Genomic DNA, 53,466 nt, shown 5'->3' on the forward strand with positions numbered 1-53,466 from the left:
ATCATGGGAGGATCCACTTCACTAGGACTTGACCGTCAAGTTTTGCCACTATACCAGTTTGGGTTTGAAAAATCGGGACTGGGTGAGACCGTGTAAGTCTGGACACATTCCATTTGTGTGGGACACCAGGAGAATAGACTGCCCCTTTGCAAAGAGAAAAATCAGAGATACAAAGACCAGAAATATACCCAGATATAAGTGCAGTTAAGCAGGAATAGATTTCCCTTGTTAGCAGTGAAAGATCAGGAATTTCATATTTTCCAGGTTCTAGCTATAAATATTATTTTTTTAACTATGAAATCAGGGCAGGGAAAAAGTGGGTGATGTGGACAGGTGCAAAGCCTGGGTGTAGTTAAACTATCATTCACAAGCAAACTGCAGCACTCAAATTGCAATGTGAATAAGGTGCCTTGGCATTTGGAGTGCTGCAGTCTGCCTGTGAATGATAGTAAACAGAAAAGAGGAGACTAAAGGTTGTCGTTTAGAGGGAAAGTAAGAGAAATAATAAAGTTTTACAATGCATATTACCCTCTCATTCTGTCCTATGCAATGGCCCGGGAATAGGAACACTATTTGGCTTATTGCTCTTATATTTACAGCCCACCCTTGTCCACTGCATGTGGCTAATGCTGATCACAAACGATGAGCCAGACCTCACCCAGAAGAGTTGTTACAGCACCCAGAGAGGAAAGGCAGCTTCCTGGTGCCGAAGAGGTTAAGTGCCTATAACATAAGCACTATAGTGTTTATTACTTTTGGTTAGGGTGTAGTTCTGTAGGGGCAGTCACATGACACCTGTAATTACGCTGTGACCTTCAAAAGTCCTTGAGGAAGACAGAGGAATTTAGAACCAGAGAAAGGGGAGGAGTAAAGGAGAACAGAGCAGTGGGGGGTGGTAGTGTGCCCGCTGACCATGCAAAGTGATAAGAAACCACAGCTGTTTTTCAGTTATAGTTAAAAGACTTATGTAAATACCAATGCCAGAGAATACAAATCTGTCTTCATTTTATTTTATTTTAGGCACCGGCAGCAGAAATGTGTCCCCAGGCAGCATTGGGGTTATTATGCTGCACACAGTGGCGCAAAGGCAACTTAAATGACCACCTTTGCTGTCATTTTGTATTGTACAGATTTGGCTGCCGTGGCCGTCTATCTACATTGTAAGTCTGTGATTTATTCCAAGCTGTAATCTGAGCGAGAGAAAACAAGTGTATGTGAATGCACTGCAAGCACAAAGTGAATGAGAACACTGCTACTGCTTTAGCACAATGCCTATTCCGTCCAAAGGCTAGAAGTCTGATGAATAGAAGAGCCTGAAATGAAAAATATATAGAAAACAAAAAAATTAATTTCAGGAACAAGTAAAAGAAATGAGAAATGTGCTGGAGGCTGGAGGGCGACCTAGTGATTTAGCAGTGCATTTATTGCGCCCTCTGAGGTGAGCGCCAAGACCTGCTTTATGGATCATTAAAGTCTTAGAGAAGAGAAAATGTTTTGTGGATTTGGACAAGGCAGAATCCAAGAGGATTTGGAGAAAAAGCTGACAGCGTGGGCTAGATCTATCATGTAATCCCAAGGCCTGCAATTTCCTTGTCTCCAGCAGGCAGTAACAGTACAGGGATACAAATGAAAGGGCACTGGGTAGATATATATACATGCTTGCATGAAAGGGACTTTTTCTTAAAGGGAAAATATTCCCCTATTATTGATATTTTTTTAGCTCATTCACTTGCCATTATGTAAAAAAAGGTGCATAAACACCGTGTGATCTTCCAAAAATGACTATATCTTTTTTACACAGACATATCTGATTCTTTGAAATGTAAGAAAGACATGAATGTCTCCCAACTACCCTTAAGGTCCCCATACACGAGGCGATTTCACTCATTGTGCGACGAACGATTATATCGACAAACGATCGTATGGCGATCGGGTTTCCATACGATATGCCATTCACGGGCAACGATAATTTGCAAAAGATTTCATCGTATCAGTATCGTAAAATACGTATGATCGTACATCTACGTCCAATCCAATGTCGTGGCGGAAGCGGTATTTATTTATGTTCGTTGACTTCCGCTGCTGGCAATCTTGACATGCGCAGAGAACAATCGTTCAAAGACAAATGTCTGACACTCACACCAACTGGCAGATTTTATCGTTAAACGACTAAAATTTTTAAACCTGGGCGATCGATTTTGGGGACGATAATGTCGGTTCGATTAGTGGGCCAACAATCGTTCGCACACCATCAACTATACGATAACTTAACGATAGTATCGGATCGTTCGGGAATCGGTCGCTTGACAGTAAAAAATCGGTCAGTGTATGGGGGCCTTTAAAATGGCCATACACAGCAGATTAAAGCTGCCGAATCAGCCCCTTCAAGTCAGCAGCTTAATTGTCCATGTATGGGGCCAGGTCTGTACTGGGATTCAAAATAGGCCCTGGCATTTCAAGTACACAGAGGCCCAGATTTAGGCGCAAGGTGTCTGGCTGCAGGCAAGGGAGGGTAGCTTTTTAAAGCTTTTTTATTTTTCTTTAAAGGCACCCAAAGGCCACCCCCTAAAGCTGCCACCCTAGGGACAGGTCCTCCAATGCCTATATAAAAAATACTGCCTTGCCCCTACTTCAATTTGTTGTAAGGAAACTATACCCCCAGAATGAACCAACAGATAGTTTATATTATGTTAAGCAACCTTGAGCCACCATTTAGTGACGGGCTGTGTGCTCCCTCAGAGATCACCTGACCAGAAATAATGCAGCTCTAACTGTAACAAGAAGTAGTGTGGGAGTAAAAGGCAGAACTCTGGCCATTCATTGGCTGATGGGGCCTAGCATGTATGTGTTCCTTGGCTTGTTTGTGTGCACTGTGAGTCTATGATTCTTAAAATGGCAATTTTCTATTTAGAAATACCATATAGCACATACTACTAAAAAAGTACAGTGGTGTGAAAAACTATTTGCCCCCTTCCTGATTTCTTATTCTTTTGCATGTTTGTCACACTTAAATGTTTCTGCTCATCAAAAACCGTTAACTATTAATCAAAGATAACATAATTGAACACAAAATGCAGTTTTTAAATGAAGGTTTACGTTATTAAGGCAGAAAAAAAACTCCAAATCTACATGGCCCTGTGTGAAAAAGTGATTGCCCCCCTTGTTAAAAAATAACTTAACTGTGGTTTATCAATTTCAATTTTCAATTTCAATATCAATTTCTGTAGTCACCCCCAGGCCTGATTACTGCCACACCTGTTTCAATCAAGAAATCACTTAAATAGGAGCTACCTGACACAGAGAAGTAGACCAAAAGCACCTCAAAAGCTAGACATCATGCCAAGATCCAAAGAAATTCAGGAACAAATGAGAACAAAAGTAATTGAGATCTATCAGTCTGGTAAAGGTTATAAAGCCATTTCTAAAGCTTTGGGACTCCAGCAAACCACAGTGAGAGCCATTATCCACAAATGGCAAAAACATGGAACAGTGGTGAACCTTCCCAGGAGTGGCCGGCCGACCAAAATTACCCCAAGAGCGCAGAGACAACTCATCCGAGAGGCCACAAAAGACCCCAGGACAACATCTAAAGAACTGCAGGCCTCACTTGCCTCAATTAAGGTCAGTGTTCACGACTCCACCATAAGAAAGAGACTGGGCAAAAACGGCCTGCATGGCAGATTTCCAAGGCGCAAACCACTTTTAAGCAAAAAGAACATTAAGGCTCGTCTCAATTTTGCTAAAAAACATCTCAATGATTGCCAAGACTTTTGGGAAAATACCTTGTGGACCGACGAGACAAAAGTTGAACTTTTTGGAAGGTGCGTGTCCCGTTACATCTGGCGTAAAAGTAACACAGCATTTCAGAAAAAGAACATCATACCAACAGTAAAATATGGTGGTGGTAGTGTGATGGTCTGGGGTTGTTTTGCTGCTTCAGGACCTGGAAGGCTTGCTGTGATAGATGGAACCATGAATTCTACTGTCTACCAAAAAATCCTGAAGGAGAATGTCCGGCCAACTGTTTGTCAACTCAAGCTGAAGCGATCTTGGGTGCTGCAGCAGGACAATGACCCAAAACACACCAGCAAATCCACCTCTGAATGGCTGAAGAAAAACAAAATGAAGACTTTGGAGTGGCCTAGTCAAAGTCCTGACCTGAATCCTATTGAGATGGTGTGGCATGACCTTAAAAAGGCGGTTCATGCCAGAAAACCCTCAAATAAAGCTGAATTACAACAATTCTGCAAAGATGAGTGGGCCAAAATTCCTCCAGAGCGCTGTAAAAGACTCGTTGCAAGTTATCGCAAACGCTTGATTGCAGTTATTGCTGCTAAGGGTGGCCCAACCAGTTATTAGGTTCAGGGGGCAATTACTTTTTCACACAGGGCCATGTAGGTTTGGATTTTTTTTCTCCCTAAATAATAAAAACCCTCATTTAAAAACTGCATTTTGTGTTTACTTGTGTTATCTTTGACTAATAGTTAAATGTGTTTGATGATCAGAAACATTTTGTGTGAAAAACATGCAAAAGAATAAGAAATCAGGAAGGGGGCAAATAGTTTTTCACACCACTGTATATTTTATGAAAATGGTTTATTTAGATGAAGTAGAGTTTTACATATGAGCTTGTTTATGAAATATATCTTTATCGAGACCTACATGGTCTCTGACTTACAATCTCTTATATCTGATACATTGGTGGAACAAGTAGGAGCATCAGCCCCTTTTAAAGGACAAGGAAAGGCAAAGTCACTTGGGGGTGCCAAAATGTTAGGCACCCCCAAGTGACTTTAATCGCTTACCTTGTACCCCGGGCTGGTGCCCCTGTTAGGAGAGAACAGCACCAGCCTGGGGTAGCTGCAGCGCAGCGCTTCCTCCTTCCGGCTTCGTTCTTGGAACGACTAAGGACAAACGCATGCGCAGTAGAGTGAAAAGCCGACTTCTCTATTAAAGTTCCACTATTCACTCTACTGCGCATGCGCACTTGCACAGCAGGAAGTAGGAAGCGCTGCAGCTACCCCAGGCTGGTGCTGTTCTCTCCTAACAGGGGCACCAGCCTGGGGTAAAAGGTAAGCGATTAAAGTCACTTGGGGGTTCCTAACATTTTGGCACCCCCAAGTGACTTAGCCTTTCCTTCTCCTTTAAACACACCCTCAACTTTTGTAAAGTTTTTTACAAAGCAACTGTTACATCCTGATACATCAGTTTCTCTCGACTCGGTGATGCTGCTAAGAAACGGATACATGAAATCTAAAGAAACTCGGGGGAACTGGAAATGATTTTTTAGAATAGGTTGACCAGATCACTTGAAAATTCAGGGGAACATGTTGCAGAGCAGCACTGCATTTAAAATAAACTGCAATCAGTTCAGCCCTGCCCTGGATTTTTTCAATGTGTCCCTGAATTTTCTGGTGATCTGTTCACCCTTTTTTCAGATTATGAAGATTGCTTTTCTTGTTAGGCTGACTTACTTTAGAGGTGCTGCTGCCAAGAGACAAGTTGAAAAACTTGCATTAGACTTCAGCTACCTGCCAGGTCCCTGGTACAACAAAAATCTGCTCCTGGTAACTTTAAAGGCTAAAATTGTGATCTTTATATCAGAATTTTATCTCCTCTAGCTGCACTAACAGTGCAGGCCCTCCTTGACCTGTGCTAAAGCTCTGTATGTTAGGTGCAGGCAGTGTCGGACTGAGATGCCAGGGCCCACCAGAAAACCCTGGACAATGGGCCCCCTCTCAAAACTTTAATTCCTCCTCTCCTTCCTCAAACTCTTTATTATCCTAGTCTCTTTTCTCTACATACTATACTCTATTCTATCTATCTATCTATCTATCTATCTATCTATCTATCTATCTATCTATCTATCTATCTATCAAGCTTCCTTGTTCCCATACAGAAATAGGGAATGACATATATAATGATTTAGGCTAAATAGTTAGAAACAATAGGGCCCACTGACACCTGGGCCCACCAGGAGTTTTCCTGGTATCCTGGTGGCCAGTCCGACACTGTGTGCAGGGGGCAGAGGAGAGGTGCGGAGTACCCTGGACTTCCTACTCCATAAATTAGCTTTGTACTAGCATCGCCAGTCCTTAACAATTCCTTGTTCGTTTCTTTGGACAACTTTGCCTTCCAGTTTTTCTGGTTAGACAATTGTCTGCAGAGAAAATATATACAAAATCTGTATATGCTACTAATATTTGCAGACACCTGTAATTTTAATTGCAAATTCATTGGAAAATGCTTTAAGTGGGTGAGGCCTGGGTGTTGACTATGAGAAGCCTGTGGGTACAGCATCCTTCAAGCTCTTTTAAAAGTGTACTTCTCCTTTACAGGTGGTTGCTGGTAACATTTACCATAGTATAGTGGAGTACCCAGAGCTGTCAACTCTGCCAAAATATTCAGGAGTTACCTTATTTTTGTTTCTGCCCCCAAGTCTCCTGATGTTTATGAGGATCCCATGGTTGAACACTGTGCATAAGCAGTGAGCAGTGACATCACAGGTAAGCCATGCCTACAATCTCCTGGTACAGTGCCAATCTGTGGTGACAGCTCTGAGTAACTCATTTCTTCTGGAGTACAATTTATACCAATTTGGGCATTATGAATGTCCTTTTGCTGGAGTTAATAACATCACAAAAGGGACAATTCAGAAAATTATGAACTTGACATGATTTTCTGGAATAAATACTGTACAAAAGTGCGAGTGGAAGGGCTTTTTTCACTCTAAAATGCATAGGATGAAAAAAAAATTTATACATGAGGTTTCAAATGAAGTCACATTATAGGGGTTCTCCATACATTTGTGTTTGTGATCAGTCACCTTAAATGTATTTTAGTTAGTTTTATAGTGAGAAAGGCAGTTGGTACTGACATCCCAGGCACATTATACACAGTAAAATGCAATCTATATTTTAAAAAAACCAACACATTATATGCAGTGGGTACAGATGGCAGATATTCAGGCCCTCACACCATAACACTGGCATTAACTAGCAATTAACAAAACACTGACAAAAGAAAAAAGTAAGGGAAAGAGTTAATTTAGGACTGGAGCAAGTGTGATAGGGATATTATAGATGGCAGGTGACAAGAAATTATTTTATTTCAGCCTTTACAACATATACAGTATAGAACCTGTGGGATGTTGGTTCAGAGTTGGTGAGGTTCTTAGATAAAGTTTACAGCCTGAAGATCCTTCTTATCAGTCTTCATTCTGCAGTGCCTTCACTTTGTAATATCTCCCCAGCCCTGTCCACATCTGTGCCTTGATTGGTCAATTTAACAGTTGTGAAGAGAGCTGTGCTCTGACTGAAGAAGCCACAAGAAGGAAGATCCAACCAGAGTAGAGCTTATTACAACAATAACCAGAGCTTGCAGGAATGCAAGATTTCAGTATGACAGTATGAAGAATTGTGTTGATTTTTAGCCATTTGCACACTTCAGTAAATGAGTCCTGCAACTTAAAACAGGCAGATGGTCAGACAGGAGACCAATCCTTCCTCATAAGAAGATTTATGGTAGAAAAATAATAAAACGCTCAGGGGCAAATGGTTGGCAAGATGGGGCACTAAATGTTCTGCAAAGGCTTTCACATCTGCTAAAGGCTAATAACATTTTATGGGATGAATGCATAGCCCATTTGGGCAACAGATGTCTGGGTACCTGAGCCGGTTTTTGTATCTTGACCAAGCAGGGACATAGAAGCCAGTGACATTGGCTTATACATCATCAATGAAGATGTTTAAGCAAAATATGCACTATTTAAAATTAGTGAAGTTACCAACTGTCCCTAGTATCTTGAGACAGTGCTGTCCTAGGAAATTGTTGTTTTGTTAAAAGAGAAGGAAAGGTAAAAACTAAGTAATCTTTATCAGAAAGGTCTGTGTAAATACAGCCATAAGCACTCACAGAAACACAGAGTCCTCTATTAAAAGAAACACAGGATTTCTTGTCTCCTTTTTTGTAAACATGTTCTTTGATATCTGACAAAGCTCTCTCCTCTCTCCCTCCTCTTGCCCCCCCTTCCTTAAGAATTCATAAAACTCACTCCTCCCTCCCTTATGTATGTGTAATTTGAGCTACCAACTAGAGCTGCATCAGGATGCTACAAAGACCAAGCTAAAATGGCAGCTGCAATCTTAAACAAACAGAGAAAGCTTCTAGGGCTCTTTACTAAGGTATGGTAAAGCATTCTGCAGAATAAATATAGCATTCTAGGTGGCACTAATGTGGTGAATCTATTGGCAGTAAAATGCCAAAATGACTTTCCTTCTCCTTTAAAATTACCATGATTTTTTATTTTAACAACTGCATGGAAGCAGTCTAGCAGGGCCACCATCAGGGTGGGAGAGGGGGTACAATTGTGCTTGGCCCCACAAAATCTTCTTTCCTAAGGGGGCCCAGTCGTGTTACAAAAGTTATGCAAATTATGTAAGTTACGCTGTAACTTATGCAATTTTTGTAACTTAAACTGCTGAGAAAGCTAGAACTGGAACTTTAGTAACTTGCATATCAAGCAAAAGACAAAGAAGCTTTGCTGGGACAAACCCCACTGACCCCCATAGAACCACACATGAACATTTACAGCAGGGAATGACTAGTTATTGGGCCCCACTTACGCAATTTACATAACTTATGCAAAAACTTATGTTACTTTCAAAGAAACTTACGCAACTTACGTATGAACTCCACTGAACCCCCAATTAAAATACTGACTCAGTCAACAAACGTCAGCTAACGGTTGTACGACAGGGCCTCTTTCAAGCCCGCAAGTGCATAACGTACCTCTGGAAAGATGTAAACCCACCAAACCTGGTTAAACCAAATGCAGAAATATCTAGACTGTATGCAATATCTTTACACCAAAAGAGCAACTCCTGAGAAGTATGACAAAACGTAGGGGATCTGGCCCTCCCCCTAGACACTAACTTAAAGAAGCCAAAGCCCCACCATGATATGAGTAACAACAATATACCCTACCCAACGTATGCCCATAACAAACCCCATGCCTCCAGAGATACCCGCTGCATAGATAGGCAATAACCCTGGTCACTTACCGTACCATATGCCATGTTATGTCACTTTAGTGTTTCAATATTACCCTTCGTTTATTTTTTTTCTTTTCCACTTTACTCCTTATATTTTGTTCTTCAGACCTTGTGTATAAACCATTTTATTGGTAAACTGACATACTTATACATGTACAATGCTGACACTATGCACCTCGAGAAATACTGTAACAAAAAGTTCAAATGTTTTCAACTTGATGTGTAACTAAGATACATGTGATACATGTTTAACGATCAATAAAGGTCATGATGTTAAAAAAAAAAAATACTGACTCAGTAGAACATTAATTATTTTTAATATATTTATTAACTAATACTGACTAGTTATTTGGTCCCACAGCGAAATCATTGGGCCCCTAAACGTACTCAGTTAACGTAACTTGTGCAAAGATTTACGTAACTTTCATATCAAGCAATGACAGCACAGAGCAGGGTCAGGTAGGTGGGAAGGGGTAAAGGAACAGTAACACCAAAAAATAAAAGTAATTACAATATAATGTACTGTTACCCTGTACTGGTATAACTGGTGTGTTTGCCTCAGAAGGACTATATAGTTACAAACAAAGCTGCTGTGTAGCCATGGGGGCAGCCATTCAAAGAAGAAAAGGCACAGGTTACTTAGCAGATAACAGATAAAACCCCATTATATTCTACAGAGCTTATCTGCTATGTAACCTGTGCCTTTTCTCCTTTTTTCCAGTTTGAATGGCTGCCCCCATGGCTACACAGCAGCTGATTTATATAAACTATAGTAGTGTTTCTGTAGCAAACACACCAGTTTTACCAGTGCAGGGCAACAGTACATTATATTTTACTTACTTTAAAACACTTTCACTTTTTAGTGTTACTGTTCCTTTAAACTTCGGGCAAACCCCATTGACCCCCAATGAACTGACTGAATTATTAGTACATGGAATGGAACTCTTTATATGAACTGTCTATTATAGAATAACATCAGCTATTTATATTGCACACACAAGGGGCGTGTTCATGGGGGGCCCTATATAAATAACTTGTGCAGGGCCCCAAAGTTTCTGATGGCGGCCCTGCAGTCTAGAATGGCAGCCCACTCTCTGCAAGCTATAGGAAGTGAACAGGGGCTGCTAAACATACACGAATTCTGCAACAGGGTTATTATAATCATGAACCTTTGGCTTATTATTTATGGTGCTTTTACGGTTTGTACTGATGAGCAGTTCTTCCTGCGCTCCCCTGCGGTGGCATCCACCTGCATTCCGCCACAGTACTAACACAGGCGCATGTAAGCCCAGAACACTGGTGGAACAAAGCATGTTGCGTTTGCATGTTGTGTTGCAAGACCCCTAAAGTAAGCTCCTCAACAACTGCCTAAGCATGTGCAGTGTCACCCCCAGACTCCCTGGGACAGCTGTGATGGGCTAGATCATTACAGTTATAGAGATACTGTAACTTTAGGTTGCTCAGTACATAACATATGGAATTTCTACTAATATTTGCTTTAGGGGTTGGCTCTCCTTTAATTAGTTTAGCACAATGGGACTTGATCTCCCACAGACTCCATTATAAGCAAATAATTAAAATATTTAAAAGTGATTTCCTTTTTCTCTGTAATAATAAAACAGTATCTTGTACTTGATCCCAACTAAGATATAATTAATCCTTTTTGGAGGCTAAACAGTCCCATTGGGTTTAATTAATGTTTAAATGATTTTTTGTAGACTTATGGTATGGAAAGATCCCTAATCTGGAAATCCTCAGGTCTCAAGCATTCTGGATTATAGAACCCATACCGTTATATATATGGTATGTATTATTGCAAAAATCAAAAAATCAGGAGAATTCTCTTAACAGTTAACTCTTTTGAGTTGCCACTAGATGGTGATATTTAATTAGTTATGTGAGTGTAGGGCTTCTATGAATTAGCCTGGCAGTAGCAACACTTTCCCTTTCAAATCAATACAGGCAGAATTATTGTTACTTATATCCTTTCAGATAAATGCTATTCTGTTATCTGTCTGTATTGCATTCTAGTGGGCTCTGACTCTGGAAATATTAGTCAAAGGGAAAGTTCCTGGTTTATAAAATGTTACCAGCTGATCATAGTAATTTAAGGATCATTTCTGTGTCTGCTCTTCTGTTATTAGCCTTCCATGACCATAAAGCATGTCAAATGCTACATGCAGCACATAATGTCTCATATGAGGCAGAACGGCAGTGGTTATGTTTCATACAATTATACCTGTGTATGGCCAGCTTAAAGCAGACTATCTCAGCTATTACAAAAGATATCCTGCACTTACTATGTACTCGTTCATGGGGTCCCTGTTCCCTGACTAGAGATGATGGGGTTCTCTAGGGCTGAACACTTCTCTTTTTAAATGTTCCCAAACACATTCACTGGAGTTGAAACCTAGTGACTTAAGGTGGCCATAGATGGACAGATTTAAGCTGCCAATTCGAGTCCTTTAGACTGATTTGGCATCTTATCTGTGTATGGGGACTGCTGATGGCCCTACCTGATATCTGTGCGAAAATTGAGCAGGTGTCAATCAGGCAGGTTTGATTTTTTAGTCACATAGGGGTCTGCATCCTCTTATTTATGTGGTCTTTGCTCCAACAGTTTCTATCTCTGTTCTTGTAATTTGATCATTTGGCCCTAGGGATAAACAATCACATTAAAACATTTACCCAATATCGCCCACCTTAGATTTTGCCAAATGAGCAAATTTATAACATATGGCCACGTTATGGAGGAAAGCCATGTACATCAGAGCTCCTTGCTGTTCCTTGGACTTTATATAGGCCTGGCACAGCATTGACATATCATTACCCTGCTAATAATGTATCCTCTAACTCACTTTAAATGAGCAGGAAAGGTAAAAACTAAGTAAGCTTTATCAGAAAGGTCTATGTAAATATAGCCATAAGCACTAACAGAAAAGTCCTCTATCAAAAGAAACACAGGATTTCTTGTCTCCTTTTTTGTAAACATGTTCTTTGATATCTGACTTCCTCTCACAGAAAAATCCTTCATTCTCGAGCCGGAGTCTGCACAGCTCTCTCCTCTCTCCCTTCTCCTGCTCCCCCCTTCCTTAAGAATTCATAAAACTCGCTCCCCCCTCACTTAGGAATGTGTAATCTGAGCTGCCAGCAGCTAGAGCTGCAGCAGGAAGCTTGGAAGACTAAGGTAAAATGGCAGCTGCTATCTTAAACAAACAGAGAAATCTTCTAGGGCTCTTTACTCAGGTATGGTAAAGCTTTCTGCAGAATAAATATAGCGTTCTAGGTGGCACTAGGGCTGCCACCTCTGCCAGCTTTCTTAGCCGGGCAGAGGGTGATGTCACAGGAGGTGGGGGAAGAGGGGGGCTGTGTCGTTGTTGGTCGGGGAAGAGGCAGGACCGTGACGTCACAGGGGTGGGTCTATGACGCGGCGATCGGAATCAGTCAATGAGTCCTGTCCGGGTCAAAACCTGACAGGTGGCACTAATGTGGCGAATCTATTGGCTGTTGGGTTGGCACTCTTTGGTCAATATGTACTGGGTTTTATGCACCATTTCTCACATAAACTCCCAAGTTATAGCTGTGATTCAATTTTGATTGCTCTTTAAACAAGACCTTCTGCCAGTGTTTAGCAGTGACATTTTAATATTGTTTGGCCCATCCTTATGTACCCTTGTATCCTTAAGACGTCATCAGATGTTTCAGCTAATCAGAACAGCAATGGCTTGTGGAAAATAGAATTGCTACTTTCAAAAGGTTATTTGTAAAATGTCTACACTTATTCACTCTGACAGTGATGTGGCAGCCAAAGTAATGGAAAATTGCTAAATATTGCATTGCAGAGAGGAGCCATTGGTTTTAGAACATTAGTATAGCCAAGCTTTTGTTAACACTTTGCTTGCCAATGTCTCTTCAGCTGTTAATACAAAGAACACATGTAACATCCCACTTCACTCAGGCTGAGGCCTTGCTTACTTGAAGGAGGTCTAATGTAATGTGGTTCACTTACCTCTTAATCAAATACTTGTTGGGTGCCAGAGGTCCCCACCTTCCAGTAGAACTGCAATACATCCCATCCAGTACCTAGTCTTCTTGGCAGCAATATTGAAGCCAGAACCAGGTCATCTTACAGCAAGCATGGGCAACATTTAATGGAGAAAGTCTTGTTTTTGATGAATACATATTTTAAAATTGGGTACATGATAAGTCACATAAATGTATATTATATATATATATAGCACATACATAGTGAATAATGTACCCCCTATTGTATAATTTAAGGATATTATTTTTTATAATACCAAAGCAGGGTCGGAGTGGGCCGCCAGGACACCAGGAAAAAACCCAGACCTGACTTTTGCCGGCACTCCCCCGGCGTTCCCCCCATGACGTGTAAAACTTATGTGCGCTCAGTGGAAGACTTCAGGTGGGGGATCCTGCAGCAGGGGGGAGTTAGGGAGGCTCAGCGGGGGGCCCTGCGGGGGGGGGGCGGGGTGAAAGGTGGTGCGGGGGACGTGACCAGGAGGAGGCCCCTGCAGCCCTGGTAGGCCCTGCACCCCACAGTCTGACACTGTACAAAAGTTTTAGTGTATGACAGCAATGACATCACTAAGCACCATTTTGAAAGATATAATACACAAGAGCCATGAATATCCTGTAAATTATATTCTTATAAACAGTAGCGATGTCATTGGTTATAATCAGTGTTTATTTACAGGATATTTATGCCCCTTGTATAATATATATATATATATATATATATACACACGCACATTCCTGCAATTTAAAACCAACAATGAAAAAATAACCCTTATTTTATGGCAGTCGTGCAAATTGCTTTTTATATGTACTTCTAGCAAGCAATGCATTCTTAACTACTCTCTTAAAGGCAGTGTAATTACAATCATAACTTCTTGCATAATTTATTAAAATCTAATGCTCAGCAATGTCCCAATATATGTTAATTAAAATATTGGTGATTTAAAAGTTCATTTTGAAAGCAGTGTAAATATTTCCCAGCTCTGCTGGTTTCTAAATGGGGGTGTCATTAAAACAATGAAGTAGTCAGCTCTCCTTCAGCCAAGTCTTCTGTTCCATATATATCTGATTCACCTTCACCTACAGGTCTGTTATAAACACAGAACAAACAGAAAAAAGTCCATACACTCATGGTTCCCCTTGTTTCAGTGAAGACTTGAATCCATTGTCCGTTGGTGCAGCCCCAAACAGGCACCTGGCTCAAAAATTGCAAGTAGCAATAGAAGGACGAAAAAAGTGGTTTCAGTTGGTGCAAAAAATACCTCCAAAGTAGTTTTTTGCAGAGTGCGGAATGAAGCCAAATGTTTCATGCTTTTGCCACTGATGAAGGGGACATGAAGTCCTTGAAACGTTTGGCTACTGTGTGGACTCTGCAATAAACTACTTTGGAGGTATTTTTTGCACCAGCTGAAATCACTTGTGTGCGTCCTTTTTTCACACTTCTATAATGACAGAACATGCTAGGGAAATGGATTGTGCTGGAAGGGAAGCTATTCTGTCCTTTAATGGGACAGGTAAAGCCAACAATTCATAGTTCTCTACATCTCATTATAGTCCTTCCAGTAGTTGTTGGGTCTCACTCTCACCAGTACAATGCAATGGCTTCTGGGTCTCACTCTCACCAGTACAATGCAATGGCTTCTGGGTCTCACTCTCACCAGTACAATGCAATGGCTTCTGGTATTAGAGAGAACCAAATACAGCAACCATTATGGCAAGGTGGGGCTAAATTTACTAACATGAGATAGCATAGCAAGAGCAGCTTATTACTATCCCTTTTAGATGAGAGAGCCCTTATAGATATAATAGAAAGCCAATGACTAAAGCTAAGGCAGCACTTGGACTGACAGTTTTAAAGTGCTCAGTTAAGTCTTGGCAGCACTTAAAGCAAACAGCATTTAATCTGTAGCCACACTGACAGCTTGTTAAATTCTTTATTACAGATCATTAATTAATCACATTGGCTCCCCCCACCAGCCCACAGTCACTATCCTCACAGACCAATCAGATGCTTGGAATTTGAGCTGACAGTAGCAATTAGTGAAAGTGGTGAATAAAGGTTATATTAGTGTACTGTTTAACTCCTGCCTTGCAGAGTGAAAATACCTCTTATTAACTCAGAATGCCCAGGAATATTGTAGCACTGATTAGAACCTGCAGCACTATACTCTGAAGAAGTTCTATCCTATATTGGAGTATTTAGGGTTGGACTGGGCCGCTGGACACAGGGAAAAAAAAGGTGGCCCCCACTGACCCAGACCCGAGCCCTGCCAGAAAGTATTGGCACTCTCCATGGCCTCCCTCCATTGTGGTGAAGTATAAGTTACAGGTAGAAGGGTGGTCACGCAGGCAGTGGGTTGTGGTTTTGCCCAGGACTGGGGCAGGTGGCGTGAAAGCCACCAAAACACCCCAGTTCAACATTAGTACTAAAATAGAGGCACAGGAAATACAGTGTAAAACAAGGAATTATGGAAGTACTCTGTGCCTGTATAGGTCTGTGTGTAGGAAGGGTAGGCACTGGGCAGCACGTTTGTGTGTAGGTGAGGCTGGTACTGATGCTGTTCCTGGGCACCTTGATTGACTGTGGTAAGTAAATGTTGGCAATGCTACTGCCTGTATTGTATATTCTTGAAGAGAAACTGGTACAGTTGCTATAAAGTGTATTAATGCTGTGGATATGTTCTTGTGTACCAGTACATGGAAGGGGAGGTGAGCATTGGGCATTTTTTTTCCTGGTAGCAAATAGACACAATTAGAAAGGGGGAGCTGGCACTTTGGGAATAGGGAATACTAATTAAGCAAGATTATATCATTATGGGAACCACTGTTCTTACCCACTTTCCCCCTTATCTCGATTTCGTGGGAATTGATGGGAGTCCCCTTTTACTCCCCTCCTCTTTCTCCTTCCCCTGGGAGTCCTCGCCCTTCCAACTCTTTCAACCCGTTTTTCTCCTTCTCCTTTCTCACTCTGCGAATCAGAGGATTCATCAATGAATGCCATATTTGCCCCCCACTCCAGCGCCTTTATCTCCATATCTTCCGTTTTCATGGGAGGACTGACTGGTGATGTCTGTTTAACAATTGGAGGAGATGGCGAAAGGATGTGAGGAGGGTCCTTGTCCTCTTCTTCCCTCTCCTCCTCCTCCTCCTCCTCCTGCTCTTCGTCTTCCCCTTCTACATCAACCTGCTCTTGTCCAGGTGCTCGCATGCCACCTTTTTGCGTCTTCAGGCGTTCCTGGAAGTTAAGGCTTAACCCACGGTGTGGCAGCTTCATATCTGCAGTCATACTTGCTGTCCAGTTGGCTGCATGAGCAGTCAGGCCGCCCATCTGTGAGAAGTGATTAGTGTCATATCAGCCTTTTTTGACACAAAATGTTTAAAAAATCAATACAGACAACATGAACAAACTTTAGTCTTAATTAAACCCTATGTAACATCAACATCGCTATTATAGTTTATATACAGTATTTAACAATAATATTGTGCATTGTTCAACCTAACATTTCTTTAAGCTGCAAACAAGACACACATGCTGTTATTTGCTGACAGAAATTCTCCTGCTCTAACTGGCTGATTCCAGCAACTTGCAATGAGCTACTCACACACAGCATGGTTGAGTTCAGTGGTGTAAATATAGAGAAATCAGACCTGCTTCTGCTTCCTCTATAGTCACATTGAAAATTCACATGCTTGCGTGCCTGCTCAGACAGATGCTTGCAAGCACCAGCATATACGCAAATGAACAGGAAGCCGGAGAGGTTAAAGTGTGCGCTGGGCTCCTGCCGAAGGTTCTTCTGTGGGGGGCCCGGCGCGCTGTTGTTATGCCGTTGAGTTGTCTGCGGTAGGAAAAAAATGTTAGGTTGAGCAAGCACACTCATAAACCATTATGTCTAAGATCTATAAGAAAACAAAACAAAAAAATAATAAAACCTATTAAAACCTACCGTCTGGTAACTTAAAGTTAAATAAAAGGTGAACTACCCCTTTAATCTGCCATTTACTGTCAAAGATGAATTTTAGAATTCAAGCTGCTCTCTGCCCTTCTCTGGAGCTGCAGCCTGCACTCATGCTTTGGCTTCCATTATTCTGGGCAAGCAGCGTGGCCTCTCTTCTGTTACTGTTAAAGAGAAAGTTTATCTGCATTGTGACACCCCAGGCTGTTGCCCCTAATCTGATGTGCCGCACTGTTTCAGTTGGTGGCATAAGTTTCATTATAAAACTGAAAACATGGGTGTTATTCATGCAGGCCTCACTTGCTCATCATAGTCAACACAACTACTGAAGTTTCCATTAGGTCTACTGCAATGTGCATACCGGTATATTATTGCTATACAGTTTTGCATTTCCTCTACTGAAAGAATTGTACCTGTAATATAAAATATTGTAAATAAATAATTTATAGGTTATAGGTTCTATCTAGAATAAATTTGCCATAATAGCGCTAATAATGAATTGCCAAAATGGCAATTTTTTTGTTTATTGAGCTTATTTGCTATATTAGGTTGCTATATTTTTCTGAGCGGAATATGTTAACATGTACAATTTGTATATAATTTGTATATAATATGTAATTATTGACAACTACAGACTCCACTATTAGTTTAGTTTTGATGTTTCAAAGGGGTACGGTCTGACTGTGATTAGCATGTCCTGGCTAAAAAAGGTGGAGAGGTCCTTCTATAGGATGCACCTCCACTGTATATATACTAACAGAATAGATAATAGGGTCCAGGGCCGGAACTAGGGGTAGGCAGAAGAGGCAGCTGCCTAGGGCGCAATTATTTAGGGGCGCCAGGCAGGAGCCTCTCCTGCCTACCCCTAGTGCTAATTTGTCATTGCCTCCGCCGCTTGTCATTAGCGGCAGAGGCAATGACCGATCTAACCGCCCCGCCCCCTGCCCCTCCTCCTGTGCATTGGTGCGCATGTGCCGTTCGAGGGGGCGGGGAGGTGGGCGGAGTTGGCTGACCGGGTTGCCTAGGGCGCCCGGTCGGCTAGGCCCACCCCTGATAGGGTCAGAGAATTGTACCGTGTTAGCCATAGAGCAAAACCAGAAAATATAGGGTAGGTGATACCTTTAACTGGTTAACTTAGATTAGAAAATGCAAGCTTTCGGCATGGTATAATGCAGCGACTTGAAGATAATTACATTTATACAAACTAACACAAGGTTATTAATCTGGCATGTGTAAGTATGCCTTATCTAGGATAGGAGTTAATGATTATGGGCAGGACAAGTCTGTATGTACCATATACAGTGAGGAACATAATCACATTGTATGATTTTTAAAGAATTGATTTGTATTGCACTGCTGCACATAAGTATTTATGTGCAGCAGTGCAATACAAATCTCCATAAAATGGAGAATCCTTTTCAAAATTGGCATGCTAACATTCAAATCCCTACATGGCCTAGGCCCCGGATACCTGAAGGACTTGTTGCAACTACGTCACACCTCCCACAATCTTAGATCAAATGGATCCAATAATCTGACCACCCCCAGAGTTCAACTGAAAACCTTTGGATCCAGAGCTTTCTGTCATGCTGCCCCTACCCTGTGGAATGCCTTGCCAAACGGGATCAAGACAGCTCCAACCCTGGACACGTTTAAATCAAAACTGAAAAGCCACCTGTTTAGCCTGGCATTTATGTCCACATAACTTTTCCTCTGCACACATAGATATGTACTGATTTGAGACAAGCTTATGCGCTTTGGGTCCCACGGGAGAAAATCGCTTTACAAATGTTTTGTTGTTGAAGTATTTGAACACCTGGCAATCAGCAAGCATTCTGGATTTCAAAGACCTATTACTCTGCCTTTAAATAGTCCACTTATTAATCTAAATTAGTAGCACTTGTCTGAGCTCTTTAAAGACACCTGTCCAACCCACAGTCAGTCAGACTCCAACTTCTACCATGAGCAAGACCAAAGAGCTGTCAAAAGACACCAGAGACAAAATTGTGGATTTCGACAAGGCAGGAAAGGGCTACGGGGCAATTGCCAAGCAGCTTGGTGAAAATAGATCAACTGTTGGAGCAATTGTTAGAAAATGGAAGAGGCTAAAGACGACTGTCAGTCTCCCTAGGAGTGCAAGATCTCACCTCGTGGGGTATCACTGATGATAAGAAAGGTGAGGAATCAGCCCAGAACTACAAGGGAGGAGCTGGTCAATGACATGAAAAGAGCTGGGACCACAGTTTCAAAGGTCACTGTCGGTAGAACACTATGCCGTCATGGTTTCAAATCATGCATTGCACGGAAGGTTCCCCTGCTCAAGTCATCACATGTCCAGGCCCATCTGAAGTTATCCAATAACCATCTGGATGATCCAGAGGAGGCATGGGAGAAATTCATGTGGTCAGATGAGACCAAAGTAAAACTTTTTGGTCTAAACTTCACACAACGTGTTTGAAGGAAAAATTAGGATGAGTTGCATCCCAAGGACACCATCCCTACTGTGAAGCATGGGGCTGGTGACATCATGCTTTGGGGGTGCTTTTCTGCGAAGGGGACAGGACGACTGCAGTGTATTAAGGAGAGGATGAATGGGGTCATGTATTGTGAGCTTTTGAGCAACAACCTCCTTCCCTCCGTCAGAGCATTGAAGATGGGTCATGGCTGGGTCTTCAAACATGACAATGACCCAAAGCACACAGCCAGGATAACCAAGGAGTGGCTCCGTAAGCATATCAAGGTTCTGTAGGGGCCTAGCCAGTCTCCAGACCTAAATCCAATAGAAAATCTTTGGAGGGAGCTGAAACTCCGTGTTGCTCAGCAACAGCCCCTAAACCTGGCAGATCTAGAGGAGATCTGTGTGGAGGAGTAGGCCAAAATCCCTGTTGCAGTGTGTGCAAACCTGGTCAAGAACTACAGGAAACATTTGACCTCTGCAATTGCAAACAAAGGCTTCTGTACCAAATATTAACACTGACTTTCTCAGGCGTTCAAATACTTATGTGCAGCAGAGCAATACAAATACATTCTTTAAAAATCAAACAATGTGATTTCCTGAAATTTTTTTTAAATGCGGTCTCTCACAGTGGGAATGCACCTACAATGTGAATTTCAGACCCCCCCCATGATTTCTAAGTGGGAGAACTTGCAAAATCGCAGGGTGTTTAAATACTTATGTTCCTCACTGTAGGCACCTGCTTTAGAGTGGCAACCTATATTTAAAATACAAAAATCATTAAAAAAAATAAATCAGCCTGCTGCAGGATACTTGCTTCTAAATCAGATGGCAGAAAAGGTGGGAGGGGTGCAACAGCTAGGAGTACCCCCTCCTGCCCCTACCCATCCCCTAACTTGCACATCATTGAGACAAACAAGGGAGCAAGGAAGGACATAGGGTGCAACAGGACCTGGTACTTACTGCTCTATGGCAGGGTGTATAGACAGGGCTGGCTTCCATGTACCAATGCAGGACTCTGCACCTTGTGCCATATTTTTTTATACAGAGCGAAGTGCACAGTGCAGCCAGACCCTGGACAGAAGTGCTCATTCAATGGAGCATGCTTTTGCACCATTTAGTGCTCTTGTGCTTCTGTCTGGGGTCATAGTAAATGACCTCCCATGTGTCTAGACTGGCTGGCCTGATACCCATGGTCAGGCGGGTATTCTACAGCCATTCCCTTCTGTGCATTGGGGTATAAGGTAATAGAAATTATGGACTTGGTTACCCTCCCACTGCCCAGAATATTTATCGACAGAAACGTTACCTCAGCCCTTGTCTTCCTGGTCAGGACTCTCAGCCAGTTTCCAATCATAGTTAGGATGGAAGCAAAGTAAGCAAGGCCAAGTAAAATCCAAAACCAGACCACAGGCTTGTACCAAGTGTGCTCATGTCCTGCACCATCTCCTGCAATATAGAGTAAGTGTATGTCAGTCTACTACAAGCAATATCAGTAGTGAATTAGCAACAATTTTGCGAAAAATATAACAAGAAAAATTCCTTTGATCTCTTTACCTCCTCATCACTATGTCTCTAATTGTTGATGCCATTTAGCACCTCTGTTAATGAGCCCTACTATATTTTAATCTGTTGGAAGTGGAATCTAAAGGTGGCAATACAAGGCCAGATTTTATTTGCTGAATGGCTCCTTAAGCCCAAGTCAGCAGCTTATCTGTTCATGTATGGGGCACTCCAATGGGCCTACCCAACAGATATCAATTGGACAGGTTTAAAAACCTCATCAGGTCAATGATTGCATTGGCTCATTGATGAGGTCCTCACTCCAATGGCCTGTATTTCCATTGTTGGCTCTAGGGCCAAACAATCAGATCAATCCACTATCGCCTCAAGGTAGGCATATTGAGAAAACTGCTCCTTTGGCAAATCCTTCAATGTGTGACCAGCTTAAGGCTTGGTTTAGAAGGAGACAAAGAGATAACTGTGTAACGCAGTAGCAATGTAATAGTTACTTTGCTTAATAGTTAGTTTTCACAACTGACAATTATATCAGCAGCTTTTCTGCCTTGTTAGCACTGGCGGTAGCCTTTGTCCCATGAGCTCTGATGGTAGAACTACTGCAGTGAGGGAGAATGATTAATAGGAGTTGCCAATCATTTCTCACAATGTAGAATAATATGAAGAGCCAAGAGCCTTGTCTGCTGGGGATGGGGTGGTATCTTGTTATAGTGGGGTGGGGTGGTAGGCTACTGCATACTGAGAGTGGTTAGATGATGGCTAGAAAGTTTCTAGAGGTGGATGTAGAAAGTGTATTTTAAATGAGCACACATGCTTGCTTCATACAATTGTCTTCTCCTCACTCAAAGGAAGAGTAAATTGTACAATGAAATGAAGTACCTGCCACATAATCCCCAAAGCCAGTGGTGGTCAGAGTGATCACCACAAAGTATATCGACTCCAGGAGGGTCCAATTCTCAATCTTTTGAAAGATAAACATGGGAATGAGAACAAAGAGAAGGCAGCCAATGAGAATGAAGAGCAGAGCAGAGATGACCCGCACTATAGTGGCTGACACGTGCCATTTCTGGGGAAGAAACGGAAAAAAACAGATAAATACCAAATTACATCAATGTAATACTTGGCTAAGTTGGTAATAAGAGCTTGAAACAGTAAATTATGGAATGTCCTAGGTGGAAAACCAATCAGCACATAACTAGAATTACAAGGGCTGGGCACTCCTGTGCTATACATTAAATAGCATCTTGTGGATTCTGCCCAAATATGGCAACTTAAATTATTTACATGTAGCAAAATCAGGTTCAATACTGCAGAATAGTGCACATCTTAATGTGCCATTAGCAATTGTATCCGGCGCAGCTTCCATGATGGACGCAAGGATGTTATATTGAAGTTGAATTATGGGTAAAAATTATGCATAGTGGGTAAAAAAAAAAATGTTTACACGGATATTCGCACTTTGCACACTGCGGCTTGTTAAGTAAATGTACCCTAGAATGTTCAGACATGTTTTGCCCAAGTGTAAGCCCCAATATATTATTTTTTTTTTTTGGGTCTGTATGTACAAAAAAGTAAATTATAAGACAGTTTTTGGGTGAAGGACCCAATTTAAACTAAAGAAAACATCTACATTACTATTGTCAGACAGAAGATGGCACTGCATACCTATACCATTGCAAAATATAGACCCAGAGTGCTTTGGATCCATTTGCGGTTGAGATGCTGAGAGACAGGCATGACATATAATTGTGTCTATATATTATGCAGTTACCCACAAGGCATGCATTTTTTGGAAATTGCACCACACCTAAGTTATATTCTGTGTCTACTTGTTTATTTAGCATATGATTCTGCTAAAGAAACATTACATGTGCCAAAGGGCAAAATCTCTTATAAACCACAATGGACACAATCTATCTAAGGATTCTGGGAGATGTTGTTCAATTCCAATTCCTACTACGGGAAAATCCTTCCACTTACAATCTGACTCCTCTGATTTTATTTCTCTCTGATGAACTGTCTCTCCTCATTGCCCTCTTTGATATTATGTAATGACACAGACAATGGTCATTGCCGTCCAGCAAGCGGCAAGCACTATAACATGCAATTTGGGGTTCACATTTTATAACTATTGCATGTTGGTGCAACTACACATAGGTGCAACCTGCTAAGGGAAACCTGAAATTACCGGCAGGTCAATGTTGGTGTTCATTTCAGCTCCCATGTGTGCATGATAGGGACAGTAACACTCTAGGTTCAATTATAAACATAGCTCTATATGCAAAGTGCAATGTTCACACATAAATCACTTTATTTCACCAACAATGGGGTGTGTTTTTAATCAAAATTTCATTGTTGTGGGAAGCCACATTATAGTGAGCCCTGCAACTTGTGTGCGATTCATCAATACGGACAATAATGACCCTTTGGTGAAATGCACTCAAATTACAACACGTTTGTGTGCAATTGATGTTGCTTCTAGCATGGGTTGTCAATAACAGCATCAGCGTCCCATTCAATATGCTTCATTGCTTTTGCAGATGCAACTCACAAAAGAAATCCTGGAATTTATCATTTCAGGGTCCCTTTGCTTCCATCCAGGCAATTGTACAAAGTTCAAAAAGTAGGCTAAACAGGCGTGTTAGTGCTGGGTGAAAGCTACATTAGTAAATAGTGTCAAAGCCAGTGGTATAACTAGAGAGGAGACAGACCTTGTGGGACAGGGGAACCCAGACAGCAGCGTATATTTAGTTATTTTTTTATAGTTTCGGAATTATTCGACCTCCACTTCAGCTTTCAATTTAAGGTCACTGACCCCAAATGCCAAGAAACTATTACGCTGTGATCTTATAATTTTATTGTTATTGTTACTTATTATTACTTATATTTCTATTCAGACCTTTTCCTATTCATATTCAAGTCTCTCATTTAAACCACTGCCTGGTTGCTAAGGTGAAGAAGACCCTAGAAACCAGATAGATGCAGTATTCCAAATACTGGAAAGCTAATATAGCTAAATAGCTGAAAAAAATTGTGTAAAAATAACATTGTCTACATCATACTAACAGTTGATTTAAAGGTCAACAACCCCTTTAATATGGCTTCCAATATCAGGTTAGTCCTGCAGCACAGATTAGCTCAAGGCATTATTTGTTGACAGCCGGGTCATTCTATACTGTATATGCATTGCCCCCCCAGTGCAGTTAAGGCTTGTTACTGAACATAACCTCCCATTCTCTTAGTACCTTGCTGATGCTATGTGATACATGGGGAAAAGGCTTTTTCACTCCTATCCCTTGGAGATTTACAAAGAGATGCATTATCTCACCCAGCTCGTAGACCCCCTTAATTCTGCTGACTGAATGTATATGGGTGGGAAGGAGGCTTTCTTTTGCACCTACTCCTTGGAGGCTCATAAAGAGATGCATTAACCCGCCCCTGCTCATAGACAGAGAGCTCACTTATTGATTTCCTGACCTAAATTTAATTTTTTGTGCTTTTAAAATTAGATTTTGAACTGAGTGTTGGGGTGTGTTCAGCCGGGAAATCCAAGTGCGGGGGGTGCAAATTGAGAACAAAAAGTCTGTAAGTACCATACTTTATATCTAGGGGAATAGAGAAGTACTGCTTGGCAGGTTGTTCACCTACAAATGCGTAGGTGGGGCAATAGTGTAGCAGACCCAGCGGGGCCCTAACCCATGAGAAGTATCATTATGTGTTTCCTAAAAAATGTCTTCTTGAATATTTGATAGGCCCTAAAAGGATTTTACTTTTGGGAACAGTAACTTCTACCTCCACCACTGGATGAGTATGTGACTATGCACTGTTAGTTGTATTAAGCAGAAAAAATATAAGTAATATATATCTTTCTCCTATAGAAAGAATATTGTGAGATCTGCATGTAGGTTTATTTCAATGATTCAAAGGAAATGTAAACCCTCCAAACAAATGAATGTGAATTAGCTCAAAGAGTTCTTTAAAGTGAGTAGTTTACCTTTAAGGTAACTTTTAGTATGTTTCAGAATTGCCAATTCTTAGCAACTTATCATAATCATTCATTTTCGACCTTCATTTTTTATTTGCTATAGTTTTTTAGTTACTTGCCTTCTCCTGACGCTTTCCAGCTTTCAAACAAGGGTCACTGACCCCGGCAGCCAAAAAACTATTGCTCTGTGAGGCTACAAATTTACTGTTATTGGTTTTATCCATTATCTTTCTATTCATGCCTCTCTTATTCGTATTCCAGTCTCTTATTTACACCAGTGTCTGGTTGCTAGGGTAATATGGACCCTAGCATCCAAAATAGCTGCTGAAATTTCAAACTGGAGAGCTGCTGAACAAAAAGGTCAGTAATTCAAAAACCACAAATAAAAAATGAACACTAGTTGCAAATTTTCACTCTCAATATCATACCACAGGTTGCTAAAAAATGAATTTTCACAAGACGTTTCTTTTTTCAGGTAGCAGACTGTAGGTGGCACTGTTTTGAATTCATTATACTTGCAGTTTAAAAACTGCTATTATCTTGAAAACTAAAAAAAAATGTATGCAGGCCTTTTTGCAAAGTTGAAAACATTTAAAATCCAGTCTCCACAGATCCTGGTTGCAAAATTTCCCCTTAGAACCTTGCACTCCCCCAAAGACTCCTTCGGCCCCTAGGTATTAACATATTCTAACTTTCTGCAAGGCTGCCAGTTCACATGTATCTCATGTGCGGCACATAAAGTTCTATTCACACAGCAAGCATGCTTTACTTATTCCAAGCCACACCTCCATTTATAGCCTGATTGGCTCCAATGCAGTGGCACAACTAAATGTTATTGGGCACCAAAGCAAATTCAATTTAGGGCCCCAAAACTTTGGTATGTTGACCTATTCTACCAAGCTATAATGAAATTGCTCATTAATTAGGGCCTTACTGGGCCCCCTACAATTTTGGAACCCCCCTGCAACTGCAAGGTCTGTTTCCACTGTAGTTATGCCCCTGCTTCATTGCAACTCATTTGGGCAACCCACATCTGAGCTAAAATAGCAGAACTGTCTCCCTATGATGTTAAGTTCATTTTGTCGCAAAATGGCTCTGGCTGTGCCTACCCCCTAGCCAAAAGGTGGTGCGTCAGTTACAGCAGAGGAGGTGACAAAAAAGTTTTCTCGGTATGCACCACTGCCCAAGGGTGTTTGAGACAGTAAGAACAGAAGGTGGGAGTGATGAATGCATGCAGTAGATCCTTTACCTGAATTGGGCCGTGATTTTTTCAGTTTTTATGGGGGTTTTTTTTTTGTTTAATTTAGCTTTTTGTCCAGTTAAGTATTTCAGTAGCTATCTGGTTGCTAGCTTCTTGTTTACCCTAGAGACCAGGCAGTGGTTTGAAGGCGAGGTTGGATGATAAAAAAGAGAGGGCCTGCAGAGGTAGATAAGTAATAATAAGTAACAATAACAATAATACTGTACCCTTACAGAGCAATAGTTTTGGCTGCTGGGGTCAGTGACCCTTTAGCTGAAAAGCTGGAAAAGAGACAGAAGAGGAAGGCAAATGTTTCAAAAACGATAAAAAAATAAATAATAAAACCAGTTGAAAAGTTAGTAGGACATTCTAAAACATACTAGAGGCTAACATAAAGGTGAACACCCCTTTAATTCCAAACTTTATTCTAGTACCTGTAGTGCCATACACATATTTTAAAGAGAGGTTCACCTACAAATTATCCTTCAGTTTCAGACAGTGATACAATGCTATTAGTAAAAGATTTGCAATTGGTCTTCCTTTTTTAATCTTTTTCTGGTTATTGATCGATTTGTCTTCTCCCTATCTCCAGCCTGAGTTAACACCAGAAACAAGAATGTATAATAATACTGAGGCTCAATTACTTGTTTGCCCATTCATACCCTCTTCCATTCATTCTTAAGTCTGCCATACAAACTACTGTTAGGTAGGTAGGACATAGCAACCACAGTTAAAATTTCACACTATAGAGTTGCAGAACAGAAAAAATATTCTATTCAAAAGCCACAAAATAAAGAAAACCAGCAGTGAAAATTCACAGATTTATACTTTATATATTATACTAGGGGGAATGGTCCGTGAATTCAAATGTTCCATTAACCTTTTGGCAGGGGCACATCTAGATCTTCTGGGACAGAGATCCCCAAGGTTCTTATTTTGTCTGATGGTTAAACTCTTACTGGATATTGCAGCTCTGGGATTTCACATGCCCACTGATGTGAGACAGTATAACAGGCCTGGTTAGAAAAGTATTTGCTGCATTAACTGTTCCTAAAGCAAGGAGAGTTGCAATGGGGTATTTGGGGTCTAAGTACTAAACAATGAGGGAATGCCCTATATAGAATCAAATAGGTATCAATAATGAGAAACCAAATATACCCAAATGTCAGTGCCACTTCTCTTTTGACGCAAAGTAAAAACCTTATCTTAGATGGTACTTTATCGGTATAATCGGCAAATAAATGCAGGCCCAGAAACAGCCGCGTGTAGCATTCACCTTAATATCTATCAAAATTGAGGAGAAAATTACCTTTCAACATTTGATTAAAGTTGCAAGATACACAAGCTAGGCCAGCAGGTAATTATCACTTGATCTTGTAAATACATAAGGCAGTAGTTACCAAACTGTATGGCCAGTTAGGGTAAGAATTGGGTAGAGTGACGGAATTTGTACTCTTAGGTACCCCTGAAAGCTCATCTAAAAATTTAGTTAGGGCAAGATTTAGGGTATTTATGTACCAGATATTCTAGCTGGGTGACTGATACACTATAAGGTTATCAGATTTCCAAAGTGAAATCCAAGGACTGGAAAGGGCTGTGACACACACACCACACTACACAAAATGTGTATTTGCCATGCCCATTTTTTGGCCATACACCCACTCAACATCACAGCCACATATTTTAATTATAATATATTTCACTAGAAAAACTCTTTTAGAAATATTCCTTTCTTCTGCAACAGAAAAGCTGGTGCAGGAAGTTTGGAGCCCATGGGAGGAGGGAAAGGGGTCAGGTGACAGAAAATGACTCCTTCCTTCCTCCTGTCCTGGAATCAGGCCCGGATTTGTGGCGAGGCTACAAAGGCCCCGGCCTAGGGCACACAAATTTAGGGGCGGCATGCCGCCCAAGCCAACCTGAAATTTTTCTCACATACGGAAAAATCGGGGCCTTGGGACACCCCAACAGCAAATTCGGCGCTGCCTAGAATAACAATTGCCTTGGGGCCAAAGGGACAGCTTTCAGAAGTGGGGATGTCCATGGTCAATTTTCCATGGGGACAGGGAATCTGATACAGGACCAGTCCCCCTGAAACGGGGACTGATGGTAACCTTATGATATTTTTTCGTTATCTGTAACCATTTCATGAGTTAAGAAGGTTCTAGGCCAATGGAAAAATTTGAAAAGGTTTGACAGCTACTGCCTTAAGGAATTAGCTTAAACCCAGAGGAAGTACCTCCCTTTGATAACCCACAGAGCAGAAATCACAATCTACATGGAGACATTTGTTGAACAATTTACAAAAAATAACTAACTGCACAACCTAGTGGAATTTTTATGTTATGGACCCAAAGCTGTCGTTGGTTTAGAATAGGCAGTTTTAAAAGAGGATTGTATGAAATTTTAAAATAAGCCACGTATGGATATAAGTCTCAACACAGAGCCATAATCACTGGGCACAATCTTTGGTTCTTTTACTCAGCTTTGTCTCTGCAGTTAATTGATTTGACATATTTTGTGAATATATTCTAATTACCCAGTAGAGCTTGTGTAAGCTGTGATTTATGGCATTGTCTGGCAGAGACTTCCTTTTGTATTTTGGTTTTTAGCATAGGCAGAATAGAGGTTCTAGAGACCCTAGTATCATTTTATCCAAATTATTAGACTCACTTTAGAAAACTCATTTTGAAAGTAGTTTGCCAATCTTAAAACTTCTTAAGTCTTAAATTTATCCTAACTGTTGTATAGCCCATTTTTTACTGGTTTGTCTGAACATTGGGAAAATACAGATTCTAGGGGATTTAACCTCTATTTCTGTAAACATTATTTGTTTATTTTTATTTGTTTTTTTAATGTAAATCTTTAGGGATGTACTGAATCCATCATTTTGGCCAAATACAGAATCCTCTCCAAAATATTTGGAATACTGAACCCTAAAACCTGAATTTGGTGCATTCCTAAAAATTCTTACATTGGTTTCAAGGGAAAAGGTTGCAATCAGAACAACCAGAATGCAGAGCTTTATTTTAGAAACACAAAAGAATATTCTCTTTAGACCCTGAATTCCTAATACAAAACCTTGAGTCAGGAGCCAGCCAGGCAGCAGGCAATTACTTATAATTATAAGAAAAAATTGTAAAGCATCCTTGAGAATTAGTTTTTAATCTTTCCTTGTCTGCCAATTTGCGTTGCTATCATGTCTGCAGCCAAATGGACCTAAAACACACAATGGCTGTTGGACAACAGGCTCTTTGGATCTTTCTTACTGTAAGCAGAACAGGTACGTGACATGGAAAGAATACCAGAACTCATTTAAAAGAAGCAATTCACAATATAATACAGTTTTAGTCCTGGCATAGTGTTTTTTTTACACCACACAACAGAATTAACTTACCCCATAGCCAGTAGTTTCGCATTGTGGCAGTCAGCATTGGGCCAAGCTGGCTGGGAACCCTAGGCAACCCAGCCGGCCACGAACTAGTGCACTCAGCCACACTGAAGAGAGATAACGGGGCTGGTGAGGGGGACAAGGGCCCAGGCTAGGGGTAGGTAGAAGGGGTAGGTGCCTGCCCCCCCACCACCATTGCACCCTAGGCACGTGCCTCTTCTACCTACCCCTAGTTCCAGCCCTGCTGGCAATGGCTGGCTGGCACAGTCACACTCACATAGTGTACAGCCCAACCCTACATCATTCACCATGCAGATAGCACACTGTTCCTAGTGTCCATGCAGCACTGCTGCAAGGCATCCCATTGTCACTGTAACAACCACTACAACCAGTTTGCTGCACACCTGCAAAAGGAACTAAAGGACCATTAGTATCATTCATAACCTTTTGGTTTTAGCAATGTAACTAGATATTACTGAACCCAAACTTTGGAGATATGAAAAAAAATTTGGAGAAACGAAAATTGTCCCACGAAAAAATGCTCATCCGCACAACATTTTTAATAGCATGCTGAAAATAGTGCTGCAGATCACATACCAACTCCCAATGCAACACATAAATCAGAGATAAGTTAACAACTCCAGTTCTACTGCTTTTATTAGTCCCACCACTTATGATATATGAGGTACCTTCAGGATTTGCTCCTCTCCCACGAGTTAACTGCAGGCCCAGACTGGCAATCTGTGGATTCTGGCAAATGCCAGAGGGGCTGCTGTAAGGTGCCATAGACAGTCGCTATTTATTGGGCCTGTGGGGGGCTGTTTGGGCCTCTGTGTAACTAAAATGCCAGGGCCTATTTTGAAACTGGTTAACTCTCTTTATTAACAACAGTCCCTTTTAAAAGGAGCTTAACATCAGATAACCTTTACTAACAGTATATTTTCCAATACAGTACTTTACTACATAAAGAAAAAATATATTAATGGCACAGTATATAATGTAAGCAGGTTGCATTTTCTTTTTTTCTTTATCACATTTTATGTTGCCTGAATCCTGAGTCAGGCAATTAGGATAAGCTTAGATAGCAAATGAGACTTATGTGGGTCAGACATGAGTCCTGATGCTGTATATACAATTAGACTTGCCGCTTGGATATATGTGCAAACAGGCTTCACACATAAGATAAGGAGATTTATCAACGTTTGAGTTTGATTTTTTTTCACGATTCGAGTTTTTTTTATGAAAATTATATTGTGTCTGGTATCTATTAAGTGCAAAAAACTTGAATGTAAAAATTTGCCATCTAAAAGTTTGCGATTTTCTATAAAGGTCACTGGGAGTCAAGCCATATTTCCAAACTCAAATTTTGTGATAAGTTTGTTAACTTGAATAATTCGAGTTATTCTGGATTTTTTTTTTTAATGAGTTTTCCTTATTAATAAACAAGCGAACATTCCATATACAAGTTTATTCAGTTTAGAAAAACAAACTCGATTTCAAGCTCGAACATTGATAAATAAGCTCAATAGAGTACAGCAAACAGACCAAAATGCAATATGCCAAATTCCATTTTATGACGTAGTGGGAAGTATACATAACCATGTCAGGATATCACTCAGCATGGCTACTCTTTATGATTTGCATCCAAAGATCTTTTTCCCCCAACCGCTCAGCAAAAGACAGTCTATTGCTAAGTTTGGAGATGGTCGGTACATGTGGCACCCCTCCCAAAATTAGCAGTGATCATGTAGAGCAGGGATCCCCAACCTTTCTTACTCGTGAGCCACAGTCAAATGTAAAAAGACTTGGAGAGCAACACAAGCACCATAAAAGTACATGGAGATGCCAAATAAGGGCTAAGATTGGCTATTAGGCAGCCTCTATGCACACTATCAGCTTACAGGGGGCTTTATTTGGTAGTAAATCTTGTTTTTATTCAACCAAAACTTGCCCCCAAGTCAGAAATTCAAAAATAACTACCTGGTTTGGGGGCACTGAGAGCAACATCCAAGGGGTTGGGGAGCAAAATGTTGCTAACGAGCCACTGGTTGGGGATCACTGATGTAGAGGATCTCCCTGCTTCACTTGCCTTGGGGTGCTTGTTTAATCCTCGTATCAGATACTCCATATTAGTGACATGATGCAGTAAGCCCATGCTCCTCAAGATAATGTCATATTTGTTTTGAGCCCCAATATTAGCCAAGCAGTGAAGTCTGCACTTTCAGTGGTTCCCTGCATAGCATGCATGCTGCAGGAATTTAAAAAGTATTTTGAAGAGCTCTTTAATTAAAAGAGCTGAATCATTACGCTTGAGACCTAAAGCACAGTTTAAGTCCAGAAACAGTGCCATCTTTAATTAATTCAAAAGCACCTTGCCAAACACACTCAGCTTTCTCTGTAAAGTCATAGTTGGCTCAGATATTAACTGTATTTTCAAGAGGGTGTCGTTGAAATAATTTCATCATAGGTACAACTTATAACATGTTTTACAGACATACAAACACAACTGGCAAACAAGTGTACAGAAGCTACAACTGTAGCAAACAGGCCCCCAAGGAGCAATGGGGCAATTAAGAACGAACTTACCAAGAACAACATTTCCACTTTCCCGATTCCTTTACGTAAGGAAGATCCCAAATGATCTCCTACACCAGCTAACAGTATTCCAAAGAGTGGGATCCCAACCAGCGCATAGAAAATACAAAAGATCTGACCTCCATCTGTCTTAGGGGCATTGTTACCATATCCTACGGAAAAGTTGAAGGAAAAAGGGGAGTGCAGAGGCAAAAATTGAAAAACAGAGGGATGAATTAAGAAAAGATCAGAGAGAAAAAATAGTCAGGAAATGGTTTGAGTTGGGAGTTGAGTTGGGTAGTTGGGAATTGAAAGCAGTAGGGGTAAGGAAATGAGTTAATGAGAGGAAGAGGAATAGAGGAGACATAAATATGAAACATTGTAAAAACCCAGGGATAAAATGCTTGATATGGTGCCTAAAATATAATTTTGTATTTTAAACCCATAAAATAAAAAATTAAATCCCTAATTCCAAACACAATGACAGTGGTATTTAAGCAGTATGATTAGCCTATAATCTAGTGTTTTGCAAAGATACCAAATTTAGTAGTAGATAGTGGTTAAATTCAAATTTGGTGCCGAGTGGCTATAACAATAGGTGTGATGCTGGCATGGACAAGTCCCTGGATTCCCCATCCCATAAACACAACATATGACTATTACCGATGGTGGTGATGATGGTGCCTGCAAAGAAGAAGCAGCTCCCGATGTCCCAGCGTGTGGTAACATTGGTGGCATTTGCTGAAGGATCAACTCCAGAACCAATAGCTTCTTTCACCTGCTGCAGAGCCAGAGGTTCACTTAACCCCTCTCCTGCCTCAAAGTGCCATTACAACCCCTCTCCATGCCAGCTCCTTCACAGCATTGCAGGATTTATGGCCTTTCCAAGCCATGCAGAGCATCACATAATTCCTTTTCTTAAAGGGCCATGCACAGAATCCCCTAACAAGCACTTTATTTAACCAGCTAGAATGGGGTATATTTACTAAGGAGACTCTGTATTGAACATCACCCATCTGGAGAAGACTACTATGTAATCCCCATAACTGTTATTCTTTATCTGTGTCCTAAGTATTTTAGTGAATAGTTTGTCACCGGGGCATTCCTTAAGTGCCATGGGCTGCATGTCCATATTATACTATGACACAATATCTGGGGACCTGGGTACTGATGGAGCTCCTTCTCCAGTGTAATAAGTACTGAGCCCAGATCATGAGCACAACAACTACATGAGTTAAAATTGGATTTAGAAGAATGTTTAGCACAAAGACTACAATGCCTGTTGAGTCAACTTGGACTATGCCCCCTTAGTAAATGACCCCTATTTTGCAGAGCATGCCTTTTCCATTTAAAGTCAGAGCCATGCAGACCCTAACTTTAACCCTCTGTTGTCAGAGCCCTGCAGAGCTTCACTTGACCTATAATACTATCAGTGTATTGATATCCCTCTCTTGTGAGAACCTGGCGGTCCATCATTTAATGCCACTGATGAATGCAGCAAAGAGCATTTTCGATCAATCTGATACCACAGCCATGCCTAACTTGCCTTAACCACTGGCTTTCAGAGCACTGCAGAACCTGTGATGTTAATGAATCCTAAAACAATTTCTCGTCAGAACCTAACAGTACACTGCCTGCCTAATGCCTTTCCAACCATAGACTTGCAAACTATAGCTTAATCCAATGTTAGGAAGTTGTGTACACTGCTAGTCATTATTTGCCAGAAACCTGAGCAGACCTAGATTAAAAAAAACACACCTAATACTACAGCTCTGCAGAGCATCATAATGGTGGCTCATTTAAAAACACAATGGGCAAATTTGCACCTAGGATGTGACCCATAGCAACCAATCAGTGTTTACATTTTCCAGCCAGCTGTAGGTATATAAATGAAAGCAGACTTCTCATTGTTTGCCTGGGTCACTGCCCAGGTGCAAATTTGGCCATTGTTTATAAATGACCCAGCATGTGACTTCTCCCTTTCCAATATAGCATTGCTTAGCCCCTTACAGTGGCAGCAGAGCTTTGCACAAGACCTGTACTCACCTCTATGAACTCATCCAGGCGGTCTTCTTGAAGGCAGATGTGCTCATCTAGGAAGGCCCTACGGTGCTCATTCAGCTGGCTCTGCTTTAGTGCCTCAAATGGCTGCTCCAGCATTTGGAACACTACAGCCCCTGTCACTAAATAGCCAAGCACAACCCCAAAGAGTGCTAGCACGGTCTTCTTCTTCATGACGCTTCTTTTATTATCTTCTGAATCTGTTGACTCCTCTACCTCAACTTGGTCTCCCAGCAAAATGGAGTCCTGTGAGCTGTAGGACAGAGGGTAGAAGATGCCCCCTGGTAGGGGACCTAATGGTGTATGGCAGGACACTACAGGGAAAAAGATTGAGAAGACAAATCATGAAGCGATTTCTTTAGATAAACTGAAATATATCTGTGTAGGTCAATTTTAAAAGCCTGGGATAGGGCCAGGAATAATACTTTTTGAAGGGTGCACAAAATTCATCTCTGAAACATAGAGAAAGATGGCACCTTTGTTGTAAATAATTTTTCACATATCATAGTAACTGGTTACTGTATTAAACTGGTAATCACAAAACTCTGTCTGTTAAGGCCACGATAGGATACACGTTTCACTGGCATTGCTCAGATACCACCTTGTAAAGCAGGGGTTAACCATCCCCAACCAATTCATTATTTTCATTTTATATCAGCTATTTTAAAAAATACAGGGACATAAAAGAGTCCACCCCTTCAAGCTGGGTTTGATGAATATTGATTTTTTGCTACTTACAGGCACAATAAAAATGGCCGCAATTAGAATAAAAGTTATTTAATCACAGTTTGCTGTACTATACAGACACTGTAGGTTAAAGTTGAAACTTAATTAAAAGGTGTAAACATCCTATGCCCATCTCTCTATACTTAAAGGGATTCTGTCACAGTAAAACTTGCTTTTTACAAAACACATCAGTTAATAGAGCTTTTCCAACAGAATCCTGCATTGAAATAACATTTTCAAAAGAGTAAACAGATTTTTTTATATTTAATTTTGATATTTGACATGGTGCTAGAAGTTCTTATTTTCCCAGTGCGCTTAGCCATGTGACTTGTACTCTGATAAACTTCACTCACTCTTTACTGCTGAGCGGCAAGTTGGAGTGATATCACCCCCCTCCCAGCAGCCAATCAGCAGAACAATGGGAAGGGAGCAAGATAACAGCCCCCTGACACCTACATTGCAAAAAATGCTCCCATTCCAAGTCTGGGTCAGTAAAGTCATGACTCCTCCATTTACACTGAGTAGGAGAAACAATAGCTTATCTGAAAGCAGTTCTATTGTGTAGCGCTGGCTCCTTCTCAAACCTCAGACAGGCACAATGTACTGAGATGGCGCCTACACACCAATATTGCAACTTAAAAAAAATACATTTATCAGTTCAAGGATAACATTTTCAACAGTAGCAAATTATTTGCCATGTGGACAATCTAAAATAGTAATAAAAACTATACCATAAAAGTCATGGCAGAATACCTTTAATATAATATATCTAGAGATATTTTCTGCTATTTAACCATAAACACAAATATATACTGGAAAAAACAACTAGTCAGTAGTAAAATAACACAAGAGTTACTGGAAGTTACTTAGGGTGTCATTTCAAACTTATATCACTGTTCTTTATATCTATGAAAGAATAGTATGAAGTATAGTGATAAAGTTTATAGCTTATAACCTGCAATAGATAAGACGGTATTGGTACATTATTTACAACTGGATTACTATATTAAAATCTAGATAGAACACATGAATGAATTGCATATGTACACACACACATAAATATATATATACACACACGAGTATTACCAAAATACAATACAAATATGCATTGCAAGGTATATAGGTTGCATAAAAATATCAATGAGAAATGTATACATAGTACAGTATATTGAAAAGCTACACAGCATGCAAGTACACTATATATCTAGGTGAATAAACACAGAGTTAAGTGGAGATATTGTATATATCCTGGATAAGGAACCGCCTGAATTATTACTTACCAAGAAAAGCTGAGTGAGAAAAAAGTCATCTGACACAGTTATTTATGAATGTAATATACAAATATATATATATATGCATATACACACAGAGACAGCAGTAATCACTCACAAACAGGCCCTGCAGCTTACACCGTGCTTCTGATGCCCACAGCAAAGCTACCCACAATGAACCCTCCCTTCCATCTATAAACTGCATGGGCGTGGAGAAGGGAGTGAAACAGAGAGAGACGGTGAAGAAATGAAATATGGGAAGACATGGGAGAGAACCCAGCAGGAGTCGGGAAAGAGAGAATGAGACAGACAGAACAACACTTTCCTGCAAGAGCTCTGCAGAGCATCACTCAAACCCCTTCCAGCAAGCGCCTTGAGTAACACCCATCATTCCTCAGAGCCACCCTGTGCATGTAGGATATCATCACAAAGGCCCTGGAATTCTTCTTCTTTGCTAAGCTTTACTTGAACCTATTCTCACTCTCCGACGGAGCCTTCATAGTATTACTTACCTTCTCCACACTACAGAACCTGCTGATTCCATTATCACAGCTTGAGTGAGATTCCCTATCCCCCTGCAGCTACCCCTGCTCTAGTTGTCAGTAGGGAGAGGGTTAAAGCCCCATTTAAGAGCCTGTCAGCAAATGATATATGATGGCAATCAATAGAGATCAGTACCCCAATTATCTGCTGTTTAACCCTGTACTGACCAGGGATTCCCAGAACAGCTACATATCCATGTAGTCATAATGTTAATGGAAAACGTTTCTATTCCATGCAGCTGTTAGAGAACGATGCTTAGATCCAACAACATCAATGCACATTTGTATCTTTGCCTAGCAAAACAGTCTGCTCATCTGTGTAGGGTTTCTAGCTCATTCTATGCTACAGGACAGCACTGCGGAATATCTCAGCCCTTTACAAACCAACACACTTGTGCACTTTCTCAGTCTGCATTAATAATGCTCAATATATTGGGTATAGATATATGCACTGGCTGGAATATGGTAATAATTAATTAATTGATAGTAAGTGTCTAATGTCTAATCATCATCTGTTTCCATCTGTCAACAAATCAGGTTTGCTGGAACTTGGTCCCTTAATGCTCCTTATTAATATTTACACACACATGCTCTACTGATTCACACTGCATGCTTTGTATAGCAATGCTACATACCTTTGTAATGTATTGCAAGATATTTGGGTCAGGGAAAATGGGTTGTGAGATTCAGGAGATAACAGACAGAAAAATAAATACACAGTTGTTAACTTTGACTAAATTCATCAGGGATGTCCAAACTGCTGTACTCCAGACATCTCAAGGCAACAGCTTGCCTCCTCACATTGCTGTGTTGCCAGGAATCCCTTTTCTTATAATTTAGCCCCTTTTGCCAGCAGTAAATTGTAGGGGGATACAAGGAGAAGCCTTAGGCGAGACTGGGACACTGGATAGGGGCATATTAGCCATAAACAGCACATGCATCAGTGCCTTCCCTGACTCTTTAGCAAAATGGCTTCAGGATTCTTTCTTCCCAAACCCTCAAGATCATTACCGGGTCCACTATATGACCTGCCCCTCCCAGCAGCTTATAGATCTGTAATTGTTGTTACACCCCCTAATGGCTGAATGGAAAGACTAGAAAAGTGAAAGGGATAGATAAAAACTGTAAAACTGTTCCTTTTATTTCTTTGATTTACAGTCCACAATTTGTTCATGCTTATAAAAGGGCAAACAATATCCAAGACAATGAGCATTCATGCCAACTCTCATCCTAACTGGTCTTCAGGCTTGGCACCCTTTCCCAATGCTTTGGCATCCCATACAACCTCAAGAGTCAGCAAAAGTCAAATGTATAGACCCTCACAACAAAATCTTTTAGTCCTCAACCATGCCCCAAAGTTTTGGAATTTTATCTATGTTGACACATATTAAAACTTATATACCTCTGGGTCCCCAGGAGAAATAGAGTCTATTATTTCTATTGCTTAAGGTCTGCTTATTAGAGGGAACAGAGCCTAAGAATCAGTAAGGTAGACAGACATTAGGGAAAATGTAAGCAAAATCAAGAGAGTCTGGCAAGAGGAGGTCAATAAGTCCCTGAACAACTTACACACAGATAAAGACAATACAATAGCCATTAAAACTTACAAACAGATAAAGACAATACAATAGCCATTAAAAACTTACAAACAGATAAAGACAATACAATAGCCCCACCAAAGAGAGACAAGGGAAGAGGGATTATTCAGTAATAGATACCAAAGAAATGTTTCAGTGCAGAGACAGAAAGAGATGTTTAGAGATGTCAGGCTCTAAGAAAAGAATACAGGAAGGGAAATGTCAGAAACCAGAGGAACGCAAAAGAGCAAAAAGCCGCCAAAAGCCTGCTGGGAAGGTGTGAGAGGGATGACACAGATGGGCTTCACCCTCACTCTGCCCTCAAATGAATAGAACCTCACAACAAAATCTTTTAGTCCTCTGCCCTGCCCCAAAATTTTGGAAGATTATCTATGTTGACACATATTAAAATTGATGTACCTCTGGGTCCCCAAGAGCTATGAAGTCTATTGATTCTATTTCTAAATTACTGCTTATTAGAGAGAACAGAGCCTAAGAATCAGTAAAGCAGAGAGACATTAGGGAAAACATGAGCAAAATCAAGAGTGTCTGGGAAGAGGAGGTCAATAAGTCCCTGAACAACTTACACACATATAAAGAGAATACAATAGCCCCGCCAAAGAGAGATGAGGGAAGGGAGATTGTTAAGTAATAGACACCAAAGAACGAGTTCAGTGCAGAGACAGAAAGAGATGTTTTGGGAGACAGAGAGGTCAGGCTCTAAGAAAAGAATACAGGAGGGCAAAGGGAAATGTCAGAAACCTGAGGAACACAAATGAGCAAAAGCCGCCAAAAGCCTGCTGGGAAGGTGTGAGAAGGATGACACAGATGGGCTTCATTCTCACTCTGTCTGTCTTGACCTCAGTCCCACTCTCTTTGAAGAACAGCACTCACTGGGATGCTCTGTGATTTCTCTCTCGGAATCTGCCATAGGTTCTGCACAGGCAAAGCTACACGAAGCAAAATATACAATATCATAATGCTGAGACCAGCCTTAACCCCCAACTCCACCTCCCTCTCTGGATAGAGCATCACTTACAGTTACTGTCCAGAATCTACTAACATTTAAAGCAGCACTTTCAGAGCAGGACGTCGCCTAACTGTTTTCGTGCCGAAGTCTAGCCAGAATCATAATCTCTTAACCCCCCTCCTGCCCTAGCGGAGTATTACTTCTCCGGTGTGTACCTTGGCTGTCACACTTTTTTAGTTCAAGCGGAGCTTCAGTCTTTTTGTCATGGTGTCACAAGGTGATATCACATATATTTTTACCCTTAAACTGAGCTTTTAGGTGTACTGGGGGTCCAGGGGGTATCGCTGGCATAACAGTAGAGATTTTTGCTTGGGTCTGGAGAATAGGTGACTCCCATTCAAAGTGTGTGTGGGGGGGGTGGGGGGGTGGCAGGTACACATCCAGCACCTGAGCCTGGGCAATGCTAGTTATGCCACTGGGTGTGAACAGGAGATTAAATAGGCATTCTCCCCAAAGCTCACCTTAAATGGCCTTCAGGCTAAGCCTCCTTTGCCACTACTCCCTCTGGAGCCTTTCAGTTAATATTCTAGTGGTCGTAAACAATACCTCCTGAACGCTACATTCAGCCTGCACAGTATATAATGAGATTTGTTCTGATATTTAGAGAGTTAAAGTTCACCTGTGCTCTCTCAGCATTTTCAGATAAAAGATCTTAATCAACGGCAATCAATATCCATACTATCATCAGAGTATCTGAGAACAGAAAGGCATTCACCTCTATGCATAAACATTCCTATTCACAATTTCTATGTAGTCTTGTCTTCTTAGGAAGAACATAGTTAATGATCTTTTATTTATAGATTTGCTGTAAAACATACTCATACCTCCCTAATAAAAAATATATTAATTTCCTACCAGCAGCCAATTTTCTAGTTTATTTTATCAGATAATATAATGTAGGATTATCCCGGGACTGAGTTGACTGTAACAAGGTTTTAGTATGTGAATCGGAAAGCCATGCCATATTTGAAAATCATAGGTCCCAGACCACAATTTGAGTTTGGCCACCCATAAAAATACCCAACTCTCCAAAATAATCAGGCTAACTGTAGGATGGAGTTAATAGTAGTGTAGAAATGATTCTTCTGTCTCAAAATGGGAGGAGAACTATGCAGGTATCTGTCTTGATATGAGTGGAGCTTTCATTGGCTGACATTGGCATCTGCAGAAAAGATAAGCAGGCCAAGACTGCACACAAATAACCTGTGGGCACAGGGCACAGAGCACAGCCTGGGGGGGGTGGGGGGGGGGGTTGTAGCAAAGAGCAACATGGGACAGTGATCTGAGAGTGAAACTAGCATAGGGTAAAAGACCAAACATGATCCTTCATATTAATTAAATATGCACAACTTCTGGGTATCTCAGAGTGGGAAAGTTTGAAACGCAAACTTGGCAAGGAAACAACTGTGGTCAAACAAATGACTAGGGCCAGAAGTAACAAGGAAAACTAGGACAAGGCAGGAAAACTTCCTAAGGCTATTGACACACTAGGCTAGAAGTCTTTAGATTTTTTCAGTACAGGTGCCCCCTGGCAATCAAAAATATGAACGGGCCTTGACAGACACTATTGTAAAATTCCAAGTTTTCAATTGGTCTTCATTTTATATTTGTTATAGTTTTTGAGTTATTTGCCTTCCTCTCCTGAGGAATGGGGGTCACTGACCCAGGCAGTCAAAAAGGTATTGCTCTGTGAGGCTACACTTGTATTGTTATTGCTACTTTTTATTACTTATATTTCTATTTAGGCCCTCCTATATTTATATTCCTATCTCTCTTTCAAACCACGGCCCGGTTGCTAGGTTTAACTGGCACCCTACCAACCAGTTTGCTGCTGAAATTCCAAACTGGAGAGCTGCTGAGCAAAAATCTAAATAACCCAGAACCCGCAAATAATAAAAAATGAAGACCAATTGCAAGTTGTCTTAGAATAGCATTCTCTACATCATACTAAAAGTAATGGGTGGGCCAAACCGACCGGGCACCCTAGGCAACCCGGTCGGCAACCTTGGCCCTGCACCTTTTCCCCCCCCCTCGCGTGTACTTCGGCGCGGATGCGCAGTTCCATCAAGCGTGCGAAACACCCAGGCAATATACAAATCATTAAATAATCATAGATATTTATACATGACCAAGAAATTACAGACAAGCACATATACATGTGCACCTACATAAGGACCTACAGCCAGTGTAATACCCAACTTCATGTGCTGAGGCACACACTAGCGCATTCTCCTCCAACTCATTCAGTAAAAGGATATTTTGTAGATGGCAGCTTGGTTTTTAGGGATATATTGTGTTCACAGTCCCAGGGAGAGTCTTGCTGTTTATTTCTCTAAGTGCCCTGCTACTGCAATCAGCTTTGTCTTTGAGTCATTAAATAAAGACAAAGTCAGCGTCTTGCTGGGACATGGAAAGTGGGAAGCGTGTAAGGAAAGGGGGAGTGTGGCAGGGAGGGTGAAGTGAAGAAAGATACAGACAAAATTGGCTTTTCACATGTAATATCATTTTTACAATATATAACAAGATGGTTTCACCTTCTGTTGTATGTAACATATACAGGTATAGGATTTATGTTCCATAATGATCAGGGAAGAGGGGGTTTATGGGATTTTTTTCTTATAATTGGATCACCATACCCAAATTCTGCTAAAAAAAATGTAAGCATTAAATAAACCCAATAGGATTGTTTTACCAGAAATGTGAATTCACACAGTTTAGTTATGATCAGTGTTGGACTGGCCCCCCAGGGGTCAGTGGGCCCTCCTGCTTCTAACCATTTGGCCAAATTCATGGTCATTCCCTATTTCTGAATGGGAACAAAAAGGAGAATATTTTGGAGAGTGGGTCCATGGCCTTAGGTTTTCTGGTGAGCCCCTGGGGTCCCAATCTGACACTGGTTATGTTCAAGTGTGAGGTACTGTTTTTTATATTGCAAAGAAAAGGGAAATTACAGGAATGGGAACTGTTAGCCGGAAACTCATTTTTCAGAAAGTGCTAAATAACATAAAGACCATCTCCCAGTCACATGTTTCGCACTTTTTCTCTGTAATAATAAACAGTAACTTGTACTTGATCCCAACTAAGATATAATTAATCCTTACAAGAGCCAAAACAATCCTATTGGGTTCAATTACTGTTTTAAGAATTTTTAGTAGACTTAAGGTAGGAGATCCAAATTACAGAAAGACCTCTTATATGGAAACCCCCAGGTCCCGATCATTCTGGATAACAGGTCCCATACCTGTATTTTCAAAAAAATTTAATTATTTGCTTAAAGTGGATCTATGGGAGATGACCTACTGTAATTATATCTATATATATAAAATATATTTGATATATATGTGTGTGTGTGTAAAAATGCATTTTGATAGGCAAGTATAGAGTCATAGCCACTGAAATGTATTATGTGTCATAAATAAAATATGTAATAAGCTTCATATCTCTGTCAATCTAGGTGGCTAGCAATCAGAGAGCAGGAGCTGGAGATCAGGATATTTAAAGCATAGAGATGGAAAGTCACTGAAAAATTCTGATCAAATGTGGGATGTAGGGAGTCTGCATAATGGAAGATAGCTGCTATTATTATTGTTCTTATTATGCACTTTTCATGTCCTGAAGTGCTGGGCGACAGTAGGGAAACTCGGGCATTGCTTTTAACAGCTTAATAAACCTTAACTTTTAAAGAGCATTGGAAATTTTGGAGTACAGTATATATACAAGCAATTTGGAAATTCATCTGATAAGAGTAGCCCCGGAGAAGTTTTAAGTTGCCTATTACATAAATTACATTATTATTACAGGTATGGGATCTGTTACAGGAAGGCCATCCCCCATTCTAAGCTAATAATTCTAATTTTTGAAAATAATTTCCCTTTTCTCTGTAATAATAAAACAGTACTTTGTACTTGATAATAACTAAAGCTGCATGAATCCATATTGGTGGCAAAACAATCCTGTTGGGTTTATTTAATGTCTAAATGATTTTTTAGCAGACTTAATGTATTAATCCAAATTAAAACCCCAGGTCCCAAGTATTCCAGATAATAGATCCCATAACTGTAGTATTATTTTTCATTTCATATAGCAACAACATATTTCTCATTGCTTTACAGACAGAAATCAGAGCACAGAGTGACTCGGAACCAGAACTAGGGGTAGGCAGAAGGGCCAGAACTAGGGGCAGGCAGAAGGGCCAGAACTAGAGGCAGGCAGAAGGGCCAGAGCTAGGGGCAGGCAGAAGGGCCAGAACTAGAGGCAGGCAGAAGGGCCAGAGCTAGGGGTAGGCAGAAGGGCCAGAACCAGGGGCAGGCAGAAGGGCCAGAGCTAGGGGTAGGCAGAAGGGCCAGAACTAGGGGCAGGCAGAAGGGCCAGAGCTAGGGTTAGGCAGAAGGGCCAGAACTAGGGGCAGGCAGAAGTTGCACATGGCTAGGGTACAACATTGGAAGGGTACTGGGCATGTACCACTTCTGTCTGCCTAGCCCTAGTCTGGCCCTAGGTGAGAACAAAGGAGTGCCTGGTCACAGGGAAGGGGTACCTCATTACTCCCCCTGCTCATCACAGCCTGTTTGCACACAATCCAGGCCTAGGGTGCCTGCCACTGTTGTGTCTGCTCCGTATACAGCAACAACCATTGTGCTTCTCATTAAATCTCACTGAATCTCAGGTGTGAGGGACATTTTGACCACTGCTGTTCTTCTCTGGAGCTAGGACATTCTGGGTGCCACCAGTGTCGGACTGGGGTGCCATTTCTTCTGTTTCTTCTCATATAGAATTGAGTAATGGCCATAGTATAGGCATACAAGGCAAATGATTGGGTGAGCAGGAGGGCCCACTGACACCTGTGCCCACCGGGAGTTTCCCTGGAATCCTGGTGGGCCAGTCTGACACTGCGTGCCACGCTACATTTCTTATGTCCTACACTAGCAGCAATGAAAGTGTAAATGGATTTCAGTCTACTTTCTTAGTTTGTGAGTGGAAATCAATGCTAAAAGCAGTAAAAATGGTTTTGATCAGATCCACAATGAAATTAGTTAATACTTAAATTGATGTGTGGTGCACCGCACGGAAAGTGCACATTTAAATGCACACGGTGTGTAGTCTGACAGTATAAGGTGTCCAGCTTCCTTATCCACAAAGCTGCATTATACAAAAAATGTTTTTTTAGATATTGTTTTCTAAGTTCTGCCATCTAAATTGTGACACAGTTGTGGTCCCCACATTCAGATGCACGTAAAACTACTTTCATTAAAGGTACTTGCACTTCTGAACATGTAAGGCCAGGTTGAATGACATTTACTAAAACAAATCCGGCCTGATTCGCAAGAGACGCCCATAGACTGATTGTAATGTGTTCTTTTTGATGCGTGTCTAAGCCACAAAGGGACATAGGTATAGATAATAAAAATAAAAATCAGTAAGCTTTATTAATCAATTTGAAACCAGACCTAGTTCCCAATAAGAGAACTCTAGAGCATATATATATATATATATCACATCTTTTGACCTCTCAGTTCAGAGGGAAGTGCTCAAGAGCAGCATAAAACATATTTGCCTTGTTGAAAACACAGATATCCCTAAATTTTCAATTACCGTTTACTTTTTTCTGTAAAGCATTTCTACAGGGTATAGCATGAATCAAAAAAGGAACCGGTACTAACCTCACCAACCTTAGAAGTTAGCTGTACTGTGATACTGAAAAGCAATTAAACGTTACCAGAGTAACTTAGAAGAGACTAGAGTCCATCAAGTTCAACCCTTCCAAGTGAACCCAGCATACACAACCTATACTGACCTACAGTATCTATACCCTCACATACATAAACTATATATACAAACATTAATACTAACTGTAGATATTAGTATCACAATAGCCTTGGATACTATGCTTGTTCAAGAACTCATCCAGGCCCCTCTTAAAGGCATTAACAGAATCTGCCATTACCACATCACTAGGAAGGGCATTCCCCAACCTCACTCACCTACACTGCTTCAAATGGAAGCTCTGTTCCTCTAATCTAAAGGGGGGGGGGGGGGGGGGGGGGGGGCTGGTGTGCTGATCCTTTCTATGGGAAAGGAGAAATTCTAAAAATGTAACATTTTTAATTTTAATGTTTTAATTTCTAATGCTAATTTGTAGATGGGAGCAATTTCTCCCCTTCCCCAGCATGGCAAGGCTCATGCCTATGTCACAGACATTATGATTTTCCCATTATTTCATTGTATAAGGCTTGTGCAGAACATCTTTTGCCTATTGTTTCAGTTATGAATTATATAGTTGTTTGAACTAAACAGGGCAAAGACTAAACTGAAATTAAGAGTTATTGCAAATTCCTGGTTCTAAGCTGGTTAAAACTACTGAAATTATTAGTTTACCGAAAAGTCCTCTGTATAAACAAACCACACCCTTCCGCCATCTGCAGCCATTTGTTACACTGTGAGAGAAAGAGGAGATTTTAGTGAACTGGTTATGTGTTTTAACCAGCTTGTAAGAGCCAGGAAGTTGAAATGGAAGCTGAAATGACTTACTTTTATTTTAGTCTGTGTCTGTTCAAAAAAGCTGTATAATGCCCTTTAAATGGTATGCTCACAGGGCTAATCCTGGACTAGTTCCAACTGCGCATGCGCCAGAAAGCTCAGTGAAGCGATAAAAGAAAAAGATGATAACAATAATTGCTGCTCCTGGCACAGCCTCTTAGTGAGCAGTTAGGGCTCATATTGTAATGATGCCAGTGTGCATTGATTGAGATATGTTCAAAATTTGGACCTCCTGGCCGGCACATCTCGGAACAGCATCAATTTTGAATTGTGCATATTGCATATTTAAAGACCTACTTAAAGGTGACATTTCTTTTGGTGCAAATACAATAACCTTTTATGACATACTGTATACTGTGCACTGGCACAAACGTTGATTTTTTTCCTTGGGCAGATGGATTGCTAAATACATTTTTTTTGTGCAAAATTAAATATTATTCTGTTATTCTTATTTTGTGTCTATTTTTTCCTGTTTCTGTTCCGCTGTTAGTGATCTTTGTTTTATTTTAATGGGCAGCAGCTAGCCCAGCGTGGCATGAAACTGTGTGCTGAATGATATCAGTACATACAGATGGAAAATGCACCATGATTGATCAAGCGAGTATTGCTGCCTGTCATCGGTCCATGTGTGCAGTCCAAGCCAAAGCCCAGTGTTATTCATTCAGTACTATCAGGAGTGGTGACAAGAAGATAGAAATATTTTGGATGCCAATGTTTTCCACCAGGGGGCAGCAGTGGTCAAAATGCCCAGTGTACCATTACCCTAAAGGGGTTGTGCCCAAAGCAATTGCACATTGAACCTTGCTCCTTAGACATAGATGGACTTGGCACTGAAACTTTGATGCTAAAGTCAACAGTGACACAGCATAAATGCCTTCTGTATGGTGTTTAAGGATGCAAGTTTGAGGCTGCTTATAAATATGACCGGCTATGACCCACAGTGCAATATAGTTGATTCTGCATATGGTTGCTGTCTTTAGGAATCAATAGATCAGCCCAACTATGCCTTTTTAAAAATCTAAGCATTTATGTTACTAGAGTCTAAGCTGCCATTTAAATTAACAATGGTACCGCATCAGTCATAACAGCCTTCCTGAATCAAAGAGCCCTGCCACTTTTTAAAGATTGCTATGGGCAATTGCAGTTTAAGCCCTACTGAGTGATCATTCTGTTCCCCTAAGTCCTCAAATGCCCTCATTCTTTCAGAGATAGGACCCTGCACTCTGTATAAGATAACAGGGAGAAAAGTGGAAGCCAATAAAGACGTATTCGACTAACCACTGATTAGAAATGCACTTGCATGCTTTGGCAGTTTTCCTCTTTGTTCAGACACATCAGTTGTAGAAAGGACTGGCTGCAAGTCAGTTAATTTATCTGCTGTTTGAATCATTGGAATATTGGAATCACATCCCCGCATGGTGAACTGCAAAGCTACTTTCTCTTTAGCAGAATATTACAGGTAGGTTCAGGCCACTATCAGGGTAGATGTGTAAGGCTCATGTTTTCCAGTTGGCAAGCTAACCTGCTTGGGAGCTGGAGAGAGAGGGAAGGATCGTGCATAGGCAGGCAGCCAGCCAGAGGTAACAAAGGGAATTATCTGATGTCTCTGAACTCGGAGGCAATGAGTCTCCAAAGCATGTGAGTACATTGTAATCAATTTTAATAGTACTACACTATTGGCTTTCTCCAAGTAAATCCAAAATAATTTCCCAAACTCAGTTACTTTTCATATAGAGCCCAGCCCATTACTTTGCTCACATTTAAAGTGATACTGACACTAAAAAACTACTTTTCAAAATATGAATGTATATTTCAAGTTACCTATAGGTCACGCAGATTGAAGAACACTCTGTTTAGTAGCTGTTCGCAATTGTGCTGTAATTCTGACAAAATTACACTACATTGTGTTTAAAAAATATTGCAATTAGTGTTTGTTGTCACAGTTTTGTGTTAGCTTTACATTCAAATAGATGTCAAATAAAAGGATAATTTGGGCAATATTTAGAGATCCAATACAAACACCGTACAACATAAATATTCAGAACGTGATAATGGTGGCATATTTGTATTGGTACAAGATCATGTGAGATATCATCACATAATGGGAAAACATGTTTTTTTCCAAACACATCAGTTAATAGAGCTTCTCCAGTAGAATCCTGCAATGAATTCCATTTTTCAAACACAGATTTTTTTTATAATTAATTTTGAAATTTCTCATGGGGCTAATCATATGATTCATTTCCCAGAGTGCAACAGCCATGTGAACTGTGTTCGGATAAACTTCAGTCACACTTTAATGCCTTTTCAAGTGATCTGGTAATATTTCATTATAATATAAATGTGAAAGGCAAAATAAAATCAGCCATTTCTGACATTTAACACTAGGGGGCAATAAGACATGCTGCAAAAAAGCTCTTTGATCTTTAAAAAGAAGTGCAAGAAAATGGGTGCAAGGCACAAAAAACAGATGTAAAGTGCCATGTTTGCAACGCTGCACCTTGTTCCCCTGCATCTGTGCCTGCTACTGTCATGGGCTCATTTATTAATGAGATGAAGTGAAAGATTGAGTTCCAGAGACCCCACCTTGCTTTTCTCTGTTGGTGCCTGCTGCCAATGTTTATAAGTCATTCTAAAGCTGGCCATACACACACCGATAATATCGTACGAAACCTCGTTTCGTACGATATTCGGTGCGTGTATGGCAAGTCGGCGAGTCGACCAATATCGCAGGAGGCTGCTGATATCGGTCGACTCGCCGATCGGGCCAGTTAAAATATTTTGATCGGGCTCCATAGAAGGCGCCTGACCAAAATCTGCCTTCAGCACTGAATCAGCAGAAGGAGGTAGAAATCCTATTGTTTCTACCTTCTTATCTGCCATTTCAGCCCTGAACGGTTTGTGGCTGATTGTACGATCTTTTGTGCGACCGATGGTCGCACGAAAGATTGCAAATCGCCACATGTGTGGCCACCTTAAGGTGCAAAGATCTGCCCACACAAGAAGGTAAGCATACACTTATCCGTATTTCCTTGCAGAAGCAAGCTGTGTCCATATGCACTCACTTTAACTGTTGAAAATCATCTTGCATTCTGCAACTATTGCAAACGTTTGTACCTGATTAAGGTGGGTATAATTATTCTGTAATTCTGGGAAATAATATTGCAATGTGGTTAACTACACTAATCCTCTATAGTTTGCACTTTGAATGTTTTTAGGAAGTTACCTCTTAGAGCTCCCTTGTGCCGAAGAGCTGGGCACATATGTGCATCCCTGTTCTCACAAACCAAGGTGCCCTGGTGACAGTGTAATTTGTCATTTCTGGCACACTACTTCCTTGCCACCAAAGTGCCTTCACAAACTTACATGGGATAGGAATAATCACCCAAGCTTGCAGCTGTTTCCACAGCAACTGCTATTAAACTTCTGCCTGATTGCCTGGATTTGACCATTGCTTAGATTCAGATTCTGCCACACACAGATTAAGGGTTGGACTGGGCAATTGGGACACCAGGACACAACGTTTGGCCCTGGAGCACAAGACACGCTGCCTGACCCAGAACTGGGAACCAATGAGCATAGGCTACAAGTGTGACTGCTGAGCGAGCAAGTGTAGGTACGTAATAGGGGTGAGAGGGCCTCTGTGGCTGGGGTGGTGGGCCCCTGAGGTTGTGGCCCCCAGTGGATCCAGGATACCCCAGTCCAGCTCTGCATAGATTTTTTTAAATGTGAATATGTGGTCTGCTAAAAGCATTCTACCACACGGAGTTGACCTAAGCCAAGAATTGGACATCATTGACAGGGCAAAGAGATCCCAACCGTTCACAACCGACTACAGTCCTTGCCCAAGAGGACTTCTAACTCTTTAATCTCTGACCTAGCACCAATCGTATATATATATGTTAGCATGTACATATACATGGGCCAATAAACTGCAAATAAGTCATGTTTTATTTAATAAAGTAACTATATAACATATACAACCAGCATATGAAGAACTACTAAAATATATGCCCACAAATCCCATGTGTCTTTCCCTTACAATTCAGGGGGCTCTTTATTATTATTATTATTGATCTCAGAAATCAATAACTGCAGAAGGTTCATTTTCACATTAGTGGAACAATCCTTTCCTATTACACTGAGACCATTCTGTGTTCAAGCCACGTTATAAGAACTATTTAATGGGGATCACCACCTAAAAACTGTTTTTTTGTAATTGCTGTTAAATAAAGTATTTGTTTATGCCCCAATCCCTGGGTCAGAATCCTAAAATATAGTAGCAAGAGTCATTTTTTTGTTTTCTTGATCTGTTTTTTTATTAGTTATTATTAATTAGTTGACTTTTGTTACATTGCTTCAGAAGTCAGAATGAGAAGTACAGAGAACCAACCAGACAGCTGCTTTCAAAACAATAATTGTGTGGATGGTGTGGGGCACAGCTAAACACTTTGCTGTGTAAGTGTATCTATGTGTGCTTGTGAGGGAGAGTAAGAGAAAGATTGACAGAGCTCATGGCTGTATGTATAATGACATGGTTACATTTATGAGTGGATGGCTTTGTTTTTAAGAATAGGGGTTGCCACGTGTTCACTTTTTAAACTGGACAGTTCTGGAAACACACTGGACAATATGTAGACCTGTTAGCTGTGCAGTAGTTTGCAGCTTTGTAGAAATCACGGCTTATTTACAGATATATGTAAAGTGCTAGAATGGACACAACATTGATAGGGTTGCCAGCTGGCTGATATTTTACCAGCCTTGCTGATAAAAATGACAATTGTTATTAATAGGGAACAAAGATAAAACTATAGGAAGGCCAGTTTTTTCCAGAAAAGATGGAAACCATAAACAATTGAGCATGTGTTGAAATTCCCAGAGGTACTTGCACCTATACATGATCCAAGCATTGGGGGCCTCAGGATAAAACTACACATTGGGTGAATGCATCAAATGGGTCTTCCACCTTTCTCTAGAGCAGTGCTGTCCAACTTCTGTGGCACCGAGGGCCGGAATTTTTCCGGCCTCCATGGTGGAGGGCCGATAATGGAAGCTAGTTTTGACCACTCCCCCTTTTAAAACCACACCCACTTGAAACCACACCCACGTTATCGCATGACAATAGCCATATTAATGGTGGTAGTACAGCAAAAACCTGCCATACTCTGCCTTCCCTACCCTGCTTGTGTTTGCCATACTCTGCCTTCCCTACCCTGCCTGTGTGCCACACTCTGCCTGCCCCACCCTGCCTGTGTGCGCCATACTCTGCCTTCCCTACCCTCCCTGTGTGTGCCATACTCTGCCTTCCCTACCCTGCCTGTGCGCCACACTCTGCATGCCCCACCCTGCCTGTGTGTGCCACACTCTGCCTGTCCCACCCTGCCTGTGTGTGCCACACTCTGCCTGTCCCACCCTGCCTGTGTGTGCCATACTCTGCCTACCCTGCCTGTGTGTGCCATACTCTGCCTTCCCTACCCTGCCTGTGTGTATGGCACACACAGGCAGCATAGGGCAGGCAGAGTATGGCACACACAGGCAGCCTACAGTGACACAATGCTGCCACTGCTCCTACAGTCTGCACAATAACTATATATTAAAAAACTTTTTAATTGCAGTACCAGTACCACAGTATATGTTTTTTTTTATAGTGTGCAGGGTTTATTTTTGGGTTTCTACTGCTCCTACAGTCTGAGGTGTAAACAGGTGAACAATGTGGGTGATTACAGCCTGAGCCTGAGGTGTGAATAATGCAGGGGATGAACAATGCAGGGATTAAAAGGTGTGAACAACACAGGGGATTACATTTTTAAACAATACAGGGGGTTTACAGCCTGAATCTAAAGTGTTACCCATGCAGGGGGCCAGTACTGATACCATTTAAAGCTTACACAAAGGTAAGTTATCAAAGCAGCCAGACAGGTGGGGGGCCACACAGAGGGGGGTCGCGGGCCGCCAGTTGGACAGCACTGCTCTAGATCATATGTTTCTACACTGTGGAGCACAAAGCAATTTATGTGAGAGTCTGCTCTGAAGTCCTGTAGTACTATCTGAGGGTCAGTTAGTGTGAATTTCTCATACAGAGGCACTCAGGCTTATACACAAGGGGGGCTTGTATGGACAGATGAGGATTGCGGATCACCTGCAATTCTGCACACTGCCTAGGGTTGGGGCCCAAAAGAAAACTATTTGTGGGAGTGCTGGGGCCCCAAGTTATGTTCCAAGATAGTGACATCTGGGATAAACAATTGTTGTTAGTCTTAAATACTCTTGTAACTTTAGAACGATCACTATCACAACAAGGTAAGTTCCCCCAAGCAAAAACTGAACCATAAAGGGGAAATAGAACTGAAGCCATGAATCCTGAAATCATCTTATTTAGCTCAGCTAACCTGGGTAGGAAAGAGTTTAAGTTTGTTTTTTCAGGACCAGTGTATATTAAACTACCACGTAGCACTTGTCACTGCCTGATGAACTGAAGAAGCATGACTGCTGAACTAACCTAACCAGTCTTCACTTTGCCCGTAAGCAATACACAAAACTGATGATAATTACAGTTGCAGATGTAAATATTGTTATACAAATTGCAGGACACAATTTAGTATTATTACCCTTTGTTTATATAGTGCCAAAACATTTACACTGCACAGTTATTGTGTCTAATTCACATAATTTCCTGATCCTTGATCCCAATTAATAAGAGAAGAAAGGTAAAAATATGCAAAGGCTGGTATTTTCTCCAGAAACGTGGCAACCCTAAATGGAGAATATCAGTGGCATATCTAGTGTGCACCAGTCCCACCACCACAAAAATATCTTCAGAGGCTGCTTCCTATATAGTTATAAAGTCTTCCCATCCCGCTTGCAAGTATCAGAGGGGCTGGGGAGGGAAGACTTTGCAACTATATAGGAAGCAGACTGCAGTCTGCTTTCTCTATATTTACACCACTGAGGTATATGTCAACGGCCATGCGCCCCAATTGTGCTCCTTGTAGTCTACTGTCTGTAGTCTGCCCTATTGCTGAGTATTTTGGGTGCATTTTCCATGGCAAGGGTTAGCTTTAAGCCAGGTAAACAGAGAGCAGGATAACTCCAAAATATTTAATGCATTAACAGGTCTCACACAAAGGGGCATAACTAAAAGGGAAGCTGGAGGCCATTTGGACACTGACTTAAAAGGCATGTGTACCTTGAATGTGAAACATTGAGGTTTGCTATGTTCCTTTTATTATGTTTCAATAAATATTGACTTTTTACACCTATATTCTAAATCCTGTGATTGCTGACATTACTTTTACTATACTTTGATCATACGGCTCTTGCACCCAGGTCCTGACTCTGTTAGTGGAGTGCACCATTATGTCCTCTGACTATATGATTATATACGAAAAATGTTAAACTCCCAAAGTACTTTTAGTTATGCCACTACAGACACACTAAATTCACTGCAGTGATGCACAGCACTTCATTTGCAGTTAAAAAGCTATTATTTTTTCATGGCTCAGTCAGATCAAAAATACTACA

General features: G+C 41.0%; 1 protein-coding gene across 1 annotated transcript; it reads right to left on the bottom strand.

Annotated features, from left to right (window-relative positions):
• Positions 1-15,011: 15,011 nt before the first annotated feature.
• On the bottom strand, positions 15,012-35,556 carry kcnk4 (potassium channel, two pore domain subfamily K, member 4). The gene is made up of 6 exons (XM_002940229.4): positions 34,251-35,556; positions 32,868-32,985; positions 32,217-32,377; positions 21,897-22,083; positions 20,809-20,948; positions 15,012-16,419 (listed from the first exon to the last, which is right to left on the bottom strand). The coding sequence occupies exons 1-6, from the start codon at positions 34,437-34,439 to the stop codon at positions 15,922-15,924; spliced, it is 1,293 nt and encodes a 430-aa protein (XP_002940275.1). The 5' UTR covers positions 34,440-35,556; the 3' UTR covers positions 15,012-15,921.
• Positions 35,557-53,466: the final 17,910 nt, after the last annotated feature.

Source organism: Xenopus tropicalis, chromosome 4 (genome assembly GCF_000004195.4).
Source record: "Xenopus tropicalis strain Nigerian chromosome 4, UCB_Xtro_10.0, whole genome shotgun sequence".
Taxonomy (NCBI): domain Eukaryota; kingdom Metazoa; phylum Chordata; class Amphibia; order Anura; family Pipidae; genus Xenopus; species Xenopus tropicalis.

What these genes read in the sequence shown, in the direction of transcription:
- kcnk4 (XM_002940229.4), bottom strand. Translation starts at nt 34,439, where the DNA reads ATGAAGAAGAAGACCGTGCTAGCACTCTTTGGGGTTGTGCTTGGCTAT. An exon ending in GCCTGGATGAGTTCATAGAG is followed by an intron (nt 32,986 to 34,250) that starts GTGAGTACAGGT and finishes CTGGCTCTGCAG; the next exon opens with CAGGTGAAAGAAGCTATTGG. An exon ending in CACCATCATCACCACCATCG is followed by an intron (nt 32,378 to 32,867) that starts GTAATAGTCATA and finishes ACTTTTCCGTAG; the next exon opens with GATATGGTAACAATGCCCCT.